Genomic DNA, 72,089 nt, shown 5'->3' with positions numbered 1-72,089 from the left:
TAACTTCTACGGCATATTTGTGTCCCCAGGCGGTATCGATTATACAAGATGGGCCTTTTTGTCGTATGAAGTGAAGTTTTGAACGTCCGAAGATGTGATATCACGAAAGTCAAAACTTCAGTCTTTTTACATCTACTCTGTCCACATACTCGGCATCAAAGACTTAAATCTGGATGGAGGCACATGGCATGACAGTCAATTTACTTGAAAAATGAATAATAACGCGCGATTATCATTTGGTGGAACATTTTATTTTCACTTCCAAATAAACTTAGTCCGTTTCTGTCGGACACTTAATACGACCATTGCGATTTAATTATAAACATAAAATAGTACTAGTAAGACGGAAATTCTTCTGAAATATCAGACAATTTCAGATGTATGATATCAATATGCGAGAGGTTTCCTATTAGCCGTATGGGATAACTCCATTCTCTACTTCTCTACATGCACGGACGCAGAGCCTGGCAGAGGGGCATTGTTGGTCAATCCCCCTTTGATTCTTACGTTTTACAAAGAAAATCGGTCTTGAAACTCGGTGTGACCCCCCCCCCCCCCCCCCCCCAACACACACACACACTCCCCTGAATTGGGTGACCCCCTCTTCAAAGTTGGTGTCCCTCTAACCAAAATTCCTGGATCTGCACATGCTTTACTTATGAAATAGTATATTCAAACAAACACGTGTAAATGCCCACATGTTATTTTGTGCGACAATTTTCGTCTCCACCTAACATTTCTTGACTGTTTCGCTAGACACATGGTGACTTGGCACGATTAAATTGTGCTGTCTGAGAGTTTGGCATTATACAGAGTCATACAGAGTGTCATGATGCCAAAACGTATGATATCACGAGAGTATCTTACATTTGTTATTTGTTTCAAATCGCTTGTTAAATGTATATGTATTCATAAATTGTGTATATTGGCTCATGTTATCAACATATCTTTTAAAAGGTTAGATTTTAATCAGGTACATTGTTTACGAAAGTCTACAAGTAAAACGCGTCTTTTAAGGAATTCGATGTACAAAGTACCAATCAAAGTAAAAAAAAATCAGCTAGAATACGTTGATATGATTATCATTTTTATTTCCTCTCATGTATGACTTACAATCGTGCATTGTATACTGACATCATTTTATATAAAACCTAAATGTTCGGAGCAACACCAACGAGTTTTTACATTGTTCACATTGTTTCGTTGTTTTTTTTATCGTAATCGCACTAATATCCATGCGATGATTATATTAATTGAAATGTTTTTATTTAATTTTCTTTTTTAAAACCTCTTGTAAAAGTCCTGCCCTTTCGGACAATTGATATCAAAATGCACGAAAAAAAAACGATCATAATGACGGATAAATTGAATGGGCGGATCAAAAGAAGCAAGGTTCATTCTAAAATTTGAAATCTCAAGGAATTTTGATCGAACTTCAACTTCATACGTTAACTTCGCAAGAGACGTTGAAGGGGAAGGCGAAGGTTGAAATCTCAAACTCTCTAATATCATTTCTATGAATTACATTATTATAGCACTCACAATTTCCATTACAAATGTTTTCTGAAGCATCAAAGTTAATGCCTACTTTGTTTACTTTTGTTTCTAGTCACATAAATATCACTACTGACACCTGGTAAAAAGTCTTTCTCTGAAATATCCGAGTCACCTCTACAGACAAAGCAATCTGTTATTTGAGAGCAGTTCGAACAAAGACTTTCTCGCTCCTTGAATCGATCCGCACATACTAATGTATTTATCATGGCCATTCGGCCTGTTTCCTATTTCCTATTTCCTGGAAAAAAAACAAAAGTCTTTTGAAACATGACCGACGGTATTGCAGGTAGAACATCTTCCACTGGACCGTTTTTGCGGTGCCTACATTCTTGTGTTGTATGATTGTTTTAGGCATAGATTGAACATGGGGTGTCACTTCTGGTTGTACGATCTCTCGACTGTTTATCCGGCTGGTCATTTTTCTCTGACCTTGATTTTGGAGTATTATTATAATGTACACTTGTCAAAGTTGGCGACAATATTTACTTTCTGCTGTATTGTTCCAAGAAGTCTCTTCGTTCCCATCATACTTGTTATAGTATCTTTCATTGGGTACGCTGTTTTCCAACATGAATGGAGTGAATGCATCAATGCACTCTATATTCAAGTGAAATGCAAGATCGCTGATGATGTCATTGAACTCCCGCACATTTACATCTCCACGTGCTATGATATTACAGATTGACAATTTTAATTTTTGTTTTGTTTACTGATATGTTCTAGTAGAAAGTCTATCGCTCTTCAAACAGTTCAATGTAAAACTTATTTGAACAATCATATGATAACATGACTGAATGCTTTTAGGTCAAACATTTTGATACTAGTATCTTCATTAGCAGAATCAATTGTAGCCCCACTATCGGAATGCTTATGCAGTCCTTTGGGATTTACACTATTTATAAATGAGTCACCAATCAAGAGTGTTTTATGGGTCTTTTTGTTTTGGATATTCATAATTTCATTTGATTTAGTTTTCAATGCATTTGATTCTGTACTCACTGTTACATTATTTGTATTTTCAGAGTCTTTATTTTCGGCGGGTTTCATAACGAGCCTTCCTGTTGACTGTTTTTAGCTATGAGGCTTAATATAGGTTGGATAATTGTCTTTCATAACAGATGTATTCTTGTTACTATTTGGTGCAGGGATAGTGTCTTGTTTGGGACAGAGTTCTCTAGTAGTTTTGGTTATAACAGTGTCAGCATATGTCTTTTCACTTCTATTTAGTACCATTTCTACTTCTTTTCGCAGTAGCAAGATTTCAGATTCCAGAACATCAATTGCTGAAACCAGTTTATCTACTTGCAAATCTTTCCTTGGACCACAAGTTCATCCAACTTACTTGTAGTAGGGAAAGTATTTTGATTAAGTGTTGTCCGTCTGTCTGTCATTCAGTTACGCAACTCCTCCGACACCACCGGACGGATTTAAACCGGTTATTGGATAGATTTTATCAAACATTACAGGAGGGATCAGTGCCAAGCATATTGTCGGCTTTTTCTGGTTCGATGATTTTCAGTGGAGTTATGGCCCTTGGTTTGTTGACCTTTACCTTGTCCGGGCCACTCAAACCTAAACAAAAGTGGTCATTGCGAAACTTAGTTGTACATGCCGTGGGTATGTTCCGGTTCTGTGTTTTTTCAGCAGAAGTATTGGAATAAGGTCAGTAATTCGGTCGAAAATGTGCTTCCGTGGTGTATCGAAAGAAGTCCAAAGTAAATAGATCCTAATTTTCCCCTTTTGTTGCGCAACTCGTATCGTGTAAAACAAGTGCTTTTATCATACATTTTCACTGCTAGAATAAATTCTGCTTGAAATGAGATGGTGTTCATGTTTATACTTCAACGATGGTCGAAACCGAAAGTAGGGGTTTATTTTGCGGACAACAGCAAATATGCGCCATTTTAGGGTAGCAGTCCACAACTGACTGGCATTTCCCCAAGAACTATTCAACCCCCTATGTTCTCTCCATTTTTTTCATGAATTAATGATAGAACTTCTATGAAAAATGGGTGAAGGAAAAAGTGATGCTCTATAAAGATACGAAAAGACGATCTTAATTAAATTGTCGCTTTTTATATGAAACAAAGATGGATATGAAAGACTGACCTTAAACCTCTTGCCCTTGAATTGTCAAATTTTATGATGTTTTCGCCTTTTCTCTGATATAATAGGGCGGATTTCCACCAAGCTTAAGAGAGGTGATCAATGCTAAGTCTGCATATTGTCGGCATCATGTATTTTAAGGGAAGTTATTGCCATTTTTTTGTGAATGTTTATGATATATTTTCAGCTGAGTTATGGGCCTTGATTTGTTATATTTAGTGTTTACACTACTTGCTGTATACAGTTAGGCTGAGTTTCAGAAAACCTCACGACTGATCACTGTGAAGCGTACTTGTGCCTATTATCGTCATGTTCTGATTAATTTATTTCCAGCGGAGTCATGACTCTTGATTTGCGAAATTCTTTCGATTTGTGCTACTTTTCCGATTCCAGAGGCTCGAATTCCACCAATCTTCACAAAAGTTACCATTGCCAAGCCTTTTTTCCTGAAAAACGATCCCTAGTTAAATTCATTTTGGTCTTTGTTTCTTTATAGCATAAATTTGTATATATTAAACTTTTTTGCGGAAAGGACGGGAAATGGCCAGCATATATCGGTAGGTAGGATACGCATGATCGGGTATCCCAAACAGAAACTAGATTACTTGAGTAGACACATATACACTTGTAACCTAAAGTAAGTTAATTTTCGTTTTATGCTCTTAAAATACATACATTGGTATAAACGTATTATTATTGTTACACTTTATGCAGTAACTGTTACATTTATTCTACTTCTTGTCTGAATATTTTTGTAAAACAACTTTGATTCGACCTTGATAATTTTGTGCACTCAGCAAAAAAATACGGAAGTAGATTATGCATGACCATGTTATATCGATATACATTCCTTGTATAGGAACATGTTAACTATCAATTCAATTAGTTTATGGTTAATGTAAAAAGAAATTAACTATTAATTAATTAATACTAAACAATTAATTAACTAGACAATTAATAAATATTGTAAAATATTAGATAAACAATTATCGAAGGTGAAAGAATGCAAACAAAATTCCACCTTGAAGTATAAATTGGAAGAAAGAAAATACATACACATAGTCACTTCTCATATGATTGGATCAGTTTATGCTATTTTAACATACACTTATTTTATTTATAATTTCAACGGACTGATGTCAAAACTAACCAGAATTTAATATTTGATATATAAGACAACATAAAAAAGGTTAGAGCTGACATGTTTGATTATAATACAACATTGGTATTGAACGATGTAAATAATATATCAAATACTCTGTATGATAGTGCATATACTTTAATGCATATATATGCATGTATAGGTGTATGTATTTGTATGATAGAGATGTGTTTATGCGGGTATATTATATGTATATGTGTGTATGTATACATGAATTTACCTTTGCTAAATAAATGAACGTTGATCTAGTTAAATGTTTGGGATTTTTACACAGTTTCTGCCTCAATTGTGTCATTTTAGAATTTGATAAACTAAACAGACATGGTCAAATTACAGAAACTGACAAAGGTAAATCAGTTTTGTATCTTTTACTTATTTTTATTTTTTAATGCACAATCTCTTATAATTCAATTAATGAATGGTCATGTATATTTCATCTCCCATGCTTCTCTTTTATGTTGTATACTTTGTACATGAAATAAAATAAAATAATACATACCTATCCTGAACGAAAGTGAAAGTGAAAATAGAAAATACATACATACTTACCTATCCTGAACGAAAGTGAAAGTGAAAATAGAAAATACATACATACTTACCTATCCTGAACGAAAGTGAAAGTGAAAAGACATACATACTTACCTATCCTGAATGAAAGTGAAAGTGGAAGTATTTCCTACTGTAGTTAGAGTAAAATATCAGAGTAGATCTGTAAAAATATATGTGCATTAGATATGTTCTGTGCCTCTAAGAGGTACAATTTAACATTTAAATAGTAAATTGGCCGATGCTTAATCAAAATAACTACAGTGAAAACTCGACAATTTTCTTTTATTGACAAAACTATCTGCCAATATCGTAATAATGTAAAAGGTCTCACCAGTGAAAGTGATTATACCTTTATAATTATATGCAGTCCTTACAAAAAGGGTTAAAATGGTGCAGTCATTGTTACTGGAATATAACATAACGGGATAAAATCGAATTATTGTATTTTATTTATACTATTTTATTCATTAACTAAGGTGTGTGAAGTTGAAACTATTTTTACGCGCTGTACTTTTACAAATCGTATGTTATACCTGACCTTAAATTGTTTAATCTATCCTCAGAGTGATCAATTCATACGAAGAATTTCATAGGTTGAGTTTTACAAAAAAAACTGATATTTTTATTTTGAGGTTCCTGTTTTCGAAAAACTAAAATTTCCTCATTGCTTCTAGGAAAGGAATAAAAACTGTTCACAACGATCCAATTGGAGCAGAGCAAGTGGTATCCCGGCAAAAATGTGTAATTTAAATAGGAGGATATCCAAAATTTGATTTGAAAATTATATTATATCAGCTATTTCACATGGATACTTTTGAAGTTTGATTATTCCCTTATTATCACCACAGGGCGTTACATTTAGCAAAAAGGGGGTGTTTGTTAAGGTACTTAAAATGGAAATCTTAGCAGTTTTAGTAAATGTAAAGTAGTAAATGCAAATATAAAAAAGGAAGTTTAACACCTATCGCGCAACCTTGTTCCCGATTTTAACTTATAGCTTAAATTAACCCAGTTTCGTTCTTTTTGTTGAAAAAAATAGTAGTTGAGGACGTTTATTTAGGGGATGGTTTTAATTAGAGAATGCACGGTATACATAGAACCTGTACAAATAAACTGAATCTTTTATTTGCTTTTCGCTGTTTGTACGTTCGAGATGCTTGGACTACGGTTATGGTATACAGTATCACACGGATATGGTTGATAGGGAAAAAACTGACCCATGTTTCAGAAAATTTTTAAGTAGGAACTACTTTAGTTATGAATATAGCCGACTATTTGTGCTTCCTACTTCCTTAACCGGTACAATCTTTGATAACACTTAAGAAAACAATTATAGACACAACTTATCAGCACGTATTGTACTATAGAAATAAATGATGGTTATGATTATCAGATCAGTATTTATTAATTTAACGGTGTACCGTTTAAGTCGAATTTTAAAAGTTGTCAGAAAAGAATTTCACATTGTTTGCGTTTAATTGTCTTTTGTGCGAAGTCCTACACTCTGTATGAAATATTGTGAGATGTTTCTGTTTCTTTCGGATAGGAAGAAAAATTGAATAAACGGACTGTTTGATGTATACGTGACTAGATACATTTTAGGCATCTAGTTAATATGTGTTTTAATCGTAACATAATTTACATCGTTGATAATTGCGTATGACCGGTTCAGTCATGTTGTTTCTCTGACATATTTTTAAATATTTGTCTGATCAGGTTGTTCTCATTGATTTTTTTTTCAAGGTAACACAATGTGTTGGGAGACTTCAGCCCCCTACGCCCCTCCCCCACCCACCCCTTCCCCAACTTTGGATAGAGTGTTCCTGAAATAATTGAAGCTTAATAAAAAATATTAAATATGAGATGAGAAATAATGCAAATTTAGCTAAGAATTAAAACAGAAAAATAAAGAGTTGTTTAAAAAATGGAGATTGATTACAATAATATTCGCTACGCGCACGTGCTAGTATAGAGGCTGATCACAAACAAAACAGATGTAAGCCTCCGCAGGTCTAGTCACATGTAGTCCAAATATAAATAGTGCTAATCTTTTTTCCTTTCTAAATAGCAACATGTTTACTTTTACTCTACCGCGTTTCAGTATGTATCACTTTGCATTCTGTCGAAATGGCATGCTAGGTAAAAATGGCGGCGTAAGAATTTAATGTCTCGAAAAGAGAAATTGAAAGAAGTTAAAAGGAATAAATTCAGCGGGTTGAATTTAACGAACTGTAGCTTTCTTATATAAAAGTTAACGCCCGCTTTTCTTTTTGTTTTTCTAAAGAAAATGTCGAAAAACCTTCATAAAGTAAGTGGATTTTATATGAAATAAAGAACAGCCGGATTTAGTGGTGTTCAGCTGAAAAGCTGGATGGACATACACACAGAATGTAAGCCCAGTACCTTTGTTTCCATCTGCGTAGAAAATGGTGATCAGTAATTGCACTGATAAAAACGAATACTTTTCTTTGCCGTTTGATGGTTATTACTGGATTATATTTACTCACTATTGAAACTGAAAGTATATCTTTGCAATAGAGGTTAAGGCCGAAAATATTCTTTTGAAGTAGTGATGATACAGTTTAGTCTGACATGTGTTAGTCAATAATATTTGAACACAATCATTGGGTGAATAAGCAAATAAAAATCGGGACGGACTAGGTGCTGAGGATAGTCTTAGAACATAAATTTCCATTAATTATTACAAGTTGGAAATTATTATGTGGTATTGTCGGCTGCGGAGCAGAGTTTATGGCAGATGTGATATTTAACTCTCCAGCATCACGTCTAGGCCGATACCAGTCAAACCAGTCTAAGTAATCACTGAACAGTAGTCAGGAGTTAACCTCGAACCCGAATTACTAGTTTTGTAGGCCATCATGTTGTCCATTAGCCACTGATTCCCTTTTGTAGAAAAATGATTATCTGATTTTTAAAATATTAAAAAGGTTAACCAATATTTATTAATTCGTATTGGTTTCGGTAAATGCATTGAAATCTTTCAAGGCTGCGAATACCATCATACAAAATAACTCCTACATGTATACATTTTGAAGTGCTAGAATTTACTGAACATATTTTCTAACAGGAGCAGATATACCCAAATTATCAGACATGTTTTTATTACATTGAAAGTCAGAGTTATCTACTTCAAGTGGCCGAAACCCATCATCGGGTAAATTTGGAACTGTAAACAGGCCAGATTCTGCTGATTAAAAAATATATTGCTATCATCCTACAACGTGTAAACTACTTATTTGCTGCTTTTAAGTCTCGAAAAAGTTTCTCAGAGGCGATACAGTTGCCGCCTTGTTCGTTCGTCTGTCCGGATACCTCTTCCAACAATATTCAAGGAATCTGGCTTAAACTTCCAGAATCATATCAATATGAAGTGGATTTGCGGCTCGCGTCTGGTTTAGTTTTGATATGACGGTGAGGATTTTGACTTTGTCGAAAACCCTGCAACAATATTAGAGTTTGAACATTAATCTTTAATAGATGTTAGTTTGAGTGCAGAAAAGTCAAGAAAAATAAATCTGAATGACATATAAATGCTAGTACCTTTGGAACTTGAACTAATTATTTATGTATCCTAACAATGGTATCATTTGTCATATATAATTACCGCTTTCAGTTTCTACATTTTATTTAACCTTTATCTATAACATATGATTAAATCATTAAATTGTTCACGACCCTTTGTCACCTCGAAACAATACTTTTGAAGTATAAACGTGTAATCTATATTTGGTTTCATTGGAATGTCTTAAGGTCAATACTTTTTTCGGACTCATTTTTCGGATTCCTGTCCGCCGAAATTTTCAATTCCTGATAAATAGGAGTTGTATTCAATAAATATTTAGCTGCAACCAATTTGATCCGTTATACGACATCAGACAGATCTGTTTTTTTCCTGATTTCCTTGCGTCTTTGGTGTCTTTGAAATACGGATTTGCCTAGATGCTTCACAGTGTTTTGCCTGTGTTTCGTCTATGCAAGCTCGAGGAGTTTGTGCCCGATATTACAACAGGAAATATACATGTTTCAACACTGTTCTAGCATAAAACGTGTAAAAACTAAATTAAATGAATATTAAATGTATGTCTATAATGTTTTAATTATGCATGATATGACCATTTAGAATGACTGTCCTTATACAATCTACGTTAGCTTTGAATCTGGATTGTACTGGGTCAAAGTAATATCATAGAAAAACCTTGTTAACACTCTAGAGACACCGTGTTTTCCTATTTGATCTTCATGAAAATGTCTTAGAATGCGTGTATTTATTAAACCTAAAACATGTTAGAAACTGGGTCGTGTTTGTCAAAATATTTGTCACCGGGTCAGATCATAGAACAGAACAGAACAGAACAGAACAGAACATACCTTTATTAACTCGGAACTTGTACATAACAGTTATTTGAGTATACAAAGCAAGAATAATATTCAATTCAACATGACATGGTGATATATAAGCATGTACGAAGTCAAATAGCATGTATAATTTTATCATGGTTGTTGTTTTGTATATCATTCAGAAAGATGATTAAATTACAAAATATATATATATAAAGCAAGAGTGAGTGGACCAACAAAAAAAGAAAGGGATGGGGAAATGTTACTACAATTATCCCGCAATCACGGTAATATTTGAAATAACCTATACTGTGACCGAATTATAACTTCCGAAAAAGACTATATAGCACTTAAAGTTCTATTGAAATAGACTATAAGTTTTGACCCTGACGTGTAACTGTCAACTTTTTTTTTCATTCTAGAGGCTGCATTTTCTATATGTTCTATGAAACATAGGCAGATTGTTCGTCTTCATGATATATAAAATTCAAGTGCTAAATGCAGTAGGGTCCCTAAGGTCAAGTCATGATGAAACTTTGTTAACTCTCCAGAAACCTGGTTCTAATGTATGTCTTTATGATGTCATATTAGAAACTGTGCAGTCTGAGGTCAATTCACAGAAAACCCTTGTTAACAATTTAAAAGTATTTTTTTTACTTAACGTATATATGAAACTAGGCCAGAATGTATGGCTTTGTGATATCTAGTTCAAATGCTAAATGGGGTAAATCAGATCATGTTAACACTCTAAGAGCACATTTTCTACTTGATCCATGACACCTGGTCAGAATGTCTATACTTATTAGGGAATCGATCTTACCGATTTTCGTCGCGAAGCGACGAAAATCGGGATCGAATCCCACTACGGTAACATACGAGGGTATCCAAACAACACATACTATCCAAATAAAAAAATATGGAGTTCCGGTTTAGACCATGGGCGTGCGACGACCCCGATGAAATTCGGGATATCACGGTCTTCGTTAATGTTAATAAGCGTCCGTCAGATCAGTAGGCGAAACGCAATATCCGCACAATAAGATGTCTGCGACTCGAAAGAATATTCAAAGTAAGCTGTTAATTTTGTTGCGTCAGAAGCTAATCAGCCGGTAACGTGACTACACTGATATAATTTGTGATACAAACATGCTTTATTCAATACTTAAAACACGGTTGTGATGTAATCCTTTGTTAGTTTTGTCTATTATATAGGTTATTGTACCGACACCGTTCTATACACACGATTATTTTACTATACCTGTCCATTATTAACCTGTAACTGTTCATTCTTAAAATAATGGATACTTTAAGAATGGACAGGTACATGTTAATAATGGACAGGTATAGTAACAACCCTGTGCGTTGAGAGGTGTGAGTACATTAACCTAAGAAATTCAAAAGTTTCGAAATTTAAACTGCAACGTTTTACAGAACTTGTAACTGCAATAAAAAACTGAAGAGGAACGTATGACTTTTACCCAAATCGCCCCACAAATTATCAGTCAAATGAAAATCAAACAAAGTGCTAAAAGTAATTACAGAATGTTAGTTTAAATCTTTAACCGTTAAAAAGTAATAAAGTCCTCTTTGTGTACTCCTAAATCGCAATAGAAAAGTATCGCAAATATACACCTGTTATGGCATTTTCAGTCAAAAATAGATGAAAATAGGCAACGTTATGTAAAAACAAGAGCTGTCGGAATACAGCAACGCTCGACTATTCAACAGCCTTGTCAATTGAATGAATATTTAAGTCGAAAAGGGGGCATAATTTTGTAAAATTGCAAAAAGGGTTATTGAACCTGTACAATGCATATCAGCTCATGACAATGGACAAATGTGCAAGTTTCAATCCATTCCCATTAGTGGGTACTGAGATACCAGCTTGCATACAAAAATTTAAACAACAACTGTTTAGTCGAAAAAATGGCATACTTTTGTAAAAATGCAAAGTAGAGTTATGGAACATGAGCACTGCATGTCAGATCATCACAATGAACAAGTGTGTGACGTTTCAATCCATTTCCATTAGTAGGTACTGAAATACCAGCTTACATATAAAACCTTAATAAAAAAATATACAAAATAGAGTTATGGAACATGTGCAGTGTAAGTCAATTTATCACAGTGAATAAGTGTGTGAAGTTTCAATCCATTCCCACAAGTGGTTACTGAGATACCAGCTTACATACAAAAACTTAACCAAATCGGGACGCCGACTCGGACATCGACGCATGGATGAAATAAAAAAAGTGGAAAACCACAGGTCGCCTAACACGACATAATCGAAAATGTTGCAGGCTCGGTTTGATTGAGCCTGTTCATGGACGGTAGTGGAAGTGCAAGCTACCGTCCACGCCCTCTAGCCCCGAGTTGAGCAGAACTCAACATTTACACATGTTATAAGTACCAGAATGTAATTTAGAGACATCCGCAGATTGTGCACATGGAACCTTCAATGCACATGGAACCTTCAAAGATGCAAAGAGTGCAAATCCATGAAAAGTGGCGTATAGTCCCCAGATAAAATAATAAACGAGAAAACAGTGGGCAGAATTAAACAAACTGGAGTCCAATAGCTCCACCTATTCTTTGAATAGTCGAGCTAAAACACATTTTCCTTTCTTTTTCAAATGCTGCAGACTTATCTTTCTCATGCAGTGTTCGTGTAAAATTGGTTAAATTTGTGCCATAACTGACATTTGTTGCAGTCCTACCCAGAAATGTGCAATTTCACTTTTCTACTACAAAGACAAAAAACAACGTCAATTTCCCTAATGTTTTACTGCACGTTTCGGTATTACCAGAAAATTTGGCCGTAATGATCTTAATTGAACTTGAGTACAATTGTCTTGCAATAACGATGCTATTTATTGTAACAACGAAATAAATGGCAACGAAAGAATATATCGTAATTACGAGATAAGAACGATTGTTTTCTAATAACGATATAAAATACATATACATACATTTTAGAATGTCTTCACCTGGATCCGTCATTTATTAAATTACTTGATTTATATAAAACTGCAAACTTAGCACGAACAAAGCATGGGCAACTATTAATACATACATCATAAGACCAAGTTTAATTTTACTTTTTGTAAAGGTACTTCAAATCATTCATAAATATGACAAAACGAGATATGTTCGAAACTTTCCTAAGAATCAGCACTGAGTATCATTAGTGTTTAAAAAAACTTCTAATTGCAATAAATATTTATATGCAATCTAATTTAAACTCCATTTGACTTGGTATTTTTATTTAGCACAGAGACACAAATCAATGATTTGTCTTTGCCTCAAAGAGGACAATATTAGAGACATTATATAATATCACGACAATCTTGATTTTTTTCGTGAGGACCGTGTTTTAAGTCAGAGAAAAGCCTCAAACTATCCATTATGTGAAAGAATGGACAATCTCGGCGCGTTGCGCCTCGATTTGTCCATTCTTTCACATAATGGACAGTTTTCGGCTTTTCTCCTTTACTGAGTAGCATTTTTAAACGGCGACATTTTGAACATTTTTATATTTAGAGTGAAAGTGGATACACGTTACACTGGCGCCGACATTTTGAAAATTTGAGGAAACAAAAACATTCTCCAACGAGTTCTTCAGCTCGGGGAATGAGAGAATAGATTCACCTTTGTGTCGCTTTTCAGATCGTATTTAATTCCTTTCCGGTACTTTAGTTTCTTTGAACTTCGTTGTTATGAATTTTTAAAATTAATAAATCCGTGATTTTACTTTCAGGCATGACTGATTAATGGAATTATTTTATTTTTATATAGAATATGGACGGCACTCCATTACAACATGCGCATGGTTGGACCTGTTGACATTTTTAGAAACGTGAGTAACTAACTTTCCATTGTATTGTTGCATTCGCAATTTAGTTGACCTTTTCGGTATTTTCCGCCCTTTGATTTTTTAGTGACCTGTTTCTTCCGGCGCGCATGCGTAGTGTAGTTAGCTGAGGTAAGCCATGGCGGTAGATTCAGATATCGAACCTTAGACCATTTTTCCCTGTATTGTCCACTGCTCAAGGCCCTTTACAGTGGTAAGATTGTGACCATTATACAAAACAATAATATACACGAACACAACATTGGCGTTGTCGGCGGTTACTCCTTAGTTTTTGTGGGATAGGTGGAAATTCGGGGAACGCTGCCCCGTGAGTGGTGATTGTAACATCTTTCAAAAACTTTTTGAGTAGGAAGGCGGACCGTAGCGATTGTTTGTTTTATTTTTTGTACTTAGGGAGTTTGCAAATTTATTTTATTATTTTTGGGCGTCCCGTTTTTTCAGGAAAGACCTTGAGCGGTGTGATTCTACTGGGTGGGGTATTTTCAAGTAAAACTTTTTAAAAGTTATTTTAAAGTGCAACTACCATTTTTTTTAAGTAATTAAATATTTCTTAATGTAGACTTCAATAAGTGTTTTATTTTTTGAGCGTTCGACCGGGCGGTAAAACCTCTTGCAGTGTGCTTCAGGGTTTGATTTATGTTGAGTGTTATATTTTGCTAAAATAGCATTCTACAACTTGTCATTTACCAGGCCATAGTGTGTTTCACTGAAACACCGCACTCATTCACCTCCCGGTGAAGTATATTCCATATTTGACGCGTATTTCGCATCATTTCGTGGATTATTTTGGTGATTTTTTTGGTACATTTGTGTTCATAAAGGTATTTTTTCATTTCTGTTTGCTCATTTGTGTGTGTAGTATTTTTGCAGGTGGATACAGACCTAAAAGGTACTGTGCAACATTTTCTATTTTTTTATTCCCATTTAAAGGCACTTTTCGTGCACATTTAAATGTGATCATAGTGACTCACTTGTGTCTGTGTTTAAACACCTTGTGTCATACCTATTTAGTGTGTTTAAACCCATTTCCCCATTTTTATTGTGCATTTTGAATTAAATTGTCATTTCGCGTCCTGTTTCGTACCTGTTTTGAGTGTCTTGACCCATTTGTCCTTTTTCAGTGTACATTTTGATTCATATTTGCCTTTAACTGTACTGTGGCCCACATTAATTACTCATATTGAGTTCATAAGTTGGGGTTATTGTTTTTCAATCAAGTTTAAATAATAATACCGGTGTGATTTTCATATTTTTTTTTGCCATAGCCAAAGTTTGGGCGAAAATATTTTTCATAATTGTGTGAGGCTAGTGTGATACTTTCATCCTAGCCTTGTCAACATATACCTAGTGTGTATATTGGGTTTGTTTGCATTCTTTTTCATATATTATTGCATATTGCGTGTAATTTGTGTAAATTTTGATATTTCGCTGTATATTTGCCATTGATTTTGTGAATATTTCTTGTGTAAAGTTGTACACAAGTATACAAGGCTGTCTGTTTAGTAAAAGTAATTCCAAGTGTGTGCAGGTATACTTTATTTGCACTGTCATTTGACTGTGAATAATTGATCAGTGCAATTTTGAGAAATTTTCAAGCAGTTTCACATTTAGGAAGTACAAACTTTTAATAAAATTCTTGATAGTTTTTAATTTAGAAATTATTGTGATTACTTATTACAATAATTAGATAGACAACATATCAGACATTTACAGAGTTTCCTGGGTCTGATAAACATTACAGACTTTAAGAAATGTTTTAAACAGTTACACAGCTGGTAACTGTTGTGACCGGAACTAAGCATAACAGAACTCGACTCAATGATATAAAAGTTGAAACCGGTTATATATAGTGTATATTCTTTATTATAATAGTGTTATGGTTTTGAAATTATCATAATTTTATTTTTATGTGTTATAATTTATTCAATTACTTTTTGTTTTTAAATAATAACAACTCCTAAAGTAATTTTATTCTTCCAATATTAATTAAAATAATTTGTATGAATTTCAATTATCAAAGGGAGATATTACTTGTTTTTTAATAAAAAGAGGGATAAATTTGTAAATAACCTGACCTTATTATATTTGTTATATTTAGCATTTGGTTTCCCGGTCTAAGTTATTTTTAGTTGTTATATTTAGCATTTGGTTTCCCGGTCTGTGTTATTTTTAGTTTGAAATTTTCTTGTTTCATGGATAATTATTAATGTATTTATTGGTATTGTGTACATTTTGTGTCATTTCTAATGTCTTTAACAGTTGTTTTATCTATGTAGAAGGATTACAAAACAAGGAAGTAAAAGAGTTATTTAAACAGAAAATAAATGTGGTCTAAATTCAACCACATTATATTTTACTTCCTGTATGTTATATTAGGCCAAACTTATTCTACATTTTGTCTCTCGGTGTAGTGTTTAAAGTTTTTAAGTGGAAACTATTTTTAAATAAAGACATATGTTTTCTTCATTTTAAATCATCTTTAGTTAAATCATCTTTAGTTAAATCAGAGGTTTTTATTGGGTTTAAAACCTGTGGATTTTAAATTGTCCGGCATTGACCAGTCCTGACCAAGGGTCAAAAGGTCAGGGGGGTCAAAAACGCTCGCATCGGTATTTTATAAACTACTTTTAAATCTTTTATAGTGTACGTTCTGGGATTTGTATTATTAATGCCATGAATTATAAATATCTCCTCTGTCCAGTTTGGTGTATATCCTTTTTCAAAATGTCTTTTAAGTTTGCTTAAGCAACTTGACCAACGATTTTAAATTTTGCTTTACTCTTTGGTATCTTTAAATTACCATATAAGTTAAAGTAAACAGTACCTTTATTTAAGTTTTTACTGGCTTTGGTTGGTGTCATTTTTATACTAGAGTGTTTTGTTTTGTTATATTTATCAACCATATCCTGCAAATTATCTAAATAAGTATAAGTATTATTTGCTGTGAAATATTTCCACATTATTCTTTTTAAACTTCTATTAAATATTTCAGTAACTACAGCTTTTCCTTCATTAAATGTATGGTACATGTTAATCTTATATTTATTCAAAAATGATTCAAACTTTTTATTATAAAATTCTTTTCCTTTATCTACCCATAAATTAATTGGTGTTCTACCTTTTGGCCGAGCATGAAGAGGAGCTAAAGCTCCTTCTGATGCTCCAGAAATTATTTTTTCAAATGCTTCAGTAACAGATTCTCCAGTTTTATTCTTTAATGGAATAACCCAAGCATATTTACTGAATATAAAAATAGCGGTTAACAAGTACTTTACTCCTTTATTATATTTTGAAAAAGCTTGCATGTCAACTAATTCAGCTGACCATCAATGTCATGGACAATCACTCTTCGTTTCCTAAATTTTCTTTTAATTGGTTTGTGTAATTCTTCTGCTAATTCATCACTCAAGCGGTAGCTTGGTACAGTTATTTCGGGGGTATACTCTACCCCCTTTTCCCGTTTTTTGACTTTCGTTTTTGTCCAAGACCAAGTTTATATTTCGTTTTAATTGCAGGTTTTACAACTGAATGTTTTGCAATCTTTTCTCCAAATGTTTTTTGATTTAGTGTTAGGGGGCGTGAGCAGTGTTGCATTTTCCATTACTGCTCATGAACAGACTCAACCAAACCGAGTCTGCAATTTTCACTGTTTGCATTGTTCTCGGTGCTTCCGAGGGATCTACTTTTCAGATTTTATTTAAGTTGGGAAGCATTTGTTTGTCACATGTACCTTTTTTACACCGCTGTCGTAGCAAAAGTCATGGTCCATACATACTGCGTCTAGTTCGTTAACAGGGGGTCCGTTATCTAAAGGATTTCCTGGCCCACAATAGTTATATCCTGGGAGTGTTAAACCTTTCTTAGGTAATAAAGGTAACACTGCTTTATGAATATCTAAATTACCTGCTGTGATAGTACTTTTAACAAACTTTGATTTCATTTTTCCACAAGATGACCAGGTAGCCATTATCATTCTTTTCCCGTTTTTTTGCTGTAACATAATGAGGATTTATATTATCAGTAAATCTTTTTTTTGTTCAAACAATATTTTTTATTTTGTAAACTCATCTATATTATATGTATTTAAATTTAAATCATACAATATCAAGACAAAACAAGTACGCTCTGTGGATGTTATTGTTTATTTTTCATAAAAATGTTACATGGTGGTATAAACATTTATGATTTATTGTATAAAACACTGAGAGTAAACAATGTAAAACATAATGAACAAACAATCACTTCCTATTTCATGTTTCATTGACTGGCGTTGATATCCTGCAGAAATTGTCAAACAATCCTACGCATTGATCAAAGGGACAAAACTCAACACGGCTTAACTTATATAGTAACTAAAATCAGGAACATTAATTCTCACCAGTGAGAATCATTCTTGCGGTGAGAATTGCCACGCTGGCAAAAATGACAGTTAAGTTCCACGTTGGCAAAAATGACGCGGGTGGTTATTGATTTCTTACTAGAGAGAATTAATGATAGTGTGTAAAGTTAATATCGGTTTTAAGATATTTTTAAAAGTTAAATATATATTTTTTAAAGTTAAATATATATTTTTTAAAGTTAAATATATATTTTTTAAAGTTAAATATATATTTTTCAGTACTTTATTTTAATCTAAAAGCTAGTCCACTTACGTTCAATAAAAAAAAACAAAAGTGGTTTTTTGAATTGTCCTGCATTGATCAATCCAGACCAAGGATTAAAGGTTAAATGAGGTCAAATGACGCCCGCACCCTTACTTTCTATACTACTCTTATCAATTAAAAAAGTCAGGAATGTTTTTTGTTATAAATAAGCATCATTTTAATAAGAAGCCGTCGTAAGTTAACACACAAACACCTGTAAAAAATATTTTTATAGATCTACCTTTTTCCATTCCAACTATTGCTAATATTCAGTAACTGTTTTCTTAAAAACATACATGATATATGATGCTATTATTATTCATATTGTTTGTTATGTTTGTTGATCAAAATAACATTGTCTGTTTCAATTTTAGGTTATTTAATATACACCTGTATTTCAGACTATCAATATCATAATATAAGAAATACATTAAACACTATGAAAACGTGATTCGTCATATCAATGAACCTACCGAACTGGCGTATACAGTTAGGTTCGAGTAAATTAGGATACGAAACGCCCGTGGAAAAAAAGAACAAGATTTCTGGTGGTTCTCCCTTCGAATATCACCATCAGAAACCATTTGCACCCTCAGTTAGATGAAAAACATTAAACTGGTCACATAAATGTACATCTGAAGAAAATGAGGCCAAAATATAACGGGCACCTGCGGCAAGGTATCATCGCGGAATGGCTGATTACCTCATATAGCAAAAATTAGTCGGTCTGGAAAATGATAAAATACGTATATGTACGCGCAATTATAACAGTATTTAGCGCACTCTTTACGTTAAACGATAATTTTCCTGCAGCTAAATACCATTTGATCAGCGTATATGGCGTTTTTTGATATAAAACTCTGGGAATGAATTTTTTCTTCTGTCCTTTTTCAAGGATTTCCCGAACATAATATGTTAAACACGTCATATACATAATGTTCTGATCTTTAGACTAAAGAATCGGGCACATGTTCAGTTTGGGAAATGCTGTATTTTTCCAGAATAAGCGCGTTTCTATTGGCCCTATAGTGAGGTCGGATTTCTGGAAAAAGTAAAAAAAAAATATCTCCCCTGATTTGCGGTGGCGTGGTGGTTGCTATTGAAATGACTGCATGCCCGCAAGATTCTGATGCCATAACTTTTGACAACATGTCTATGGATTCAAACCTTCCCTAGATGACATGTATATTCAGGATGTTCTCTCCAATTCACAGTGCATATCCATATCGACGGACTCTTTGCGGAATCTGCTATATCGGCGGTTTCTTTGCGTCGGCACGGGCTATTTGTTTGCTATAAACAGTGCCCAGGTTGGTATGGGAGGCGAAGAATCGAGCTGCTATCCATGATCATAGGTATGCTGCTCAAAAATAACTAGAGCACGGAACATTAGACTGTCTTTTCTATGTTTTGTAGTGTTTACTTTTTAATTATCAGCGATTTTGTTCGCAACTCGATGAAATTTGTTGATGGTGTACTGACATGGAACTCTAGCCCGACTTTTTCCACAGTCACAATCAGTCCAGTTTTTGCTTTGATATCATACATATCAAGCGCACTATTTGTATTCATTTATCAATATTCTTCCAAATAATAAAGATAAATATGCCGAAATGTAAATGGAATTTTTCAAAACCCCTTACTTTCGGTTTTGTCGTGGCATCGGTGGTCTGTCTGCATACGTTTTTTTTTGATGCACAGACAGGCTCTCTGCATTACGCACAGAGAGGCTCTATGCTGATGACTATCTGGAAGCATTATAGCTTAATTAATTTGGTGTGTATATCTGACTTTTTATAACTGCCAACATGTTTATAGCAAAGAATCGCCGGTGCCGACGCAAGAAACCGCCGATAAAGCATATTTCGCAAAGAGTCCACCGATATGGATATGTACCGTACAATTGTGTATTAAATTTTAGTAACTATTTGAAATTCAATTCATTTTTATGCAACTTGTGTGGACAAGACATTTTGATTAACGATTTACAACTGATTTCGAGATCAAAATATATATTTATGCATAATATACAATCACGAATAAGGATGGTCCGACTAAGTACATAAATATTCCTTTAAGCTTTAAAATGTTCTTAATAGTTGGTGTAAAACAGAAGTAATCTGTTCATAGTTGATTTTACGAATTCAAACAATGAGAGAAAAACTCTACTGCCGATTATTAGATTAGATATTAATATGATAATTATAAAAGATCAAACTGTCAAATTAATTTCCCCCCGAACCAAATAAGTCATAAATTCAAACTGACGAATAAGTAATGAATTTTTTCTGCCTATTCTATTGCAATTAAAACACTGTTGTTTACTTTTTTATTATTCTTAGACATGTGAAAAGTATTTCATTTCAGCACTGTATTTTCTGAAATAATATTTTAGAAATGACACCTGCACGGAAAAGATATTTTAACAGATCGGAATCGGGATCTATAGGATGTTGCCGCATATTTATAGATTCGCCTACTGATAAACGGTAGTGATCGCCGCAAACTGATAAAGTTTCTCCATTATACACATCTACAACGGTGTCGAGGCACGGCGATGAAAAAATCAATTATCTATCGGCTTATCAGTGGCGTTGCAATTCCTTAGTAGTTGCTATTTTCACGCAGAATCAAGAACACATTTTTTGAGCGTATTGAAACTAGTTATTGGATTTCAGGATAGGTCACATGATCAAAACAAGTGTCGGTTTCAGAATCGATCACGTGATCAAATCAAGCGTCTTTATTATTTTTACGCTTAAGTAGATCTATCATAATTTATATTCACAATGCAGTTTAGTTTTCTTCAGATACTGTTGTTAATATAAAATGTGTAGATCTATTTAATCAAAAATGATCAAAAATATAATTGCAAAATGCAATATTAAAGTTATGTTTGGTAAATACTTTTGAACTTGTTTTCTGTGTGTTGTCAGGTTGGTCATAAGCTCGACAAGAAAATTGAAAGACGGTTTGTTAAATCTGGGGGCATTTCCCCCTAAAAATGATTCAGATCATACGCTGTTGTATTACTGACGAGTGCATTATGTATTAAGGCTAAACTAGAGAAATCTTTATTATACGTTTTGAACTACTAAGTATTGTTTTCACGGCACATTTTCATGCGCTTCGGTCACGCCTGGGGTTTTTCTGAAGTGTTTTAAAGGAATACACCTTCACTTTTCAACTTAGCCATGCTCGATGGATCAACAGACTTAAGAACATAATTTTAATGCGAAATGATGCATTCTTTAACTTTATTGTATTTACATATGTATGAAAATATCAACCGACTGTAGAACAATGTTCAGAAAACAGTTTATATCAATAAGAATATCTGTCAATTAGTCTCAAAAAACGGGCAAAAACCTTACAGCGGATTAATCTGTCTTTCAGTGAAAATGGTTAGTCTGATATTTTTGCACTCTCTGAAATACGGTAATTATAGGTCTCAACCACTTCGTGGTTTCAACCTAAAAACTGCAAAATCTCGAATGTTCCCGTAATTTTGGAAACTAGGAACTGGGCAACAATTATGTTTCATGTAAATATATGAAACAGTGGCGGGTGATAAATTATTTTAATCAAAGGACTGAAACTACTGGAGGATCGATTGTCTTTGAATAACACAGATTGTACAAGATTTTGACAATTAGCATTTATAATTTATCAATTAACATTAGTTGTTTGACATTGACGGAACTGGCTACTTAGCCACTGCCTTCTTCGCATGTAAAATTGTAACTGTTTAAAAAACAAAGACAAGTATCAAACAGGGAATGTAACGCACCAAAAACGCAGCCTCCCCCAAACGAAACCCACAGCACACAAACGTGCACACCACAAACATACAAACACGCACGCACGCACGCACACACATACACACAAAGCCGACACATGAGGACAAAACGAACAAACAAAGGAACACAGTGGGGCACCGCCTTCGAACGGTCAGTGGCAAACCCCACCACTGGGAAGCTTAAACCGGTTTATGGTGCGCAACCAACCTCACTCTTATAATACATACTCCTCGTCAATCATTTCTCAAAACATATAACTGATCTGTTATCCGTAAGCTTTACTGTGTGATTGAATTAAGATACTGCAAGTAAGTTAAGAACGAGCATTTGCAAAATTATCGTGACTGATAAAACCAAAAGGCCTAAAAAATAATCTTTGTTTCCGGTAACATGCTCCAAAAAATTACGGTAGGTAGGTCGGAATTTTTTTTTTTTTTTGATTATTTTTTATTAAGGGGGAGTTTTCGGAAATTATTTTTGTGTCAAAAAATGAATACAATTAAGGGGGTTATGCCTTTAGAGCATCAGTAAGTTAATTTCTAACATCACTGGCTATGTTTAAAGCATAAAAAATGCAGTTTTGCAACTTTTTGTTAAAAAGTTGAAAACAATATTCCCCAAGCCCATAAAAACATTTAGGGTCGGGCCAAAAATTTAGATAGGTCGGGATACCGGAAACAAACATTTTTTTACGCCTTACCCGCCATCAGTATTAGCCCGTAGTTGCATTCATGAATATTTTTGACCGTTTAACTGAATTTGATGCTTTTAAGCATTTAGAAACAAACTATCCTTTGATTTACTAGTATGTAATATATTTTTTCAAAAAATAAAACAACATTTCTAAAGGATTTTCCAAAATGAAGGTTGGTAAAGCCAGCGGAAGCGGTAGCCCTGAAATAATTTCTGTTCCATTTTGAAAACGTTTCAGCACTTTATAAAAGTGTTACCTAATCCAGTCCATATCTAACCATCCTTGGACCGATATCTCTTTCATACAGCATAGATATCGTAAAATGATGTCAGACAATTGTAGTTTTGCTCACTGGTTTTAAGTCAGGTCAGACCGATATCATGTCTATGTCTGATATCGATCAGGTATCAAACCGTTTATCCGTCACTGGAGATACTCTGTCTTTTACGCAGTTCACTGTTATTGACCAAAAAAAAAAGAAGAGACACATCAACGTTGAAATCGGCATGCCAAACAGCTTACATTTATTACATTTAAGTTGCATTTCATACGACATCTGGCTAATACTTGACCTTTGTTGTTTTTCATGTGTTTAACATATATGAATGGTTAGGTACTGACTGATGGGATTTTTAATCATATCATACACACATAACATAGACCCTAAATTTTTCAGTGATAGAAATATATTTAATAAAATCTAGAAATTGATTTCCAAGTCCTCGAAATAACAAAAAATGATTTCACAAAAGTGAAGTTTATGATAGTTTTGATAATATCAATAACAGAAGTTTTAATCTTTGGTTGCGGGTTTATCCCGCTACCAAAGTTAAAGTGTACTTCTGACAATCATAGCATCTTTATTTGATTCCAAATCACATCCAAAGGATTTTCATGTGCTACACAAAATAGTCCCATTCATGAACAGTGCGGATGAATTATCAATGAACAAGCATTTATCCACTAGCACTGACCATTTAGATTATATAAGATCTATCAATGATAAGGCATTCCAGCCCATGGTTACATCACAAGCTGGGTCAGGCAGAGTTCATCTTAGATATGAGGCACATTAAATTTGTAGATTTTCTATTTGTTTCTCATTCATGTATATTCATATTTATAGACTGGCATTTAAACAGAAAATAAATTTACCAACAACCCGCAACCATCAGACATTTCAAGGCTTTGATTAACTTAAAGTTGTGATCCACAAAGAATGACAACTCTTGCCTTGGGCTAGTACTTATAAGCAGAGATATCTATTAGTTTACTTCCCTCGCAATTACACAATTTAGTGGGAAATGAAAACTGTTTTAGACACAATATCATACTTTTTTCGCACAACAAAAACATTTAGGATTTATTCATTTGTGTTTGATTTACCCCTCAAAGCATGGTTCCTATGATTCTGTCAACTTACATATGGTAAAAAATAACTTTTAACAAGCCAATAATAAAATGAAATACCAGTAAGTAAATAATAGTGCAGATAATACAGTTTTAATGTATCAAAATGTCACAACAGAAGCACTTTTGTAATACAGAACACCTGGTAGGATTAGTAAAAGTGCAATTATATTGCTCTCTATTTCCTATGCCAAATCGTTAGGAAAAATGGTGTGGTTCATATTTTGATATCGGGCAGATATAGCGCCTATCCGCATATATTCCGACGGCTGTCAGTCCGATATAGGCATGCAAATTGAGTGACGTATGCAACATACTGTTCAAAGTGAACCTTCGATTTAAAAGTAACGTGTAATGTTCAGTTACTGGTGCCGTCATTTCATTACTGTATCAAGATTTTGATGGAATACATCTACATTGTATTTAAACGCTACTGACGGAATGAATAATTAAGAAAAAATCTATAAAATCGAAAAAATATTTCTCATTTACAAATATTTACAACTCACAACTTTTCCGTGTCTCGCTAACTTATGCTTCTATAATCGTAAATGTATTAGTCAGAATCCAAAATAGTCATATATAATACTGACTGAAAAATACGTAAAAGTTGACGTTCGAGATCTAGAAATACCATCATGGCAAAATAATTATATTTTGGTGGTTAAATAAATGTATGGCACGGAACTATTTGTTTGTAAACCTATGGCACTACTTTTGTTCGGTCTGTAATAAGAAAATGTCTACAGTGTTAACTTTGGACTGTCTTGTGAGACAGTCGATCCAAAATTCACAAATAACAGTGTGTGGGTTACTCGCTTGAAATGACTCCTGTTAGAATTTAAATTCTATACTCTGCCACTTTTTCAAAACATTAAACCACTCGGCGTGTGAGACTTACCGATGTTATCATGTTTCTTATATGCCCGAAGAGTTTCATTTGGATAGAGTCAGTACTTAACAAAAATTCTAAACATAAAAAGAACATTCTGCACCTGATTATCTCCCCCAGCAGCGTATTCTTCCGTTTAAGAGAAAAATAAAATGGTATTTCACGTATGCAACATTGGGTCTAACTCCACAATGAGTTGACATCAAAGAGTTCAGGGCTTTGATGGCTGTATCGGATAATAAAATGAACATTAGCCTAATGTATTTGACTATATCAATAATTTTAAAAGTCATCAGGTATGTGAAATTAATATATTTTATTGATATATTTAGGCAAAAATGATGCGCAGATTATGGTTTAAATACAACAGTGGTCCTAACACCATGTATTTAGACTCCTTGTTGCATAACTTCATGGACTTAGAACCCTTGTTGCATAAACACAATCGACAAAACAAGACTTTTTTTGTTATAAAAATGATATAAATAGTGTAAGATACACGAAACTTGGTAATATATATAATATGACTGTTTTAAAAGTATTCAGTCTAAAGCTGTAATTATTTTGGGAAATATCTCATTTCACCGAAATACAAAAATGCGATTTTCCAACATTTTTACGAAATGGAGATAGGTACCTTGTTTGCATGGACCCCTTCAATTTTTAACGACAAAATGACATGTTGATAATATCAGAAACTCTGTTCATGTACTAATTGGTGTGTCTAATGCATATATAATATGTTTTATGAAAAAGCAAACATAAGAGCGAAGCTGACTGAAACAACGAAGAGTTTATACATTGGTTTTCTTGTTTAATATGTCCTGTTGATAAGGATAATTGTTTCTCTGTGTTCTTTTGGAAATGTTATCATTTTCCAGTGAACAGAAATTTAAAACGTCCACCCAAACCCCTGTTTCGGAACCTTTGAAGGTCATCTCTTATGCTTTTAATCTGTTTTTCATTTTCCTCATCCCTTTCCTCCTGTAACTGAGTTAGTCGTTGAACCTCTAAATCTAATCTGCTTTGGCTTTCTTCCTTTTGTTTGGTCATTGTCTGCTCATGCTCTTTTTTCAATTCTTCTATCTGACCTAGAATTACATAATTTTGTCTTTCATGTAAATAAATTACAAGAGAGGTCACCTCTTTAAGGCTTAGAAATACGCTTTAAGAAACAAAAATCAAACAACACCAAATTATAGAACGAAAGAGTTGTTTAACATGAAAATTGAACAGCATGTAAAACATGTATATTACTTTACGAAACAAGTGTCAGTATACTGATGTAAACATTGAATTCCGGAAAAGGACTGTTTTTGACGAATACTTAAAATATTCGAAAAAAGTTGCCTCCCTTTGAAAATGAATACCATTTATAAAGAAATAAAGATAAAGAGTTGCTGAAAACTGTGTTCCACCTTGTTATGCGAAATTTCACCATTCGCACGCCCTCGCAAATGCATCAAAACAAACATGTGTAACAGTTCTTTGAAAATGGTGCTTTTAAAGACGTTTGTTTTTTTTTGGTTGGATTTAACGTCGCACCGACACATGATAGGTCATATGGCGACTTTCCAGCTTTAATGGTGGAGGAAGACCCCAGGTGCCCCTCCGTGCATTATTTCATCACGAGCGGGCACCTTGGTAGAACCACCGACCTTCCGTAAGCCAGCTGGATGGCTTCCTCACATGAAGAATTCAACGCCCCGAGTGAGGCTCGAACCTACATCGATGAGGGGCAAGTGATTTGAAGTCAGCGACCTTAACCACTCGGCAACGGAGGCCCCTTAAAGGCGTTTGACTGTCTGGAAGTGGGGCCCCTTTAGGCAGTCCTTTTCCAGAGTTCAATGTTTATATCAGTATACTGACATTTGTTTCGTAAACTAATATACATGTTTTATATGCTGTTCAATTTTCATAGCAAACAACTCTTTCTTTCTATGATTTGGTGTTGTTTGATTTTTGTTTCTCAAGGCGTAATTCTAACCCTTAACTAGCAATATTAGTCTCAAAGAATATATGAATGACACCGTGCAACACAGATTTCATATAAAATGCCCATAGACGAAAATTACAATGCGGTTGGTTACCCGTAGTTTTGACATTTTCATGCGCATGCGAATTTAACGTGTGACAAAAAGACTGCTGAGCAATATGTAAACATACATTAAATTATCATTATATTACACACTGTATTGTGACTATAGAAAGATCACACAATTTACCGTAAGGAATGGCCAGATTAAAATGTATATGTATTTAATCATATCTTACCGGTACCTGAGGTTCCGCATTTTTCTTAATTTTGGATCGTCGGCGAGCATTCTCAACCCTAGAATCCACTCGCAAGTTAAATAAACATTAAACCTGTTCCTTATATTTGATAATGTAAAATTTTCTTAAATTTCATCTGTCAAGATACATTTTTCGTTCAAACAGCTGTAGTATTTATTCTTCTCGGACACTAATGATATTTCTTATTTTATTACGGAAATTGTTACGTAATATTATACAACCGACATGATAAAATTTAGGTCACCTTGGTGATCAAGACCGTAAAACTGTTCGAGGATTCACATTATTAGATCGGGTCATAAAAGTTACTGAAGTAAAGATGTCTTTGATGTGCCTTACTGACATTTACCCTTCAGTCACAAATGCCATACTTAGTACGCACTCGAACAAATATATCAAGTGGCTGGGCTGTTTCTTTAAGGCCTAGATTTTGGCAGTGGGCCAAAGGATTTCTGTCTTCACCAGCACAGTTGGGGGCTAATGACCATCACGGTATGGTTCCAATAAACAAGGGTCATTGTTTATTGGAGTGTCAGTCTACCTTACAAGTGTATCAATTAGTGAGAAGGGGAAACAATGTAATTTATCTTAAATTAATGAATAAATGATAACTTTTAAAGTTATACTAGTTTTTTTTTTTTTTGCATTTCTATGTAAAGAAAAATATTTGTTCATCAAACACAATAATAAAATAATCAGAAACTTATTTTCACAATAATGAAATAATGAGAAACTTACTTAAAAAAATATGCAAGTTTTTATTTTTTTAAACTCTGTGTGGAGAATTGTGATATTTTAGAAAAATGTGACTTTCACTCATCTAAAGCTTGCATAATACTGTAAATAACATTTGACTTGAAAACAGAATGTGCATTTCAAAGTTACAAATCAAAGGATGAAAAAAGTCACTTTTGGCAACATACTAAAAAGGCAAATTGAGTGTAGATGGAACACAATAATTTTATATTCAAATAATGTTGATTACATGAATACAAGAAAATCAATTTCCAATTCGAAAAATATTGTTTGTCAGCACAAAGAACTCGTGAAGTTTTCACTATACTTGTGTTTTATTATCAATATTATTTTCAATATTATTACTGTATCTTTTATCATCCTATATGTAATATAATAATAATAATAATGATTATGATTATTTGTATTATTATTATTATAACATTAAAGTAGTAGTTATCATCTATATAATATCAAAATAATAATTATTATCATTCCACATTTACTGAAGAAAAAATAATTTCTTTCAACTCCACTGCACACATCTTCATGGTCTAGTAGGGGTCCCTGCTGTGCTAATTGCCCTCTAATCAGTTACTTAAGAAATGATAAGTTCCTAAACGTGGTTTATCGTAGAATAACCCGATTTTTGAGTTCTTATGCGTACAAAGATATCACGAAGGCCGTAGGCCTGAGTGATATATTTTACTCACGCTAAAGCTGTGAGTAAATCAATTATTCTCTAATCTCAATTACCTTCAACAAGACAAAAAAGAACAATGAAGTAGGAATAAGGTATATAATTGGCAGCATATTTGGCTGCTCTCAGAAGTGAAATGTTCAATAAACTGTTTCATAATTATATTAGAATTCTTTACCAACGGTCTCGCAGTTATTCTTTTACAGTCATTTAAACAGTTTCAAACAATCATCGTTACAAGGACTTTGTACATTTGACAGAACGTATGATCAATTAATAGAGTAGAAAACCATGTTTAACTTTGCCTTACTGCAACAGCTATCACTTATCGACACCAAGTACAATGCCACAGTGAATGGCGAACCAGGTAACGTCACTTTCTCACACCAGTCAAGGAACTTCTTAAATTCAAGAGATGTAAACGGTTCTTAGCCTCCAACAAGCAAACAGTTACGGTGAAATCATATCTGCTCATCTTTTAACAGTTTCTCGTCTTCTGTGTGTATTAAACAAATCTGCAAACAAATGTCAGTATTTCAATAAGATATACACTGTCACAGACACAAACAAGTGAAACTAAATTGTCACTCTTTATAACCATGTTTATGTAACTGTAAAAACTGCATGCCACTAGTGATACACCTGTACAAATGGATTAATCTATTATCAACAGCGGGTAAATATTGCATGTAATGTAAGAATCACACATAGATCTACTGTCTCTTTAAATCAAATTTATAATTTGTAACAGACCTTTATAACACGTTTAATATAAATGTTCAATAACGTCTCTATATACACACCAATAGTATTTCAACCATTGTTTACACAAGATGATACATAAATTTTAATTGGTATTACATCTGCTAAAATGAAATCATCTAAAATTCCCACGGTACTTAACAAGGGGGAGATCTCAAATTAAACTTAAACTGTCAAACTGTCAAAAATCCTTGCCACAGTTTTAAACTTTACTGTACCAAATATAGAATTCTTGTAAAACCCATGTATATATATGTTTCTGGTTAATCAAAGATTAAAACCTTTTGAAAACAAAAAGTGCGCAAAACGCAAGGGGGGTAGTGGGATGGGGTAGATGGCCGGTAAGGAGCCACCAACGTACCTCTAGCTTTACAAAACAAGAAGAAATTTAAACACTTGAGTATAAGAAATACCGGCGGAACTAACCAATTGTTTTCAGTTTTCCAAGAAACGGAACAAGCGTCGAAAGCCTCCGTGTCTGAGGTCCTAAATCATGAATTGTATAGAGGCAACTTTTTATTGTACTCACTAGTAAAACGGTCCATACAATTTGCTAACGTTATTAAAATACACTAAACTTTTCTTTTAAGATGAATCTCCACCGACAAAGGACTCGCATTTTAAGGTCTTTTTGACAAAATCTTTAACAGCAGAAAAATAAAATCACTAAATTTTCTAGATCAGACCTGTTATTCTTTAAAAACAAATGACGGCGGCTTTTTTGATAAAAAGAGTAACATATCCATAGTGAATTACAGAAAGGATATCTGTATCGGCATTAATTCCAAAATGTGAAATACTATTTGTTGTATTCGTATAGCATCTGTGATAATTATGATTAGTCTCTTATAACTCATTAATGAGTGGCATCTGTGTTCTATGTTATATAATGTGTATGTAAATATATACATGTATGTTTTTGTTTTATGTAATGATGTACATGATGATGAGACTGAAATAAATTATCTTATCTTATCTTATCTACTATTTTCAGTCTGCCTTTCACTGAGTTTTCTGCTACGGAAACGCAAAGTTAGATTTGCAGAAATTCTCTTGGCATTTAACGTCTGCATAATATGAATAAAAGCAATACTTATCATCTTCTCAATGATGCTGACTTTCGTCAGTGGTTTTGCTACTGTGGATTCTGGCTTGTCGAGCGAATCGTCCCACGTTTTCACACGTATACGTGACGATATATCTAGTTCCGGTTTGTTATCCTGCCATTGGAGCTCTGGCTGCACCTGAGCACCGAAAGCTTCGAAAAGACTAAGAGAACATTCCAGTTAACATTTTAAACTTATATGAACACAACAAACCCTACATTAAAAGACTAAATACTTATTTTAGTCCAGTATCATGAGTATGTGACAAATCCGCCGTAACATAGGCTTATTTGTTTACGATTAATAACAAATTGCATGATCTCTGCTCTAAACTATAAACCTATGTAATAAATGTTTTCATGAATTTAACGTGCAGATTAACGGACTTGTGCTTATATAACATTGATGGTAAAGCATACATTGTGGTAATCTAAGGGGCGATTTCAACATTATGAAAATAAAATTCAAATGACTTATAGCGATGTCCAATGGTCCAAAACTACTGACAGACGACTGTGTCTGATTTTTTTTTTTTCAAAACTTCTCGAGCCTACCCTAACTCTTTCTTCAGCTCCTTGGATCTTTCTTTCGTCATCGAAATCGCCAGCAACCTTCCTCTTTCCTGTCGTTTACTGCAGTTCACTCTGTGAATCTTCTCTAAAATCCCACTTCTCATGTTTCTATTCATAGAATTATTCATCGAAGAAGTCATTCAGGTCCCATACCGAATCCTTGTTTGTATTTTCTGAATCGTTCATACTGAATTACAGACTGTTTGCCGCCAATCATAAATCTCGAGTGGTGAGAACAATACCAGTTCACACTTATATACGCCGGAATATTTCACGAAATTCACGTGACAAAGAGCGCCCAAATATACTAGCATAAACTTCAGACCAAACTAGTACTGGGATAGACTACCAAGAAAAGTAATTTCGAAACGCGAATAATTTTATGATTCGCATAAGAACGAAAAACTCTGGTTATTCTACGATAAATCTCACTTGGGAACTTATTATTTCGATTCTAACACTACCTACTAGTATCAGTGTTAAAAAAATGGTAACTACTTTTTACGACCGTGCTACGCACCTGGATCGAATGACGTCATTGCACGCGAGTGGTTTATTGCAGAATAACCCGAGATAGATTTTGCTCTACATGTATGTAGGTTATTTGCTGGTCGTGTTAGAATGTTACATAATCCCTGATAAGCAGCAGATAAGATAGGAGTTGTATATTGGATTGGGGGGAGGGGGGCACTTATATAGTAGTGAATCCAGGCCTTTAATATAAATGAGCATATCACACGATACCTGAATTGTGAAGGTCTTTGGAACTTTGGTAGGAATTTCTTTTTAACATAAAATTCATATTGAAAACAAGAACAGAACAGAACAAACAAATAAAAATCATTGTTTATTTTCACAAGGGACATACCTACCCATTATATCACCACCTCATCTCATGTTTATTTTCTGGACCACTTTGATACTATAAATATTACCGAAAATAATTAATAGAATGATTTAACATAGCTTAAATTTCACAAAAGAATAGAGATAATGGTCTAACATCAGATAAAATGAGGGATGCAACCTCCTCCTCGGACCCCCGTCCCCCGTTAAATTTGACTGCAGCTTCAGGGGTTTTTTTTTATTATTATTTATTTTCAACAACAGGTAACATAACATGACATACAAAAATATGAAGGATTTTACGTTCAGCAATGCATCATATAAGTTCTTAATGTAAAGGAATTCAGTTCATATATCATAATTATAATAGATTACAATGAAATGTCTTACTACACGTACAACGTACATATGGATAGCATTATATTGTGTATTGTTTTTGAAAGAAACACAAAAACAAACCAACTTTCACTAACATAGAGTTCAAACAAGTTCGAAACAAGATCTCTGTGTTTAGGTAGTTTTAAAAAAGTATACTGACCTGTTGCATTTAAAGTACCGATCTTACAAATAAAATATATATATACTCGAAAGAATGTAAGATCAACATAGAACTACGTATCTTACAAGTTAGATTATATATATACCCGAAAGGATGTAAGACCAACATAGCATGCATTGTCAAGCTGTTTGAGTTGTTCCCCTTTAATCATAACAACTTGATTCTATTGAGAACTTTTATATCTTCTTTGTTTAAAGTTTGAAATTTAATTAAATCTTTTGCATTTGATATGATTTTTCTTTCCATCACAGCACTTCCATGTTTAACATTTGAAAATTTTAATTCGTTTCTGTGTTTCCAGATAATAAATTTCGTTTCAAAAATGAAAGTATTTAACACGTTAGAGTTTTTCGAATAAGTTGTACTTATACCTAGTGCTACCTTGGAATAATCGAGAGTAATGTGCTCCTCGGGCATAATTAAATGGAATATTTCGTTTACAAAAATCCATAATCGTTTGATATCACAGCATTCCCAAAAAAGATGTTTTAATGTTTCCATCTTAGTTTTACATATGTTGCATAACCCGTTAAGCTTCAGGTTTTGATAATTTAATTCCTTTAACGAAAATGAAATGTCTGTTTCAACTATTCTTCATTAAGACTTTTCATTTTTAAGTTCGACTTTAAGTGATATTACCATTAAGCCAGTTACGACAGGTTGTGATAATATTCGTTCCGTCACATCGGTTCATGAAATGTCCATAAAAACAAAGGTTTTTAATTGATGGATGATAGACTAAACTAAATTCATCCAAATGAAATGTCAATATGGCTGGAACAAAGTTTAAATTTTGAAATTTGATTTAACTTGAAGGTACTTTACATCCTGCGGTAATGTCTTTTTGTTTTATGTAGAGTGCACATGAGCGAAATTATACATCCGTTGCTAAGGCACTTGACATGTGTAAATCCGTCTATTGACTTAACAAAATGGATATTACTTTTAAGGTAAATGACGGAACTAGATAAAACAAAGTTTGCTTGACAATTTAGTAAAACAAACTAATATCTTTTTTATATTAACATAGATAAATGATAGATTTTGCCATTAAAATGCATTTATACAATATGAGATGAATACTCACGCTCCCTTTCTGATCGCGTCATGTTATGATCATTTTTCAGAATCCTCATTTCCTCGTCTCGTATTTTGTCAGCAAACAGTGACCAGGCAATCGTACGCTAAAAAGTATAATTTCTGATTTTTACCTACAGCTAAAATTTGAACTAGACTGTAAAGTAAATAGAAGACGAAGTTACTTCTGAAAATGTACTTCTATTTTTCATCTTGAAGTTTGTTGCAGGAAGATCTATTATGACTTACGACGGTTACATTGTTTATCGCTTTCAAGGGCATTTAGTTTGATTCTATCGTATAATTGTTAAATCTACATTTAAAGTCGTTTCTGTAAGTATGAACACGTAAAAATGAATGATAATAAATGACGATAATAAATGACGATACTTTCGTGGGTGGAACCAAAAACAAATATTCACGAGTGCAAAAGTCCTAACAGATACGAGTCAACAGTGACGTTATAATAATTTGACATCTTACCAATGTGACATAATACATTAGTTTTACAAGACTTTAACACTTGAATATTTTCTATCACTAAAATAGTTTTACAGAATCCCAGAAAAGACTTCAGGGTGTTTCTCTTGATGTTGTTACATCAAAGAGTAATTTCTTGCTACAGTAAATAAAGTAGCAGAAAAAACATACCAGCAATTATCAATTTTCAACAATAATAAAACATTATTCATGAAATCATGTCCAAGTCGAATTTCAATCCAATCGGTATAAATTCCACTTTTTTTCACAACAATTCAAAATCGAATTTAGTATATCCAAAGAATGAATAAATCTTCTCTTCAAAGATTAAATCCACAACTTAATGTTAACCCTTCAGATGTTGAATATCAAAACTGGTAATTTTTGTTTTCAAGAAATACAGAAAAGTTTCCAAAGAGATCTACAACTCCAAGTTCTAGCCTATCAGTAAACAATCGGCTATCAACAATATAGCCACAGGACAAATGATATATACATGTTAGAAACGTATTACATTTCTAATTTGAATTTACGTCTTTACCGCCTTTTCTAACGTGCTTTTACGCGACGCCCAAACATTGACGTCGACGTCATCATTTTCTGTTGTTATTTTTTTGAACGTCGCTTCCGTTAGCGCAAACATCTATTTCAATTCAGGAACTTGATGTAAAACTTGGTAAAGATCAAAAATCGGTAAGATTTATCGAATTGAAATTGAGTGTTTTGTTTTTAAAAGGTTGCTTATTAAATATTTGCACTTGAATACTATTTAGCGTGTTTAAGAAATTTAATTAGAGATATTTGCGTAAGAAATGTAACTGTCGCTTTGAATATATTGTTGAATATATGTTTTTACCTGTGATTTAAATATACTTTTTATTATATGTATAATTGTTTGTAATTTCAGAGAATCGCTACGCTACGCTAGAGAATAAAATTGTAAAGTGAATCAGCGCATGCTCGTTTTTTACTGTGGTATCCAAGTTCCCGAACAATTCTCGATTTTACGGTGTATGTTGTGTAAACGAAGAAGATGGCTACCGGAAATGAATCCATGCCGACGCACGAGGGAGTTGACAGCGCAAAACGTGCGCGCACAGCCCAGTTGTCACAGATGACGAAATTATACAATGAAATAGAACGACACATGATCTCGCACGACAATGAAGAAACTGTCAAAACTTTATACAGTAAAATATGTGAGCGATTTGAACAATTTAAAGCTGCTCATTTACGGTGTTTGGATGTGTGCTCAGACTCTGAAGTTATATCTAAATTAGAAATGAACTATGAAAGCTGTTATAAGAACTTTGTTGAATTCCGGGAAAGATTTTCACAGTGGATTTCTTCTGAGAAAACGCCTGATGATAATAATGACGCCTGTTCTTCAGTCAGCCATGTTAGTTCATCTTCAACAGTGTCCTCGCGCTCCAGATTAAGAAGCGCGAAAGCTAAACGTTTAATTGCGGAACATAAAATTAAAATGTTAAATAAAAAGCAAGAATTAGAGCGCGCACGCGTAGAACTACAAATGAAACAACAATTACTAGATCAACAGTCTGAACTTGAAGAAGCGAAATTAGAAGAATCAGTATGGCAACAAGCTGTACAGGAAGAGAATGGAGTGAACTTAGAAGTCCAGTCTCAGACAACAGTACAACATTCTACTTCCGGTGAAACAACTTCCGTTACTGGAAATGTGACAGGTACAGACAGTGATTGTATTCTTCTGCCTAAAACCCATACGACTGCAAGTACGTCTTATACCGGAAGGAATATAAACTATAATGATATGTGTAGCAGTGCACGTGATCACGGGCATAATCAAGATGAGGCTAAGAGTGCGCATTCTGTAAACAAAATGAACTCCGAGGTTACTGTTTCTACAATAGACATAGCGTTCCAGAAACTTGCATCTACACTTCAGGAAGGGTTCAATCTTCCGAAACCGGAATTACTGACATTTAGCGGCAAGCCAACTGAATATTGTAAGTTCATCAAAAACTTTGAATCTAATATCGAAAGTAAAGTTACCGATGATAGTCTTAGGCTGAGCTATTTAATACAGTACTGTTACGGTGAAGCAAAGTGTTGTATTGAAGATTGTGTTTTTTTGGAACCCAGTGAAGGATACAGGCGCGCACGTGACATCTTGTTCTCACGTTATGGAAGGCCGCACGGGATCGCTAGAACATATATTGAAAAGTTGGTATACGGTCCACAGATAGCAGCATCTGATACAGACGGACTATCAAAATTAGCATTAGAAATGCAAAGGTGTGAAATAACTTTATCGCAACTAGGATATAATTCGGATGTAGATAATTCTGAAAACTTGAGGCGAATTGTGAAACGGTTGCCTATGCATCTGAGAGTGAAATGGGTTGATACAGCACACGTAATTAACGAATCTGGAAGAGAAGTACATTTTACCGACTTAGTGAAATTTGTTGATGAGAAATCACGTGTTGCCAGTTCAATGTATGGAATTGATCTCATTAAAGAAACTCGAACAGCGAAGTCAACTTCCGGTAAACCGCACGGTACAAAGCCTGTAAAAGATGTAACTACATTGACCACACACAGTAATACTGATCAAAGAAGAAATGAAAGAAAGTGCCGTTGTTGCCATGGTAACTGCCTGGATGTATCTGTATGTAGCAAATTTAAATCGATGAGTCTAAATGAGAGAAAAGAACTGGTGCGAAAATTCAAGTTGTGTTACAATTGTTTGAAAGGCAACCATTCATCTAGCAACTGCAGAAAACCAAAGTCATGTACGGTACCCGGTTGCGAACTGAAACATAATATGTTGTTACATAGTTGGAGCAGACCCAATCATGAATCTTCGGCGTCACAAGCTGTGACTTGTGCATCTGTGAAGAACTCAAATGTGAAGAACTGTTTAGGAATTATACCAGTTATTGTGAATGCCAAAAATGGAAATTCCTGTCAAACATACGCTCTGTTAGATGACGGTGCAGATAAAACCTTATGTGATGAGAGGTTGTTACAGTCTTTGAACGTCACAAGTAAACCTGTTACATTCAATATTTCAACGGTAAACTAAACAAGTAGTACCATTCACGGACAGGAAATAGATCTTACTGTAATAGCGGTGGACGAAAACAGAAATGAAGAAGTGCCACTTTCCAAGGTGTGGTCAGTGAAGGAGCTTCCAATCTCAACAAGATCCGCAGCAGTAAATGTTGACTTAAAGAAATTACCCTACTTATCAGATATAGACATACCCCAAATTGACACAAACAATGTTATGCTACTGATCGGTACAGATTCTCCAGCTGCACATATTCCACTCGAAGTGCGTTCAGGAAACATTGATCAACCGTACGCCGTGCGATCACGGTTAGGATGGGCAGTACGTGGTCCAGTTCAAGACACTTGTGCACCTAATACCGTTAATGTCCACTTTAAACAATCCAGAGACGTGTTACTGCAACAGCAACTGGAAAGAATGTGGAATACAGAATTTAATGATAGATCATTGAATGAAAAGTACTCTATGTCTGTTGAAGACAAACATGCTCTGCAGATTATGGAATCATCTCTTACCCATGAAGATGGTCACTACAAAATTGGATTACCATGGAGGAAGGAGAATGCATCCTTGCCGAACAACATAGCTCTTGCCCAAGTACGCCTACAGCAACTGAAACGTAAACTGTCACGTGACCCGGAATTACATAAAATGTATACAACATCCCTGAATGATTATGTTGAGAAAGGATACGCAGAAGAGGTGAAAGATGGCCTTGAAAATATTTCTAGACGTACATGGTACTTACCACACCATCCAGTAACAAATGTGAACAAGCCAGGCAAAGTACGTGTAGTTTTCGATTGTGCTGCTAAGTACCACGGCATTTCACTGAACAGCCAATTACTGCAAGGACCGGACTTAATGAACAGTTTAGTAGGAGTTCTCATACGATTTAGGAAAGAGAAGGTAGCTCTAGCCGCAGATATCGAAGCAATGTTTCACCAGGTGCGTGTTACGGAAGAAGACTGTGATGCTTTAAGATTTCTATGGTGGCCTGGTGGTGACATCACACACCAGCCAAAGTGCTATCGTATGAAGGTACATTTGTTTGGAGCTACATCATCACCCAGTTGTGCAGCATATGCCTTAAAGCGTACTGCAACCGACAATGCCCGTTTATTTGGAAAAGAAGTGGTTTCTACAGTAGAACGAGATTTTTATGTCGATGATTGTCTGAAGTCTGTAGAAACGGATGATAAAGCTATCAAGCTGGCTACAGATCTGCAAACACTAATGAAGATAGGCGGATTCCGACTTACGAAGTGGTTAAGTAACAGTAGGGCTGTACTGAACGCTATTCCAGAATCTGAACTCGCACCATCTGTCGTCAATCTGAGCCTAGACGAAACTTTACCATGTAATCGGGCACTTGGTGTGCAATGGAATGTTAACGACGACAGAATCCAGATTAAAGTCAAGCTGTCTGATAAGCCACTCACGAGACGCGGCATTCTGTCAGTTGTAAGTTCAATATACGACCCACTGGGACTCGTCTCGCCCGTAACACTTCAAGCTAAAGCTATAATACAGAGCCTGTGCAGACTGAAGATCGGCTGGGATGACCAGATACCACAGAGCATCAACAATGAATGGCATACCTGGTTATCAACCTTACCTTGTCTGGAGAATGTGTCTGTAAACCGCTGTTTCCGACCAAGTGACTGTGTTAAATCTACGGAACTGCATATATTTAGTGATGGATCCGAAACCGCCTATGGAGCCTGTGCTTACCTTCGATTTGTTGATACCTATGACAATGTAACATGTTCTCTAGTCATAGGAAAATCTCGTTTAGCCCCGATCAAACAGATGTCTATACCACGTCTTGAGTTATCCGGAGCTGTTGTCGCTTGCCGTATTTATGCGATGTTGTCCGATGAACTAGATATAAAGATTGATCAAGTTACCTTCTGGACTGATTCCATGATTGTATTAGGATACATAAAGAACGTATCAAAACGGTTCAAGACATTCGTTGGCAATAGACTCAGCATTATACATAATACTACCTCACCAGACCTGTGGCGCCATATTGACACAAAGTCGAATCCCGCAGATATAGCTTCAAGAGGCATACATGCGAATGACACTAAGAATCTACATATTTGGCTAAATGGACCAGATTTTCTAAGAAAAGATCATACTCAGTGGCCACAGAATCAGCTTGCACCGGAAGTAACCGACGATGATACAGAAGTGAAGAGAGAAGTCAAGATAAACATCACAATGACTAATAGAAGTCTAGATGATATCATTGATCGCTACTCAAGTTGGACTAAACTTAGAAGAGCAGTCGCGTGGTTACTTAGATACAAGGTATTTTGCAGACAGAAATACTTAAATCACGAACTTGACATGGAAAAAGGAAACTTAACATTAGCGGAAATCCAGAAAGCAGAACATGAATTATTGATACATGTACAACAGGACACATTCGCAAATGAGATGAACAACTTGAAACAATTCAAGCCAGTCAGAACTGATAGCAGCATTGCATCTCTAAACCCCAAAATGTGTGACAAACTAATCCGAGTACGAGGACGTATACAATCTAGAAACCTGAGTAAATGTCCCATTAAACTACCAAGCAAGCACACTATAACAAAATTAATAATTCGACATATTCATGAGAATAACGGTCATGCCGGAAAACAACAGGTACTTGCAATCTCGCGTGAGAAGTACTGGATAGTTCAAGGACCGAGTGCTGTAAAAGGTGTAGTGAGAAGTTGCATGGTGTGCAGACGACAACACTCCCCCCTGCTACAACAACAGATGGCGCCTCTTCTTGAAGAGCAGACGACACCAGATGAACCCCCTTTCACTTACGTTGGAATAGATTACTTTGGTCCACTGATTGTTAAAGAAGGTCGCACACATGTGAAAAGATATGGCTGTCTTTTTATCTGTCTTTCAACTAGAGCGGTACACCTGGAGGTCTGTCATAGTTTGACAACTAACTCCTTCGTCGCAGCATTTCAACGCTTTACCTGTCGCAGAGGATATCCAAAGAAGGTGTATAGTGACAATGGCACGAATCTTGTAGGTGGCGATCGTCAACTGCGACAGTCGATACAAGAATGGAATTCTTCAGCAATAGGGAAATATATGACAGAAAAGGAAATAGAATGGCACTTTAACCCGCCTCAGGCGAGCCATAGAGGAGGAGCCTGGGAAAGGATGATTCGTTCCACACGAACAATTTTAAAAGCGTTGGTCAGGCAACAATTGCTCACAGATGAACAATTAGTTACGCTGATGACAGAAACTGAAAGAATCCTGAACGATAGACCAATAACCAAGGTTAGCGATGATCCTGAAGACATGTCTGCCCTCACACCAAATATGCTACTACTAATGAAGACTAACAGTAGTATTCCAAGGGGAATATATAATAAGAATGACACATATGTAAAACGATGGTGGAAGCAGGTGCAATATCTCTCTAACGTTTTCTGGAGAAGATGGATACGAGAATACTTACCAGCTATACAACAGAGACAAAAATGGCAAAGAAAAACCACAGATTTACGTGTAGGTGATATTGTGCTAGTGTTTGACGAAAGTACCACAAGAGGAAAATGGCCATTGGGAAGAATTGTAAAAACAAACAAAAGCCGTGATGGACATGTACGAAGCTGCATTGTAAAGTATAAAAATACACAAACTGTGAAACCAATTACGAAGTTGTGCCTACTTGAAAGTTCAGCTTAAGCTTAAGAGTACGAATGATCTGTGTATGAACAATCCGGGCAATTTGTAAGTCGAATTTATCAGCTGCCGTTTTTACATGAAGTTACATAGACACTTTCTCAGAAGTGAGTCAAGTGACGCTGATATCGTGAAAGAAATATACTTGTTAATATTCCAAAGAGGATAAATTACAGCATTTAAATGGAAGTAGTGTGCTTTCAAGGACTGTGCTAGGGTATTTATTCGAAAAGCATAATTATCAAGACTGTTAATGATACTACATTAATTTATAACATACATGGTTATGATAAATTTGAATTCTGTTATGAAATCTGGAAATTTCATGGCGAGGACTGTTAGAAACGTATTACATTTCTAATTTGAATTTACGTCTTTACCGTCTTTTCTAACGTGCTTTTACGCGACGTCCAAATATTGACGTCGACGTCATCATTTTCTGTTGTTATTTTTTTTAACGTCGCTTCCGTTAGCGCAAACATATATTTCAATTCAGGAACTTGATGTAAAACTTGGTAAAGATCAAAAATCGGTAAGATTTATCGAATTGAAATTGAGTGTTTTGTTTTTAAAAGGTTGCTTATTAAATATTTGCACTTGAATACTATTTAGCGTGTTTAAGAAATTTAATTAGAGATATTTGCGTAAGAAATGTAACTGTCGCTTTGAATATATTGTTGAATATATGTTTTTACCTGTGATTTAAATATACTTTTTATTATATGTATAATTGTTTGTAATTTCAGAGAATCGCTACGCTACGCTAGAGAATAAAATTGTAAAGTGAATCAGCGCATACTCGTTTTTTACTGTGGTATCCAAGTTTCCGAACAATACATATTAATTTTCAGTCTTCTGTTTAGGCATTAAGTAATGCGTTTCAAGACCGTACGGTTTGTTTTATATGAAATTATACATGAGTATTTTTCTCATTTACATGCCGAACGTTCTGATCCAACTGTTTTTAGACACACCGCATGTTTGCATACTCGCATACCTGAGGTTTACCGTGGTTCCGCGGATGTTCGTCTCGGGATTTTGACGAACCCCTGGTGGATGTGAATGCATTGGTGTTCAGCCATTTTTAGATGGACACTACGCTTTCCTCTTCGGCTGTGTTTGACGGAACAGGTGGCAGATCTATGATAGGTAGTTCTTAAATCCACTGGAACTGAGCTATTTTAATCTCTGTCTTCTAACCTGTTTCCTTGTTTTACATTACACGCCTTCTGTTGCCTTTGCGTACGTTAGCGTTCCACCTGGTGGGGATAATTTTTATTTACACTGCCCTTTGAGTTTGGAACATGTCAGGAGTAAGGATGAGGTTAGATGCATTATGTAGAGAATTAAACACCTCAGTGGTGGTTTTGCCACTGACCGTTTCAAGGTGATGCCCACTGTTTCCTTTATTTGTTCGTTTTGATTTTGTATATTTGTTTTGTGTGTGTGTGTTGGTCGTGTGTTCGGCGGCGTGCTGGGTTTACATTTGGGGAGGCTGTGTTTTTAGAATGTGGTTTTCCCTGCTGGATATTCATCCTTGATTTTCTGTTGCCATTACGTGTGTTAGAGATTTACCTTGAAGAAATCGCTTTTATTTACACTGTCCTATGACTTTCGAACAGGGTGAGGTTAAGACTGGGGTCTGGTGCACATTAAACCGGTTTAAGCTCCCCAGTATTGTTTTTGATACTGACTGTTCCAAGGCGGTGCCCACTATTCCTTTATTTGTTCATTTTGTCACCGATTGTTTGATTTAAACATATTTGATTTCAAACATATGTGCATATTACATTTTACAATTTACAATATCGATATTATACATGTAGAAAAAGGATAAGATCCGAAAGCTAAGCTTATAAAGGTCTTCTCCTCACCGATTGTTTGCTTTCCATGTTGAACATTCATCCTTGTTATTTTCCACTATCACTCAACAGTCCCACCGTTTGATTTACTTTTGCATTTGATGAAAACGTACTTGTTGTTGAATATTTGAAGCAACCTGTCTTCTATATTTTTTCCGCTGCAGTCTTATTTTGTTGTAGGTCTGCTTTGTGATGCTGGCTGTGTTTGGAATGCTATGTGATTTTGAGAAATCAACCATTACTTTATATTTTAAATGAGCAAGTTATTGGATTCCGTGTTGTTATATTTTTGGTCCTTTTGATAAATGAGTCAATAAATATTTATATAACACAGCTTAGATTAAATTAAGAGGTTTTGCACTTTTTATTACCTTTCATGAACAGACTCAATCAACCCGAGTCTACTCTTATTTTTCTTGGTTGTATTCTATGATTCCAAAGGATCCTTATATAGATTTTTATACTATGTGTTCCAACGTCGCGGCGGTGGAGGATTCGTCGCAGAAGCTTTGGACAAATATGGCCGGCTGACTACATTACAATAAACTTTCTAATGAGATTTCCCATATTTATTCACGTTTAAATGAAAACAACCAGTGAGACATGAGCCCACATGTGTACTCTTCCAGACCAAAACCTGTAAGTTGATTACCTTATATGCCTACAATAAAAATTCACCGATTACTAACAAATAGTTTTTGCCTTACATTGTCATACTTTCGATTTGATGCAAACGTGCTCAGAGGTTATGATATCAGGGGCTCAGATATTTAACCATGTTTAATGGAAATTCTACAAAAACGGCAGTCCGCCGTCAAACTGTACAGAAGTGTTTACATTAATGACAAAGAATTGCACTGGACAAGGGTTTTGGGCTGGAAGAGAGCATATGTGGGCTCCTGTCTCACTGCTTATTTTCATTCAAACGTGGATAAATATGGTAAAACTCATTATAAAACTAACCGTAATATAGTGCGGCATATTTATCCACCGCTTCTGCGACGAATCCTCCACCGCCGCGGTATAGGAAAAATCATAAATATGTGTAGTACCATTTATATAAAATGACGAGATACCATGCCCCATTCAAGTGCAATTTTTTTTAAATGATTAAAATGGGTATTGTGAAAAAAATGTGAAATTATATCTGTTTATAAAGTGCTTAATGTTAAATATCTTTAACTCATATTCTTCTCTGTTTCGTATGAAAGATCACCTGAGATCTAATTAACATACCTTTTTAGGTTTGTAAAAACCTAATGTTTTTTTATACCTACTGCCCAGGAACTGACGAAAGAGTAGAAAGAATAATTCCTATTTAAATGTCAGTCAGTTTTATTTTGCCACCCTAAAAGAGCGCAATTATTAACTCTTGTCCGCAAAATATACCACTGCTTTTGGGATTTAGTCGGGAAAACTTGGGTTTTATCATATATGTCACAATTTATTCATTTTTTACAATTAATTGAAACTTTTCTTTTAATCTTTGCATTGTTTATTTTCTAGTTCCATAATTACATTTGATGACAGTGACTTATAGTGTTACACTATCTGCAGCAACGTCAGAGAAATGCTTCAAAATATGTATAGCATAAGAAACACTTTCAAAATGATTATTTCAAATGATAAAGGAAAACATGTAACAACAGTCAACTTATGATGTTACAAATTTGTGATACAACTTTAACTCCTTCGTAATTTCTCATTGTTGGATGTACATTTCACATTTTAATTACATGTTATATCAGATTTTATGTAAACCAAGTTATCAGCAAACAAAAACAAAAATATATGAAGTAACGTTTCTTAATGTCGTAAAATTTCTTGAAAGGAATTTACGAAATATTTTGTTTTAGTTTTATATACTGCTAAACTTAAACATTTTAGCAGGGCCTCAGCTCTGCCTATAAGATAATTCTCAATGAAAAATAAAAGACCAAAAACTAAGAGTTTAAGTCATATAAAAGAAAATTTGTTTCATCATTTAAGTGCGATATAGAACTTATGTCACATTCCATTAGCTTAATACAGCTACATGCGTTCAGACTTAAAATAATATCCATCAACGTTACTTTGTACAAATTATTCTGATTGGCATGTTTTGTTGAGAATTTATGAATTGTCCTAAAACACGTAGGTTTAGCCTGAAGCGTTTTGCATCCCAATAATTGCTTCCCTGTACCGGTACAGAGCTGAATGAAATGTGCAAACAATGACGTAAAAGTTGTGACGTCAACGGTGGCGAAAAACAAATCAGTAATATAGGCCAGGAAGCCCGAATGATACTAATTGTAATGATAATGATAATAACTTTTAGCGCTACTACCTCCCTCTCCTGTGTTTGGCCAAATTCTTCATCAAAATCCATTTTCATTTTTTCCAAGTGTGTCTTGAAGGCGCCGTATCCACCTTCGGTGTTATATTTTGACTTAGTCTCTTTAAATTCATCATTGTAACGCTTTTCTAACTCCTGAATGTATTTTGCTAGAAGAAGCTGTGAGTTTTCTGTTTTCATTTCCTCCCAGATAACAGCTAGTTGAATCTGTAATTTAGTAATATTCAATACCAAGTTGTAATAAAGAATAACTTTCGTTTAAAGATTAATAAATAATTTTTTAACTTTCTGTCAGATCTAAGTGCAAATTCTTATTTTTATTATTTTTTACCATCCTAACATTTTTACTTAATATACTTGTTTGCAGTTAAGAATGTTAAAAACTGTTCGATATAACGGTGGCGCATTATTAGTAATGAATGACTGAATTGTGATTAATGCTATTTTAACAATAATCATTTTTATGTACAAACGATTCCTAAATTTTGTATCAGAATTAACTTTTTTTCCGGAAGAAACTGACAATATTCACATTTATCACATTTGGAGGACGGATAACTTAAGGCGTAATGTCATTAAAAAGTTACGGTGAAGGTAAAATATGTTGAAACCAGAAAAATCGTTTGAACGATCTAGAAGATAACGTATCTACAGGTATGCTAAACAAACTCTATTCTAACGTTATAAAACAGTTAACAACATTCAGTAACAAAGCCTTAGAATTGGTCATACTAATACATAGAGTATACCAACGTTCAGGGAATCTCACTTTTTAGAACGATAACATTAACAAAAAAGAAACGTACAAAGAATCAGACATGAATGCTTACAACGTATAAAATAACACTTAACGTTGTAATTGACTTATTCCTATAAAAAGTAAACGTTTGGTACATAAAATGTGGTTCGACTTAATTGTTACCCTTTGTTCGTTATTTTTAGAATACAAAGGCAGCAAAACACATAATAGATATATTTCTCTGCCTACTTCTAAAGCCGTAATGGAAGTTCGAACATTAATTTGTAAGAAAAGATCCATAATTTGTCCGATGACGTGTAGTGTGAATCCAAAGACTGGTTCACTACAGCGGGTTGTTTCTCAAATAATTTTGACATCATGTGGCAAGAAACGCACACGCCTCTTTTATCTTTATCAACCTTTTGACAATATGCCTAGTAAGATTACTGACTTGTTGCTGTACCCGTTACAAATATTGCATCCATTGCAGCCTTCAAATACTGCTAGTTCCAATGTGTTGAAAGAGAAGGTAAATAAGGTTTGCCACATGACTAGGATATCGTCCATCATGCTATGTGCAATGATAACCTCTGCAGCTTCTTTCTCTGTTACTAGTATATAACCGTTCAACCGCAACGGACCGGATGAAAAGAAGGAAACTGAGTTACCGGCATAAACAAATATGATAACTCCTGAAGCAAAGTCTGGCAAATGTTCACAAACATTATCCCAACATGCTTTTGAAAAAAAGTATGATGCAAGACATTATTGCCAAACTATTCATTGGCCCGTTTTTAAATCCTCAAATAAATAAACAAACCTAAAACATAGCAAGTTTAACGATATCTAAGCCATCCCTGCACCCCCCACCCCCCACACAATATTCATAGCCCCATTTTTATATTCAATCAGATCAGGCCCTAGTAAAAGTCAAAATGTAAGAAAATTAACATACTTAGGTCAGTTAACAAACAAAGGTATTGTGTTTGAAGATAATATTTCTTTGATTTGTATTCCGCTGCATTTTATTGGATTGGATGTAAATGTTATGTAATAAATTCGATGTCTGGGTTCATTTATGTCTACCATTTAATAAGCAGTAAGACATAGACATGAGTCTTATCTGCACACTGAACAACTTTGCAATATATAGCACATAGCAGATAATTTGTCCTATGCAGGGAACAGGAAATAGTATGTACTATGCATGATAAAGTATGCCATACATAGGAGATATTAAGTCCTGTATGAGAGATACTGTTAAGCGCTAGGCGAGTCCAATTTGGTTTTCCCAGCTGGGTACGAGTCCAAATACATTTCGTACTGTAAGTTCAAAGTTAAATAACCTTTTTATTCTGTATCTATTTTATTTTAGTTTAAATTAAAAATATTCACTGAATATTGCATTTCTGCCTTCCTCATTTCAGGCGTATAATCTAATTCTGTACATAGAGCGCCTCCTTCACCCGATTTACATTAGGAATATTTTCACGCGTTTCGGGGTTTATCGTATGTTTTACATGGGAATTTTTAATTGACCAAATACGGAAAAATACAGGTTTTTGTACGCACGTGCGTCCAAAAAGGTAATATATTGTACGGTCACGTATTGCAAATGAACATTCACGATTGGATAGATAAAACAGATATAGAATAATATGTCCTACGCATATGTGCGTGAACTTAGCCAGAGCAGCCAGAGTAGTCAGTGAAGCCAGAACTCTGTAGCAAGAGTTCAGCCGGAGTAGCTAGAGTTCAGCCAGAGTAGCCAGAACTCTGATTACTCGTGCTGGTCAAAGTAGCCAGAGTTCAGCAAGAGTAGCCAGAACTCTGGTTACTCTGGCTGGCCAGAGTAGCCAGAGTTTGTAGGATTTTAACATGTTCTGGCGAGTAGCCACTGACCAGAGAAGCCAGGATTTAAAATGCTCTGGTTACTCTGGCTGACTAGTTAGAGTTTCTAGGATTTTAACATGTTCCGGCTACTCTGGTTAGCTAGAGTAGCCAGAGTTGCCAGAGTAACCAGGCTCCGTGTTCACAGATCATTTTCAATCTTAGCTGAGTTTTTAATATGTCGATTCTATCTAAACAGCATGTTTAAAACTGAATTTAAAGTAAATAACTATTTTTAAGTGACTATTTAGTATTCATGGTCAGTTTCATTTGGAATTAAATCATGAAGATTTCGTAAAATTGATATAAGGTTTCTGCATGGTTTTTGCTGCACCCAAACGCTAGATTCAGCCTACCACGAAGGGTAGATACGACAAAGTGACACCCATCCATCCTGGATCTTCAGTACTTATACGGCTGTATGCCATAACACAAGTGCAGTGCGACTTGGTTGTCATGGTGCCACGTCGAAAAAAACTTCTTTTTTTGCATGGACCCAATCTGGATCTAATTCATGGCATATTTTATCCCCAGTGTATTGCCTCATATTCCTTCTGTTGAATGAAAAATATTTTTTGGCACCAAATTCAAACTAAAAGACACAGGTCCTCGTAACGTACAGGGTGTAAAACCAGTTAATTCATTTTTTTTCGCAAAGTCGCATTACGTGCTTTTTTTCAAGAGCTGTCTTGGTCCAAAAACACGTGTACGGCCTCGGTCACGTGAAAACCAACCTTTAGTATGACACCAGTGTGTATCGATGTTGGTGTCACACCAATAATTGGAATTTTTTTAGAAAACTATGGTGCTTAACACTGTCTGGCGATATCTCCCTTAATCGCCCATTGGGATGGACGGACACATGAAACTTGGTGTCAACAAAATATCTCTATCCTGGATTCAATATTTCTTTAGTAATCGTTCTCAATCTGTAGTAGTTGAAGGCTCACACTCTTTATCAGTTCTATCAGGGGGTTCTCCAAGGTTCAGTGTTGGATCCTTGTCTCTTCTTTTGTTTTATCAATGACCTTCCCGACTCTGTTAAAGGTAGAATACGCTTATTTGCCGATGACACCATCATATACCTCACCATTGACTCGTTGGTAGACTCTTACAAAATTCAAGATGATTTGACAAAATTAGAAGAATAGGAACGTAAATGGTCTATGGAATTCAATCCTGATAAATGCGCAGTCATAAGAATTTCCAAAAAAAAAATCATCTTTCTATATAAATTACATAATCAAGATCTAAAAACTACAGAAAATGCTAAATATCTTGCGATTACTATTAATGATGAATTAAGATGAAAAAAAAACATACTGAAATTACATCTTCAAAAGCTAGTAACACTCTCAAATTTATAAAAAGAAATGTACTATGTGATAATTGTAATATCAAAGAAACTGCCTACAAAACTTACGTTCGCCCACAATTATAATACTATAACACAATACGGGATCCATGGCAGAAAAACTTAGCATATGAGATAGAAAAAGTACAAAGAGCTGCAGCCAGATGTGTTATGAATGACTACTCATACCAAAGCAGCGTAACATCAATGCTTGAAACTCTTAAATGGCAGACACTAGAACAGAGAAGAATATATGCATCCCTATTAATGTTGAACAAAATATCACATAACCTCGTCTCTGTAGATCATAATCACCTGACAGCCTCTACAAATTTGTGTAGATGTAGATTTTGCAACAGGTTTTACTGTCTTTCTCTGGCTTTTCTGGCTACCCAGGGTAGCTAGAACCAATGGGCATCTCAGAAATTCTGCCTGTTCAGACCAGAGCAGCCAGTACATGTTAAAATCCTAGAAACTCTGGCTACTCTGGCTGCCTGCTGTATGAAAAATAAGATAATTCTTTGAGAACCTTTTTATGAATCACTTGATACATAAAACACAGAAAATCAGCCATGAGACTACAAAAAGGGTTATTTCGCAACATATTTTCCTGTATTTTCTCTGGCTATTCTGACCAGTCAGGGAAGCTAGAACAAATGCGCATCTCGGAAATTCTGGCTGTTCTGTCTAGCGAGAGTAGATAGAGTAAATGAAATTCTGGTTACTCTGGCTACTCTGGCTGACCAGAGTAGCCAGTACATGTTTAAATCCTAGAAACTCTGGCTACTCTGGCTGCTGTCTGAAAAATAAGACAATTCTTTGAAGTCCGTTTTATGAATCACTTGATACATAAAACAAAAAAAATCAACCATAAGACTACCAAAAGGGTCGTTTCACAGCAGGTTTTACTGTATCGTCTCTGGTTATTATGTAAGCCAGGGTAGCTAGAATCAATGTGCATCTCGGAAATTCTGGCTGTTCTGGCTAGCCAGAGCAAATGATATCCTGGTTACTCCGCTGATCAGAGTATCCAGAACATGTTAAAATTCTAGAAACTCTGACTACTCTGGCCAACCAGAGTAACCAGAGCCAATGGAATCCTGGCCCACAAAACATTTTTGATCTCGGCTGAGTTTGAGTTTGAAATTTTAATTTCTGTTTTACGAAATCTTCAAGATTTAATTCCAACTGAAACTGACCATAAATACTAAATAGCAACTTGAAAATAGCTTTTAACTTTAAATTCAGTTTTAAACATGCTATGTAGATAGAAATGACATATTAAGTTTCATAATCAAACTCAGCTAAGACTGAAAATGTTTTGTGAACACGAGGCCTGGTTACTCTGGCTACTCTAGCTGACTAGGGTAGCCAGAACATTTTAAAATCCTAGAAACTTTGGCTACTCTGGCATACAAGAAAATATAGCGACATAATGCCGACATCTTATGCAGTTAATTAAACAAACATAAATAATAATTTTGCATACATGTCTTACGCATTTAATTTCATGTAATAGCAATAATTAAATATAAGAACGTTGTAACAAAGTCGTTATTACACGTTTGTTTTATATTTTCAGTGATCTAATAAATCTTAACGGAACGGATACTGGACATGTATCGCGCAAAAAGGCCTACAAATTAACCATAATTTAAAGTTTTTTTGTTTATGCTCTTTTGTACTGGACCTGGAGACGGGTCAAAATATAGAAGAGACCATGGACAGTTTGATGAGAAAATAGAGAAAAGTGGACACTTCACAGGTCGCTCAACACGAAACGTTGCCGGCTCGGTTTGATTGAGCCTGTTCATGGACGGTAGTGGAAATGCATGCTACCGTCCACGCCCTCTAGCCCCGGGTTGAGCAGAACTCAACATTTACACATGCTAAAAGTACAAAAAGCAATTCTGAGACTAATTAAGTCTCAGACAAGTCTAATTAAGTTTTGGGATTGTTTCTGTGCGTATTTTGCGCGGGCTTGAAATGGTTACTGGGTTCAGAAGAGAACAGGGCTCTTAGTGGGGAAGTTTGTTTGTTTTTTTGGGTTTAACGCCGTTTTCAACAGTATTTCAGTCATGTAACAACGGGCAGTTAATCTAACCAGTGTTCCTGGATTCTGTACCAGTACAAACCTGTTCTTCGCAAGTATTTGCCAACTTCTCAACATGAATTATCAGAGGTGGAGGACTAATGATTTCAGACACAATGTCATTTATCAAATCGTCAGGGAGAACATACGCCCAGCCCGGGAATCAAACTCACGACCCCGTGATCCGCAGACCAACGCTCTCGCTACTGAGCTATGCAGGCGGGCTTGGTGAGGAGGAGAATGATTGATGTGGGATATTAAAGGCCAGTTTAAAAAAGATGGTATGGAGTAGGGTGTATGTGATTATTTGTGGATAATGGTTTCGAAGAAGCTGATTGATAGGATTTCCGAGGGCTTGTCTGGAAAGTTATATAGGAATGGTTTGTGGGGATAGGGCTGGTAGGGAGAGGTGTTGGTTTGTATCCTGTTCTGGCTCATTCGGTGGATTAGTGGAGGAGCTCGGGATTTGATAGGGATAGTTGGTTAAATGGAGGCTATGGCGCTTGTTTAGGGAGAGGGCTGGTTTGGTTGGCTGTGTAGTTTGCTTGGCTAGTTGTGGGAGACTGGGGCTAGTTTTGTGACTTGGATCCGGCTGTGTGGTTGGGAGCTGATATTTTGGTTTGGTAGGAAGCTGGTTAAAGGATTTTTTTGGGGGGGGGGGGGGGGGGGGGGGGGGGGGGGGTGGGGGGGAGTGCTGATTGGTGAGATGATGGTTGGAAGGTTGTCTGCGGGCTGGCTTGGCGTTGTTAGTTGTAGGGGAGGGGAGGGGCTGCTTGACGGCGGCTGTTTTGTGTGCTATTGAGGAGGTTAGGTTGGGACATGTTTGTAGCTTGTATCAAAAGAGAAAATTGAAAAAATACTGTTAGGTAAATGCAAAAAACGAACTGCTCTATCTGAATATAAAAATTTACATTGGTAAACCTGGACATGGACAGAACAAATTTTGAAAAACATCTCAAAACACATCCTTGGAAAATTTAAGAAATACATCAAGTGAGTGGTGCTGTAAGAATAAACCTTCTTAGAAACGGAACCAAAATGTAGGTTTTGAAAATTCTGGACTCTTAAAATCATTTTAAAGAGGGAAATGACAAAGACGTACACATTTTCTAAACGTAAGTTAATCTCATCAAATATGGTATTTTATTCTTATTTGTGTTTAATTAAATTAGCCGAATTGTGCTTTTATTTACTGTAAAATATATTTTTCTTGCACTAAAGATCACTTTACCTTTACTGAAACTGAAACTGAATAATTTGATTAATCGCCTATTTTCATACAATGATATATATCTAATGGCGTTGTACATAATGATAATAATAATAATTATTATAATAATATAAATAATGATAATGTTATTGTAACTAGATTGTATTTGTAGGAAACAGGTTGTGTTCCCACTGGTACATTTGTCACAAGTAAGGTGCAATAATTCAAATGTTTGCTGTTTTAAGGGGGTAATATAGCCTCAACAAACATTTAATGAATAGGATTCATTATTCTAGGCCATATACTTTTTGTGCTTTGAGCGTCACAAACAATTAACCCACTATTTTGGCTATTTCAAGGGCCTTAACTCTGTAATAAGTACTAAAATTTTCAAGAAGAATGCCAAGTGTGCAAAGTCACATCATGATAAAGACTGAAGCAAGGCTTCATGAATTTACATCAAATATGTTTTGAGCTAGGCACATTATTAGGTAAAAATATGCATTTTTTTTTACTTTTTCAGGGGACATAACTTTAAAACAGGGGACGAAGCCATCCGAAAAATAAGTTATGCACTAGTTTATATCATGATAAAAACACATGCAAGGTTTCATCCATTTATATCATATTTTTTTTTAGATAGATGCGTTACAAGGTGAAAAAGTACATTTTTAACTATTTCAGGGGCAATAACTGTGAAAACAGGGGCGAGGGCAGACAAAAAAATACAAGGTGCGCAAATTCGCACCATTATGAAGACTCTTGCAAGGTTTAATAAATTTATATTAAACAATTTTGGGCTAGGCGCGTCAAGAGGTGAAGATGTGCATTTTTGACTATTTCAGGGGCCATAACTCTAAAATAGGGGGCGGAAACAGAAGAAATGTAGGAAGTTCGCACGCTCAAACCATGATTTAGACTCATGCAAGGTTTCATCAATTTATATCTAATACTTTTTGAGGTAGGCGCGTCACGAACTTCGGACGCACGCACGCACGCACACACGGACAAGACCAAATCTATATGCCCCCACCACTCATTGGGTGGGTGGGTGGTGTGGGCACAACAAACAGTCATGACCTCAACCCCCCCCCCCCCCCCCCCCCCCCCCCACCCCCCCCCCCCCCCCCCCTTTAAGGTCATTTCACCCCTATTGCAAATACCAGTGTTTAAAACATCTGGTACGCCAAGACGAGCTGCATATAGAAGTTCAATTCCCCGGTTAATGGTACCACCATATACTACTACACACTACCCTACCCTACCCTACCCTACCCTACCCTACCCATAGAGCCTTACCAACAAGTGCTTTTATTAAACAAACCTTAGAAATATAAACGTTGAAATGTAAAACCTTTTACAAAAATTTAAGAACTACGCATTATAAACAGTTATCACAAATCTAAAACAATGTTGAAAATCTCTGAAATACAGTGCCTAAAGTTTCTTTTTGAATATGTAAAGTGTTTTACTTTTGCGTAGTTCTAACGACAGCTTGTTCCAAAGTTTTGGACCAATAGTTCAAAAACTTCTATCATTGAATGTTTTGCACTACGGCATTTAGAATTCTTAGAAGATCTCAAACCTTGTCTACTAGGAATAACCTCTGTAAGCAATTCTAATAATTACAGGGGTGCTCTGCAAGTGTGACAGCTATACATGAAAGAAAGTATTTTGAACTCAATTCTTGCTTTTACCGGCAACCATTGTAAGCGATTCAATGCTTGTTTAGAACAGTCTAATCTCCTGTTAACGACAAGTTTTTTCGCACATGTTTTCAATACGTTACATCTTATGCATCTCACTGTTAGCTTTACCATACAGTATGGTTATTGTGTATTACATTTTGCTCTGAAATGCCAGAAGCCAGTTTCTACGGCCACTGAAAGCAATCGCTAAATTACTGATAAAAACACAGATGACATTGACTTTATACTTAAATCAAGTACAAATACAAATCAGCAGGAAATTTCGGATACTTTGCAATGTTTTAATAAATATTTAGTGGGAATTTGTGATCAACTTTTCAGGAAAAATACAAAGTCAGCAAAACTTAATCGATCATGCTAGAAAAATGCCTGGTTTGATTATGAATGTAAAACAAAGCAAAAAGGACTTTATCAGAAATTAGATAATTATAGATCTGACAACAGCACAATTAATTGACAAACTATGGTCAAATGTAGGTCTGAGTATAAGACAACAATAAGAAATAAAAAGATAAACTTTGACAGTTTACAAACAATTAAACTTGAAAAAAAATGAGACACTAAAATGCCAGAGATTACTGGAAATTACTTAAGACTACGGATAAGACAGTAAAAAAAGAGTCCGTTTCGAGCAACACGTTTGCGAACTATTTTAAAGCTATAAATTATCCTGAATCTGTTTTCTTCCAACCCGATGAAGACGCTATATGCTTTAACGAAAGACTTGTAAAAGGCGAATTTCAGTGTATGATATCAAAATTAATGAAGCACAGACATTGCGTACGCAATGGAAGATCCGGTGGACCAGAAAAAAATTCTTAACGATTTTTTTTAGGACCTTATCTTTGCAAACTTTTTTTAATAAACGTCTTGACACGGGCTATTTCTCCGAACAATGGTCAGAAGGTTATATAGTTCCTATTTTTAAAAAGCGCGACCCAGATTTACTAGAAAACTATAGAGGGATAACGCTATTAAGTACTCGTGGTAAACTTTTTTCAAGAATACTTAACACACGACTCAATAAATTGGCTAAATACTATAATGTCTATATTGAATCACAGGCGGGCTTTTGAGCACAGATGGGAACAACAGACAATGTTTTTGTTTTACACGGGATCATTAATCACATGTTCAACAAAAATAAGCTATTATTTCTCTTTGTGGACTATTCTAAAGCTTTCGATTTTTTAATTACAGAAAATTTTTGGTTGAAACTAATTGAATTAGGTGTTCGAGGAAAACTACTGAATGTTCTGAAGTCGATGTACGCTATTATGTCAAAAATTAAGCTATATAAATATAATACACTAAGCAATAGTTTTATATGCACGCTAGGGGTCAGACAGGCCGATTGTATTTCGCCTTTTCTCATTTCCATGTATTAGAAGAGACTTTCATCATTATTAAAGACACCCGCCCGCTTAGCTCAGTAGGTAGAGCGTCGGTCTACGGATCGCGGGATCGCGAGTTCGATCCTCGGGCGGGGCGTATGTTCTATGTGACGATTTGATAAACGACATTGTGTCTGAAATCATTAGTCCTCCACCTCTGATTCATGTGGGGAAGTTGGCAGTTACTTGCAGAGAACAGGTTTGTACTGGTACAGAATCCAGGAACACTGGTTAGGTTAACTGCCCGCCGTTACATGACTGAAATACTGTTGAAAAACGGCGTTAAACCCAAAACAAACAAACAAACATTATTAAAGAAATTGATCTAGATATGTTCAAGTTATTTTTATTACTATACGCGATGATATTGCTATTTTAGCAGAAACAGCAGAAGAACTACAACAGGGACTGAACTTACTAAAAACAAATTGTGATGATTGTAGACCTACAGCGACTGTAAATATAACCAAAATAATGATTTTTAAGAAACGGGGGCGAAACAGAAATAATTTAAGTTCTACATATGATAACATCCAAACTGCAATAGTTAAGAAGTTTACATATCTTGGAATCGTAATTACCTCAGGCGGATCTTTTTTACAAACTACGAAACATTATCGGGCCAAGCGCTTAAAGCGGTTTGTAAACTTAAAAGATATATTCAAAATTTTACTGCCTTTTCCGTTTCACATAAGTAAGAACTTTTCGATAAACTTATTGTCCCAATTCTGAACTATGGGTGTGAAGTCTGGGGCTTTTAATGAGTCAAAAAGCTAGAAAATATGCACATACACTTTTGCAAAAACGTTTTAGGTGTAAGGTTACAAACACAGAATTCTTTTATCTATGGCGAACTAGGAAGAGTGCCATTAATAAATCAAAGAATATTCCAGATTTCCAGATAATTAAATTTAGGTTCAAAATACTAATGCCAGACAATACTAAACACATTAGAAATATTTATAATATGATGATACATGATATTGAACTTAGACCGAATAAAAATTGTTGGGCGAAATCAGTTCAGACAATATTAGAAGGATTAGGTTTTTACTATGTTTGGCTCAATCAAGGTGTAGGGAACGAAGGTATATTTTTTTTTATCTCATCAAAGACAACGATTAAAAGACAATTTTGTGCAATATTTGTGTACAAGGCATTTGAACTTCGTAGACCTATATATTTTAATCAACACTTTTCTCCTCAACACATAGTGCATTATGCTACATATTGATTTTTACATTAAAAACTATCACACATTGGCATTGACATATTCATACGTGTACATTTCTGTTAACCGTTTACCTTAATAACTTGTCATAAATTGTAGAAAGTGTTAGGTCAAGTCAGCGTAATATGTTACACTGTACTTGAAAATTATGAAAAGACATTTGTTTTGCTTTCTTTAAAGCTGATCTCTACTTTAATTATTCATTTTAGAAACTGTGCTCTACCAGAATAGAGACGAACATGTCACATTGTATGTGAAATTTATATGCATGTTTATTAATCTTATATTAGAAAGTATAATTTGCTTTAAACTGTGTATCCTGACATATTTTGTTAGGCACATTTATGCTATATCTTTCTTTGCCTCATCATGTACATTGTTAATGAAAATTTATGGTTACTGTCAACTTATGTATTTATAATATGTTTTATATGGTTGTACCACCATTGAACATAATACACTATGCACTGTTTATATACAATGTGAATTCACAGGTCTATGACCTTTTGTTCAATAATCTGTCTATCTATCTGTCTATCTATCTAGTATTGCAGTATTGCAATAATCCAGACTAGAGACAAAACTAAAATTTCAGTGGCTGCTTTTGTTAAGCATTTTCGATGTTCTCAATTCATAGGTAATGCAACATGGCTGTACGACATTTTGCGATTTACATGATCTTTAAAATTCAAGGTTTCGTCAAGAAATGCACCGAGATATCTAATTGTGCTTTCACGTTTGACATCATCACCAGCAATGTTTATGGAATTTGTAAAACATTTGTTCAACTGAGGTCTGCTACCAAACATAAAAAATTCAGTTTTGGAAGTGTTCATTTTCAGTTTGTTTTTATTTATCCAGTAATTGATTATAATTGTTTAGCTTTCAAGGTCTCCGATCGCTTGTGATTCTACGGAAACAGATGTAGGTCGAAAGCTTTTATTTGGCATTTGCTATATGATCATCAGCAAAACCGTAGACTGATATGGAGTATGGATATCGGAATTGTATACGGGAAAACAACATTGACACCCGCAATACCAGATGACTCTCTTCTGTAAGTGCCGTCTAACGAACTTTATTTATATGGTAGATTCATGCATAATTGATATTTTCCTATGTAAAACTAGATATAAGTAAAACACCTAGATACTTACTCTCCATTCCTAAAAGTGTGGCTTTTTTGTAACTAAACAAACACAACAAAAAATAAAAATAAACTGTTACTCGAAATTGTTGTGCGCTTAGAAAATGGAGCTATTATGTATATATAGGATACGGTATGTCGGAAAAGGTATATCACTGACCGAAGGTACGGCTCTCGGGCATCTGGTTTAGCGATAGCATTGCCTAAAACACTAAAACATTACCCTTGTGCCGGATTTTCTCATATGCATGTGCAACAAATGACAAATTCTTATGATCCTAAAATTTCAATGTTACACAAATTAAATGAATATAACTGAATAAATGAGAAATTGCATTTTAAGATCTTACAGTATACCTCCAACTCTTTTTCTTGTTGATTGTCTTTATCCATTTTCACACGCTTCCGAAACATATGTAAGCATTCTATTACAGACGTAGCATATTGCTCATTAAAATCTTCGAGCGATTTCACCGGTAAGGGTATTTTGCTCATCTTTTCCCTGAATACTTTTTCGGCTTGTTCCATATGTTTTTCATTTTCCACCTTTGCCGCAGTGAAGAATGCATCTTCTATATTCGGGATTTTCCCTGTTTTGAGGCAGCCGACATGATATTCTAAGATACTTTTGAATACTGGAATAAAAAAAGATGGAAATGTTACACAATTTAGAAAAGATAAATAATTATGCAACATCGAACCACTTTATTGTCTGTTCTGTCACCGTATTTAGTCTTAAATTCTTAAAGGGAATTCCTATAGTTTTTTTATGCGCATCTTTCTGCGTAGCCGACACTTTCTATGGAAAACTGAAATGAAGTCAACATTTGTTGAAACATGTGACATACACTTTAAATATGAGGAATCTTGAATGAAATAACATTTTTGATAACTTTTATCAGTAATCAAATGTTGATACTGGTTTATGTTGTTTTGACAAGTATCATGCCTGCCAGGTATCTTGCCATTTTTGTGGTTGTCTTTTCACATCGCATTTTAGTACAAAGACAGTGTTGTTCATATAATGTAAGACAATTGACTTAGTACTGATAAAACAATATCACCTTTCAGATTATTTAGTATTCAATTATAGAAATAATTAAGAAATTTTCATTTTTTTTAACTTCTAGCAGATATACATGTTATCAATTTGGTCAGGTTCGCGCCATTTTTCGTCCGAACAGGTGTTGTATTCAAGCGGTCTTAACATAAAATATAGCCTGGTGACCAATACATTTTTAGCCATTTTTATGCTCACAATACAATTATTCATACACAAGAAAAACAGGAAAACATTCTATGAAAAAGTTTTTTTTCAAAATTTAAAAAAATATTCTCCACTATGGGTATTTTTCATTGAAAAAAGTTCACAAAAGTGAATAGGAAACATTTTTTTTTCATTTATACCCATTATTGTAAGGATATAGTATTACAATTATGACTATGATATCTAATAAGTATATAATAAAATCTGTAAAAAGAATCAACCTTATTGTGCTGTCTTGGTGTATATTTTGGTTGGTATTTATAAAAAAATTATGAAAATGTTGAAAAATCGCTGGCAGTTTCAGCAACAGTGGGTGTGTTCAAAACATTTTTTCAGAAAAACAAGCCTGGTAACCCATTGTTTTTATTTGTTCATTAATTTCAGCACAAATTTTCCTATCATACATGTGAATTTGAAAAAATTCTATGAAAGGAAAAAAACTATAGGAATTCTCTTTAAGTATGTATTTAACAACTCAAATGCACTTGGCACAATTATACAGATGCAGATGTACTGTTTTAATGTACGCATGCTGAGGTTTGAGTAAACTCAACATAACTGACACATGTGTAATCAGTTTCTGTGTGATCTAAATCAGATACAGATTGTCTTTGCGATGTTATATAGTTTCTGATTGTTTTAATCTTTCCAATAAAGAAGTCACTGATGTCTTGTGCAAGATACTGTGGATGTATGTAATGATAAAATCACCTCATTTGTAACGCCAAGAAAATGTTTTGGTAATCTTAGATAAACACTTAGATGGTCACTCCCACATGAGTCGATTTTGCTTGTTGAATATTCAACACGAGCTTGTTTTAGCATCTTAATCACGTCAGCACACCGTGTTCTGTACATTTGGTGATTTTTAAGTTTACTTTCACGCCATTTGCGGTCTAATTTACATTTCTGATGATTAGCATCGTGGAGTTGCTCGGTATACAAAGGACATGAAGGTCTTAACACAAAAAGTTAACATAGTTGAATATTCCTCCACAAATACATCAATGTCAGATGGAGTGCAACGAGTGTTAATTTGTTTGTTTGTTTTGGGTTTAACGCCGGTTTTCAGCAATACTTCAGTCAATTCTCCGTATATCTTAATGAGTCAATGTCGATGGAACGTAATTTCTTGTACGGCAGTTTTTCGTACTGGGTGTGGTTTGGAAGCTTTAGCGTCGAATATTAAAGCAAACTGATCACATGACACCTTTCCATTGGAATCAGAGAGTCCAGGATATATGACCTCGATATTCGAAACCGTTTTTATCATTATCTGTGGTTATCACTACATCTAGCGTATGCCCATCAACATGTGGTGGCTCTAGTATAGGTTAACGCATGCCACATGCATCTAGACTGCTTGTAAATGTTTTTGTGTCACTATTTTTCGGTAGATCAAGATGGAAGTTTTGGTCCCCTACAATGATGTTGGTCTTGTCTATTGTAAAATATTTAGTTAGGAAATGGGTCCATTCTTGCTCTAGAAAAATGTTTCAGTTCAAACAGTTTTCTTTTGAGGTGGTGGCCTGTATAAAATGACAAGCCATAGGCCTATAGCATGTCCGCCTGTTACTACTTTGCAATTCATAAACACAAACTGGGAAAATTCGTTGTCTTTGCTTGATGTGGCAGTGTTACTATGTATGGCTATCTTGTGAATGATCGCTACGCCCAAAGCGCCTACCATTACGAGGGACATGTTTTATTTTGTAACCATCGGGCACGAGTTCGTTGATGCAAGCTTTGTCAACAGAGCTACCGAGCCTGGAGAGTATTTTATTTAAGAAATGAAATGATTTTATGCGGTGTTCATGCGAATCGAGCAACAGAATAGGATCTGCAAATCCATGAATCGCGCTATAATTTGTAGCATGTAACATTAAATCAGCTTCCAGGCCATTCTGTTCACCAGACGGAACAACTGCGACGTCATCTAAAGAACGTTCTCCCGGACTATACGCGGACGTCGTCAACACAGCGGTCTGTTGTCACTAAGTAGCGATGATGTAACATTCGCTCCTTTTCTTTAGCTGTTCATATGAAATTGACGTCAAAATTTTCAATGGAAAAGGATAGGGTGAATGTAGATATTTTTCAATGATTATATATTGGTTATACAAATTTTGATATTTTTCTGACCCTTATGAAAAATTATCAGGTTTTATCCGCATCAACGTGTTACCATTTACCACATTGTTAATGTCCAATGCTCGTGTAATCGGATTTTTCCCCACTTCGAGTTCCGCTATATTGCATTAATCCAAACCCTTTCAATGTTTTGATAATCATGTTTTTAGGTCTCTTTAGTGCATAATTGTCCAATATATTGTGTATAAATAATCCTCGGTGACATTCGCTCACTGAAATACATTATTCTGCAGGCTATGCTGATATATGACAGCTTTGAAATTGAAATGCAATGCTCTTTTTAAATGAAAATCACAGTTATGATTCACATAAAATTTATAACACTCAAACCACGACAAAATATTGTCTGAAATATCCAATTTCCAGAATTCTGAACCAAGTATAAATGTCAGAAAACTGTCAATACTTGAAATCCCTACACCTGGCGCATATCAATATTTCTGATACTGATTCAACTAAGTAAATCGTAAATCGCACGTGCTTAAGATTAATGTTATACAGTCAACAAAATTTCTGTTAGGTCACATAGCATTTAATAATATGTTTCAAAAGACTGTCATGACATGAAAAAAAATCCTCATTCAATTCTCCCGAAAAGTTTAATGTATAAACCGTAATATTTACATAAAACATATTCTCAAATTAATTAATATTTCCGATTTCCAATTTAAATGATTGGCTATTCCTTACTGAGAAGACTTTGCAAACCTTAAGTAGAATTTTGAAAGTGGATATGAAATTATGGAACCTGCACATCACAAAACGGAACAGAAGTTTTATTTTGACTTAAAGACGCTCGCTACAGTTTCGTATTTTTTTTTCCTAATAATAGATTTTGATGAAATGTTCTGTATTACAAGATCATGTTATGATGTATTGAAAAATGAAATAAAAATACTAGGTCACCAACACTGTTTCAATTTTATTTGCCCCTAGATATGATGCTATTTTAAACATTTTTCAAAATTTCCATACTCCTAAAATATATTTCAGTAAAGTATAATAACCAGCATAAATTTGATATCTCGGCATTTTTATAACGGAAAACAATATCTAGTGGAAACATGCTCAGATAAATCAAAAGAAATTGATTTTGTAAAAAAAAGAATACTTGTTTAGCAGATCTAAGGGGTGCTTTTTTCCATATTTTTTGTCGATTTTAAGTTGGTATTTCTGTTACTTTATCGAGTTTCACATAATATAATTAAATCAAAATCTGCACATGCATTTGGTTATGTCTACCTAATCTAAAACAAAAAGAACATCGGTAGTTCACCATATTAGATTTGGCTTAAATCAAATTATAACGAGGTTGGGTGTGGCGGGCATTTATACAACGCAGGTTGGTACGAAATACATAATCAATTTTTATTTCAAACAAGGGCATATATTCAGCCAAACTCTTGACAGTATTCTGAATTTATCTAAAGCTTGAGGCAAAGATAGTTAACCACACGATCAAATGGCCCTAGGTCGCTCACCTGAGGAACATCTGGAATAAACTCGCTGAAAGTCTGACGGAAGAAACTGTTTTTGTCTGTTCTATAGGAAGAAATCATTTCGGCTGCTGCATCCTTTGCCTTTAACATATTGATCTTAAGATCAATAGGGGTTATCTACTCTAGTTAGCCAATCACCCCACTAAGTTTGAAAAGTGCATGTTAAGGCTTCTCGACAAATTTTACGGAAACTCTTTCAGTGTTTGAGCAAGTAACCTAGAGATATTGTTGCGTGCCGCTGGCCGTTGTATTTTAGACAAGATACCCGTACTACTCTCTGGACGGTAACAGTTAATATGTTTTCATGTGTTTAGCCAAATATGCATCCATATGCTCCATGGTATTGTAGATACAGCCACTAGAAGCTAAATATCATTCAACATTGCAATGTCACAGATCTATGCTTGGATTCTAGACTAGACAGGGACAGTTTATCTGACAATATACCAGTATGCACACAGACAAATAGTGATAACAAGTCTCTAGTGTTCACAATCTTGTAGACACCTGAATGCAGACTATGGCACCAGGTTCACAGCTATTGAGGTTACACCTCGAGACATCTAAGGAAAATTTCGACTAAGGTATTTTGCTTGAATTTTAGAAACTGCCTTCTGTAACAAAAGAATATTGTCTGCAGAGTGCCACTTCACTGTCGGACACCACGTTTTATATCGTTCTGCTGTTTACTTACAGTGTTAGCAAAATGTTAGAACATGGAAATATTGTAAGCAAAAGGACTCCGAAAGGATTGCTAACACTGCAAACAACAAAAAAGTATATGGCTGGAGGCTTAAAAATAGCACCCTGCGCCGCCAAATTACACGTGCACATTTTATTTAATTATACAACAAGTACATAATAACGAGGGGAAAGTAAATATGATGCGGTCTTAGTGTCATTTCATACAGTTAACTTTATTAAATATAAAAAAATGCCCCTGGATACCTCACGAGATAAAGCGAGAATACATGCCGTCATGATTGAAGTGACGTCATAAAGAGCACGTACAACACAATATGGCTGCCAACGAATACTTCCGGGTTTCAAAATAAACATTTATGATCAATAACGTACAAATACGTGGGAAATAAACGGTAAGAATTAGCTAGATAGATGAAATACATAAGTCTATATTGATTTATAAAATAATTGTAAGATATACGTGCATAAATGACAATAGGTAGCCCATAAAGTAGGAACAAAGGACTGAGCATGGAAGCCGATGCATCACATTACCCCCTCTGACTGAGGCAAAGTTCCATCTGCCTCACAAAAGATTATAGATTAAAATGCATATCAAGTCAACATTAGTTTAAGTACACAAGAAAGTCAATTCCTTCCAAGATTCATAAAGTTAGTGAATATAATGAATATAAGAAAGTTTCTAGTCATAACTCTGAAAAAGTTAAAGGTAAAGTTCTCAGCGTTAGTAAATTCCAATATCTATTAAAAGAATAAAAAGTTTAACAAAGTGCTCATTAGTTCAAACATTGTTATTGATGCGTCTGCTTCACCACTTATGTAAGTTCGTAACTGAACTTGAATGTGTGTTTTACCATCTGACAAAGTCTCTTCCCCTCCCCCTGTATGTATTTCTTCCTCTGTACGAACTAAACGTTGCTCTTCTCTTATCATCTTTATATTTACTCTGTTCAGTGGATGACCTTGATCGCTCTTTTCTACTCTCTGTATACGCCTCCTTGTCGTGTTTACTCTGAGTTTCTTTTGTTATTGTATTTGATCTCTCCTTCTTGTCCTCTCTGCCCGCACTGCTCGCCTCCTTGTCGTGACTAACTTTTGCTTTCTTCAGTTTACTCTTTTCGTTGATATTTGGCTCAGGTCCCTTCTTCTTGTTCTGTCTATCACGCTCGTCGCCGTGATTTTTCCCCTTTATCTGCTTTCTGTTGACTGATCTCCTGTCTTAAACTTTTCACTTCTTTTCTTAGACTTTCCACAGACTTCTGCACGCTCTTTATGAGGCTAGCGTTCGCTATCACCTGTTCACCGATATTCGCCCCGTCTTCCTTATCACCTCTCCCAGATAACTTGTAAACTTTTTCTGTCTAGTGGTTCTGTATCATCGCTATCGCTAGATGAACTACTACTACTAGAAATAGACGATTCTCTACTTGAAGCTGACAAATCTCTATACTTCTTAAAACTCGGCCTTACTCTTTTCCTTGACCTTGATTCACTTTCCTTTATCTTTCGCTTCTGTCTGTCTTCTTCTTCCATACATTCATCACTTACCTTTTTTCCTATCTTATCTGTTTCCCGGTGTCCCTTATCACCTTCCTTTCCTCCGTTAGTACATCCTGTCTCCTTTTCCTTCAATATACCCTGATCCAACCCTGTTTCAATACTTCTAGTGTCAGTTTCACCATCTATCATCCCTTCGATTTCTTCACTATCTTCTTGAATGTTCATATGATCAGTAATCCTTTCTTCTCCCTCCATTTCCTCAACTATCATCCTAGCTGCTTCAGCCGTTTCATCCAAAACTTCTCTCTGCTGCACTTTCCTTTTCTGTAATCCGTTCACTTCTAAATCTTTACCTGTCTCATTCTTTCCTGCTGCGAGTTCACTTGGCTTACTATTACAACTTGCTCTTTCTCCAGTTATCATAACATTCCGCTGGATAGCCTGTCCTACCGCTCCCTTACCTTCATCAGTCTCTATCTTCTTCAACTGTTCGGCCTCCTTGCTCTTTCTTATACTGAAATCTAATGGTGACGTCTGAACCGTTACTACTTCAAATCTCTTCTTATATTCATCCAACTTAACCACCCTTTTCCCCTTATCTTCCTTTATCACTCTCAGATCTAGAGGACCCACATTACTTCCTTCTTCTGTGTTACTACCTACATTTGTGGCAGTTCTTATCTTCTCGCAGCATTTGTCAGACTCATCTGGGCGGTCAGCAGCCAGCTTCTCTAGCACTATTCTCAAGTCAAGGGCTTCTCCTACACTGTCATCTACATCAACACCACGTCCCTTGTCGGTCTCGACCACAAGGTTCATCCCGGTCTCATCATCAAAGCTCTCATGATCACCAGGTTTCCCTAACTTTCTACCATCATTGGCTCAATGACTTTCTGATTCTACGTTTTCTACGTCTTTCTCTGTCACATTCTGTAAATATTTAGTTGCCGTGTATATTTCAGGCACTTCCAAGCGTAACGCCTTAGATATTATGTCTGGCGATGCCTTTTTACTCCACCAGGCACTACTTTCGTCTTTGTCTAACACCTGAAAATCCTCCTCCCCCAATCTGTACGGACTGTCGTTACAAACAAGGAAAGGCTCGGAGGCTACATAACCCTATTCCTTCATGACGTTCCTGTGTCTTGCATAGGTCTGTACATGTCTAAACAAGCTGTCTTTTGACCGAATTCTGAACTGGCACATTCTGCACCAGAATGGCTGTTCGTCATTTGGCACATGGTATTTGTAAATGTGGTCGTCCATTCTCGACTTGGAGTTTATTTTCTCCTTGCCTTTCTTAGTACAATGCACACATCGATACGCTCTACCTCTCGGATGCGTCTTCCTCTCCATAACTGAAACATTAAAGACAACATTTTGAGGATATTAAACCCTTATTTACAGCCAACCCCTTTAAATTGAATCGGACTTCTCTTAACTTGCGTTGAACAACTTGAGGAATATCCACTTCTCTGTTTCTACTTACGGCAGCACGTCATCACCTTCAATATTTGCTGATTTGTATTTCAAGTTCAGTTACGACTACAAGTATTTACCATCGCATCACTCCTCTAAAATCGCCGATTTTCTGTACCACATCGCCAGTCTCGCGGAAAGCATCGATACACGGATTTTTTAAAAAACTACCGTTTCCAGCACTTGTACTTCTGTGGACACACTTGTCAGTTCAATACAATTTGAATATATGCATTTATACTAGAGGAAGTAAGGTAAGGTATTCGACGGTTTCGTCATAACGCAACCCTGGTTATATAAAAATGCTCGTAAAGCTTATCATGCGCTCACCGAGTCGGTTGAATGCAAGTCTGGAGGGGTGTAAAACAACATAGATCACCTATACAAAATGCATAAGAGCAAATAAGACGACAAACACGAATTTACTGCTCTGTTACTTTATTTCTGAAAGATTTCATCCACCTTGGGATATTTACACCATGGTATGGCTTTAACTTATCATGATGCACCGATTTTTCCGTGTTGTTTCTCTCTAGCTGTATCACATAGTTCAATGGCGACTTCTTGGCTTTCACTAAATACGGCACGTCATACTTCTTTTCTAGTTTCGGCGCTACTCCAGGTTTCTTGGTTTCATGTAGATACCATACCAAATCTCCTGGCTTGAATGTATTCAGATGACCTTTTGCATCATAGTACGCTTTGCTGCGTTCAGCTGACACCTTCAGATACTTCCTAGCTACATCATGAGCACGCACCATGCGACCTTTTATAAGTTCAACATAACCGTTAGGATCTGGATTGTGAGTCTCTGGTGGGCCACCATACATTAAGTCAAGTGGTAGTCTAATCTCCCTACGAATGCTCATGAAACTTGGCGAAAGCTTGGTAGATTCATGTGCTGTTGCCATGTACGCTCCTGCAAGACAGCCACGGTAAAGATCCCAATCTTCTTGTTCGTCGGCAAGGTAAGCCTTAATCATTCTTACTATGCATTAAAACGCTCGGTAACTCCGTTACATCTTGGGTTGCGCGGGCGTGACCTAGTTTTTCGGATGTCGAGCATCTTGCAAAGTTCTTGGAATAACTAGATACCTCCACATATTTTGTAAAATGGCCGGTCAGAACAAGTATGTATTTATTGGCTCGATTGAAAACCGGGAAAGGTCCAAGGTAGTCTATTCCTAATGTGTCCCAGGGCGCGCCACTGCCCAAATGTCCCATCAGTGCTTTTGGCTTTTTTAACGGAGCTTTATCTGCCGCACATGTGTCGCATTGAGCAATGTACAACTGAATGTCATGTTTCAGGTTAAACCAGTAGCATCTTTGCATAAGCTTTTCCTTCGTCTTCTTTACCTCTAGATGGCCAGATAGCTTTGAGTCATGCATTTGCTGAATAATCTCCTTCAAACATCTTGGTACAAGTAACTGCTGAAAAACTCCAGTATCATTTTGCTTTTCGAACCTTTTAAACAAAACCCCGTCTTTTGGTAGATGTTGTCCCACAAGACCCACAAATATCGAGTAGCTGCTGATGCTGTTTCCATTGAAGCACTACTAGGTTTACAATTTTCTGTTTTCGCCGTACAGATTGGTCCTATGTCTGGGTCATTCTGTTGATGAGATACCATCTCATTAGGCAAATAAGTATACAACCATTCGCCTTTGTGATGCTTGGCATGACTTTCATTTGAAGTACCAGGTATTTGACCATCTTCAGTGGTAAGTGCCCTTGCTTTGGTTCCTGTGTCTTGGTTGTGACCTTTTGCGTCTTCTTTATCTACTTCAACACCTCCCTTGTGTGTAGACTTCATGAGTTCTGCTCGTCTCCTGTACTTTTTGCAAGGCCCACACTTGAACGGTTCCGAGTTGTCTATATCTGGACACTCGCAGTCTTTTGGATTTTGACATCTTGAAAGAGCATCACAGTGACCTTGTTTCGTCCCAGGTCTATATTCTATAACAAAATCAAACGGAGCTAGTATCTCCAACCATCTAGCCACCTTGCCACTCGGCTCCTTCAAGCTGAATAACCATACAAGAGCTTGATGGTCAGTTCGGACCACAAATCGTCTTCCCAACAAATATTGCCTGAAATATTGGATGAAATACACGACGGCAAGAAGCTCTTTTTCTGTGATGCAATAATTTCTTTCAGCCTTATTGAGTGCTCTGCTAGCATATGCTATCACACGCTCGCGTCCTTCTTGTTGTTGTTGTAACACACCTCCTATTCCTAGCCCACTGGCATCAACATCCAACATAAACTCCCCGCCTTCGTTCAATGGATAACCCATGATTTCCGGTCCCGTCAGTGCAGCTTTCAGCTGATTAAATGCCTCTTCGCACTTACTGTCCCATCTGAAGGTCACATTTTTCTTTGTAAGGTCAACTTAAGGTCTGACCATAGTGGCGAAGCTTTTCATAAACTTTCTATAATAGCTCCCTGTAGCTACAAAGGACTCGGACACTTATCATATGCTTCTAGCCTACATTTTGAAGGCAAAATTCTCAAAAAGTATTTAAACAATACCCAAATCGTTTCGAGTCAATGATAAACCAATGTGTTAGTTAACTAATTACAGCAGAAACTGGTTTGTAGCTGTTCCTATCGAGATGTTTTTCTTATTTTATTTAGGCCAGGGTATATTTTCTTGAAAAAATATATTGTTTAATTTCCGTAAAAATATAATGTCATCACTTTACGGAAGTTTTAAATATATGAATTCCAGTCGAATAAAGTGACAAAATCTGTTTATTTAAGGAAAAAATAACATTTTAAAATTACAATCCTATAAATAAATAAAAAAAATGAGAACGATATTTTTGCAAACAACCTGTACTTGATTTATCTATATACTGTTCGTAGTGTAAAGTTATTGTTGCATTACATGTGTGAATAGGTATACATAGGTATACATGTATAAGTGACCGGTCAGTTTTATTACAATGATTCAGGTAGTCATCTAAAGGCAAAGAAAATCTCCTATATAAGTGACCCCCCCCCCCCCCCCTAAAAGCCAGACACTTTAATCCCCAATAAACAGGATCCTGTCTGGACCAGTCTGATAAGGGTCCATAAAACCCCTGTAGACTTGACATGTAGTCCATGTCAGAGGATCATAAATTTTATTGATATGTAAAGCTAATTGGTTATTTCCAGTGCTATACATTTCACTGATCGAAATACAGTATTTTTTTCAGATTATGCACAAAATCATTTTAATTGATAATATACTAATTGTAATTGCTCATTCTTGTTGAGTAATGTCCTGACTAATTAAATTATAATTCTTACATCAAGACAATTCTCGCCATTTTAGAAAACTCTCACCTGTATTTCATGAAAAAATGAAATAATTATTTAAAACTCTATTAGAGAAATGACAAACATTTTTTTCAATTATTAATTAATTATGATCTTTTTATCTAAGTAACAAAATAAAAACGGAAATTGAATATTGCTGGATTTTATTAGAAATTAAGGAAGCGCTGAGTTGCATTTTCAATAAATGAAAAAAAAATGGACCTTCATGATAAAATCCAGCAATAAACACATATCATAGTTCAAAATACACATGATTTATTTATAGATGAATTATTCATTATTTTTAAAAAAAAATGCCTGAATGCATTTTCTTTATTTAACTTCTTTTATAAAAATCAAGCAATAATGGGATATAATTGTATATAAAGCTTGATTAATTGAAAAATAGATATGCTGTTGTATTTTATCACTTTGTCTGTTTAGTCCCAATTTAATCAGGCTTACTAAACTCGTTATAGAAGTGAGAACTGGTTTGCTATAAAGGTGAAAAATATCACATGCAATCTATGTACTGTACAGTAGCTATACAGTAGCTTAATATGATAAACAGAAGCAAGTCTATCAATCGTCCAGTCTTATATATTGGCTCTTACCGCCAATACGCAGACCATAATTCACGTACCTTACATACCAGAATCAGTGTCTTTAAGTACATGTACATGTCTGTATAGCTCTGTTATAAGTGATGGTAGATAGTTTTGTGCTGTATAACATTAATACTAAGAAAAGGCAGTCATCCTATCAAGGCCGTAGGGTGGGCTCTTGCTTGGGATAAGTACCAGTGACACAGATAATATATGAACCGTGCCATGAGAAAACCAACCTAGTGCAATTGCGACCAGCATGGATCCATGCCAGCCTGTGCATCTGCGCAGTCTAGTCAGGATCCATGCTGTTCGCTAACGGTTTGTCTAATTCCAATAGGCTTTGAAAGCGAACAGCATGGATCCTGACCAGACTGCGCGGATGCGGGCTAAAGTTGTGGGCAAAACACATTCGAAACGTGTCATTTGTAGGGCTAAAGTAGAAGCAGGTCGCTGCATAAAAAATCCACCTGACACTCGGTTGGACCTTTTAATTCGTTTTTGCGTCTAGCCATATTTGTATATGCCATCTGCAGGGAAAGCGACTTGACACATCACTTTCGTGGTATCACAATGAATGTGAAACCGTCAATGATATGACCTGCCATGAAGCTACTGTTCTAGACATATGCATCACAGATATATCAATGCCAAGCGTTATTTCTGTTGGGTAGACTATAGTCAGGATCAGATTAACTGCTGCGCATATATTGCCCCTTTTTTGTGGTGTTTAGGCCTAGTCCGCCGCAAAGAACAATCTTCATTTTAGTTTTCACAGAAGGAAGAACATAAAATAATGAATGCGTGCGACATTTAGTATGTGTCTAAAAGAAATATATATAAACACACAGAAGAAGATGGAAAAATAAAAAAATGAAAAATATATAAAAATACAAAAATTAATAAAAACAAAATTTAGAAAAATTCCATCCTCATCGCTAGTGGCGTGCGCATCGCGAGGAGGGCATGCAGAAGATTATTTGGTGTGTTGCTAGTATTTTACAGCAAATATTTGCCAATCTACTGCAACAAACAACCAGGATAAATCAATGAAAATTTAACCCAACGAATAATAATGAATTCACAATATTTGCCTCTCTCACTACAATACATGTATAACATGCCCATATGTACCCTTTCAAACATTTGTATAGTATTTGAGTTACAAACAGATGTAAAAATGTGACTATCAATGTTTTAAAAATGAATGTAAAAAGTATTGGTTACTTTACATTTGGGAACACCCAGAAAATGTGTATAATTAATATCTACATATGCTGGCCAAATATGGTTTTGATGCACGGGCGGGAACAATGTTGTATAAAGCAAAATTCTAAGTTTCTAAGTTGTAGTACAACTATTCTAAGTTCTGCTCAACCCGGGGCTAGAGGGCGTGGACGGTAGCATGCATTTCCACTACCACCCATAAACAGGCTCAATCAAATCGAGCCTGCAACGTTTTCGTTTTTGTCGTGTTGAACGACTTGTGGAGTTTCCACTTTTTCTATTGAATCAATTACATTGGGTAATATCAGAGATAAAGTGAAAGTGCATCAAAACTTTAACCTGAAATTTTAAGTAAAAAAGGGGGATAACTTATAAAATACAGGTGTTACAGTTTTGGCCCTTGTGTCAAATGTTGTAGGTGGTGATGATGAACAATTGT

At 35.2% G+C, this 72,089-nt stretch overlaps 2 protein-coding genes across 2 annotated transcripts; one reads left to right on the top strand and one right to left on the bottom strand.

The window, feature by feature from the left end:
• Nucleotides 1-37,449: 37,449 nt before the first annotated feature.
• Nucleotides 37,450-40,950, top strand: LOC123566317 (uncharacterized). The gene has a single exon (XM_053521009.1). The coding sequence runs from the start codon at nucleotides 37,450-37,452 to the stop codon at nucleotides 40,948-40,950; it is 3,501 nt and encodes a 1,166-aa protein (XP_053376984.1).
• A 2,409-nt stretch (nucleotides 40,951-43,359) lies between these two features.
• LOC128547804 (uncharacterized) lies at nucleotides 43,360-65,851 on the bottom strand. The gene is made up of 6 exons (XM_053521008.1): nucleotides 64,863-65,851; nucleotides 64,387-64,731; nucleotides 60,865-60,944; nucleotides 58,268-58,545; nucleotides 45,136-45,351; nucleotides 43,360-43,470 (listed from the first exon to the last, which is right to left on the bottom strand). The coding sequence occupies exons 1-6, from the start codon at nucleotides 65,849-65,851 to the stop codon at nucleotides 43,360-43,362; spliced, it is 2,019 nt and encodes a 672-aa protein (XP_053376983.1).
• Between the last annotated feature and the right edge of the window lie 6,238 nt (nucleotides 65,852-72,089).

The sequence above is a fragment of the Mercenaria mercenaria genome, chromosome 13, assembly GCF_021730395.1.
Source record: "Mercenaria mercenaria strain notata chromosome 13, MADL_Memer_1, whole genome shotgun sequence".
NCBI classification, from domain to species: domain Eukaryota; kingdom Metazoa; phylum Mollusca; class Bivalvia; order Venerida; family Veneridae; genus Mercenaria; species Mercenaria mercenaria.
The sequence above is the reverse complement of the archived record's forward strand: the minus strand, read 5'-3'. Positions and strand labels throughout refer to the sequence as shown.

Coding starts and splice junctions, on each gene's coding strand:
- LOC123566317 (XM_053521009.1), top strand. CDS start 37,450: ATGCTACTGATCGGTACAGATTCTCCAGCTGCACATATTCCACTCGAA.
- LOC128547804 (XM_053521008.1), bottom strand. CDS start 65,851: ATGAACCTTGTGGTCGAGACCGACAAGGGACGTGGTGTTGATGTAGAT. Junction 58,546..60,864: donor AAAACATGTCCCTCGTAATG/GTAGGCGCTTTG, acceptor TTTTTATTCCAG/TATTCAAAAGTATCTTAGAA. Junction 45,352..58,267: donor AACAAGAAAAAGAGTTGGAG/GTATACTGTAAG, acceptor ACTAAATTACAG/ATTCAACTAGCTGTTATCTG.